Genomic DNA, 72,089 nt, shown 5'->3' with positions numbered 1-72,089 from the left:
GGAAAGCCAGCTGACAGTCTGCTCACTATCCCATGGTCTATTTGCATGCCCAGTCAGGCAAATAATATATTTATACCACTTTGCAATGACTTACCCGTGTTTGGATGAGTCCCTTCATAGGAATGAAAACATAACAGCCAAAATTAGAATGCTTTCAGGACCCTTACAGAACGGAACAGTGTTTTGTGTCCCAGCCCAAGTACTGTGTAAGATCAGACAGACGTGCATCACATTTTACAGAAATATAGATTCTGACCCACCTACTCTTCGAGTAAACCTCTTGAAACTGTTTGGCTGCTGTGCCAAAAGCAGAAGTGTTTGTAGCAGCTGTTGGATTGAACAAGTTGGAGTGTCTGCTGGGGGAAGCATGCAACAGTTAGACAAAAAAATCACAGCAGCTGAGAGAGACAACTACAACAGTCTAAGAGTCCTGGGCTGTATGAAGAGGCAAAAATGTTGGATAGATCACAAAGGACAGATTATGAGACATCAGTGAATAGAAATCTATCCTATTAAAATGAGTAGGACCAATTGCAGAGTAAAGTGCTGTTTAACATGCACCAGCTGCTCCTGCTTCTCTTATCTCTCTGCATGACACATTCTGGGACCGTCGAGTTTCCTCCCAGTCATGTATTCTCATCAATATCTCCATTCTGCTGGACTGCTTTGGGATTTATCTTTTCTTTTCATAACCTTTTCATAACCTCTCCTTTGATTTCTCTGGTTATGTCTTTTGCTGTAGCTTCTTCTTTTCTTCCATTCTTTGTAGGAGTCAACTCTACAGTCATTATTCACCTTATCAGCTACCGAGGGTGATTTAGGGTGTGTAATTAATTTTAAGCAGTAAGCTGGGTCTTAGAAGAAGCCTGAACATATTTATTTTGTAATATGTTTTAATCAATCAGCCACAATTTAGAGGCCTTACATGCAGAAAAATTTATGTGGTAGATACAGCATTAGAAAACCAGATGGTAAAGAAGAAATTGGAAATACAGCAGATGGGCAATGAATGATATGCAAATTAAATAAGGTTTAAAGGATTTTGGGGTCTAACTGTAAATTTTAAAAGGGAAGTACCTATTAAGTTAATTTTATCCTTTTCATACTATATTACCTCATTTTATTTATTTATTTTTATTTCAATTTTTCTCTTTTAAATAAATATTTTTTGGCTTGTAGTTTGGAATATTAAAAAGCTTTTTACTGAAACAGCATCACAAAGTGTACATCTTTTGTTATCATGCAGTTTCATGAAGGTCAGGCTAGAAGTTTTGAATCTTCTGAACAAGGACTTAGTCATGTTCTGTTTAAGTATCAGGTATTACTCCTTTTTGATGTTTATCAATGAATGCAAGGCAATAGAAAAAAAAAGTCCTCCCTTATAAATTTGTTAATGTTAAACATCTGCACCCGTAATTTCTCTAGAGGAAAAAAGTTACTACCAAACTTTTCCCACATAGCTTACATTTACTGTACATTGACTTTTATAAAGCATTATAGCAGATGATAGATTTGTCATGGAGCTTTGTTTACACTACATTTGAAGCCATTCAACTGTAAAATCAGTTTAAGAAGGAGCGAAGTTGATTTCTTTACATGATTTACTTGGATTTTCTTTTTTCTAACAACAAGGTCCATATTGCAACAAATATATTACCTTCTGTTTCTGGGGAGAGAAATGGATTAGCCACCAAATGAAAACAGACAGTTTTGAATTCTTAAAAAAACCCCAAACCCAGAAAACCCTACACCAAAACCCACAAAACCTAACAATAACTCTGTGACTTGAATCAGCAATGCAAGAAATGGAATCCTAGAAAGGGAAATAGATTTTGGAATGCATTTGAAGTAAAACAAAACAAAACATAATAGCAGTAATGAAACAACCCCACGTCTGTGCTCATTTTGAGACTGGCCAAAAGTTGTGGCAAAAAAAATCCTCTCCTAGAACAATGTCTCTATGGCCTGTTTTTAGAAGTGACCAAAAGTTGATGTTTTTAATTTTATTTTTTTTTTAGATTGGTGTACAACAGCAAATGTCAAATATGTCAAGAGCTGATATAAGCATTAGAAAATTTCTTTTCAGGTGGTCTGAATTAACTCACCAAGAGAACTCAAAATCTAAATCAACCTCCAAGCTGTGCCAGCTGTTGTTATATTCACAATTTTTAGCACCTTTCCAAGGCAGAGAGCTGTGTATGCAGATATAGCTGAAGTTGGGAGTTATGGTCCCCTGCAGCAAACAAAATTAGGGGCAAAGCCAAGAGTTCCAGTGATTCTTACAACAGAGGCTTCTAAATTCTTCATGAGCAGCATGTTTTTTGTCACTTGAGCATAACTAGGTCACATAACCACAAAAGTGGCAAGCTTTGAAAAATCTGAATTTCTTCAAAGTATGGTGGGATTAAATCCAAAGCCTTGGATCTGAAAGATGTTCATAAACATGACAACATGATTGTCTGTGAACCTTACAAGAGCAGGAACAGCTAATACTTCATGAGCATCAGCTCTGATGAGTAGCCAGCTTTCATTGGTTTGGATTTTTTAGAAATCTATTCAGTTCAGTGTTTAGAGTGTGGATTAGCTTTATTGCCTTGAAGGATTACAGATTTTCTTTTCCAGATTAGTATAGGCAGCTGGAGTAATTTATTTGAAGCACTGGCAGTTTAATTTTTTAGAAAAAGTTCCCTTTTCTCTAAGAATTCCATAAGAAAAAATTCATAATCTATTTTTTTTAAATTCCAGATCATGAGATCTGCACCTGAAAAGGCAGAGTAAATATTTCTACAAAGTTCAAGTCAGAAATTAGACTACACAGTCATGCAGGAGTAAAACATGGGCTTAAAGGCACATATGTAAGTAGAAAGGTCTTAGTAACATCAAGTTTTCCTATCTGAAAATAGGAATTTTATTATTAGCAGTCTTTCTGGCATCTCTGAAGGTACAGAAAGGCAGGTGGGTAAAAATCAAACTCTAATAAAGCACTCCAGGGTAGACTGAAGTTTGCAATAAGGAAAATAAATCAATAAATCTCTTAAATATTACATGGGTATTATCAAGCTCTAAGGTACATGTCAAGCATTGATATAAATAGCTAAAGTAAAGATGAAAGTGTCTTGCTCCTCTTTATGGCTCTCTCCAGATGTGTGGTGGAGCAGTTCCTCGGAGATGCTGTTCCACTCCTCTCTTTTCCTCCTGGTGGAAACAGGACTGACAAAGCAGGAGGGTCTGCAGCAGCGACAGCCACGGGGTTTTGGTTTTCACAGGTTTCCATCCAGGAGGGAAAAGCAGCTGCAGAACTCCACAAAAAAAGACTTTGGGGTGAGGGTTGTCACTTGCCCTGGCTGGCAGGGCTCTGATATGGGACTTGTGGGATGAAGAATTCATCCCTGAATCTATTCACACTGACTTTTCCCACCTTCATTCACCAAGACGTGTGACATCCTATCCCCTTAAAAACTCATTTCATGATCAAGAGCCTTGGAGTTTCACCTTGCAGAACTGGTCTGGGGGGAATATGAAAAATTGTTACAACAAATTTATGACCATCTTGTATTTTTTTTTCTTTTAATATGGTAAAATTTTACAGAAAATATATCTATACTGGCTTTGTCTTGTCAGAAAGTTCAAATAATGACAGTTGCACATGTGATAGTTTTGGAAATATATTTTTTTTCAAAACCTCTTAATTGTCAATTTGATAATGCTGTTTTAATGTATTATCAAAGTTCAGACTGTTATAATATGTATTATGATATGACACGTCCCACTAATGTTTATATATATCATTTACTAAATTAATATGCAGCTATTGTAAAGTCAGAGTCAAAATGACTGTTTGCAAAATCAGATTGTTTCATTAAAAACATTAAGTACATTAAAATAAAAGGAAATCTTAATATTCTTTATTGTTTTAAGACCAAACCCCTAAGTTTTATGTTTCCAAAATGTCTATCACAGTAAAAGATTTACATAAGTGTAGACTGCTCTATGAGAATCATAACCCAAGGAGACAAAAGAAATAGTTTGTTGGTATGTATTTTTGAATGAAAGGTCCTGACAAGTTCTGGTAGTTAATTTTGAACTATTCCATTATATGTTATACTCTCTGCTTTGACATTCATACCTGAATCCAAGTCTTGAGAAAATACAATTCTTTACAATTTCTAATTAATTTATTAAATTAATTTTAAATTAAATTTTATTAAAACAGAGTTGAGATTTTTCTTTGCATAATGCAAGAATGAATCACAGAACATTTGCCCTAGAATTTAATGTATGTCAAAGTGCACTTTTAAAATTATGTAATTAAATAATGGAATAAAATACTTTTGAAAATTCAAATGTGGTGAAGAGATTCTTCTATCTCTGAAAAATCCTTGCCTCAGGTAGTTGGGGTGAGAGGCTGCCCATATAGGAATTATCACTCTATCCTGTTTTTGTTCTCTAATTAAATAATTTTTGTTGGCCAAATCATCACTGTTAGTCATTTCCAGAGACAGTTTCATAGTCAAAATGGACCTTTAATCTTACCAAATTCAGCCACAGATGTCCTTGCTTGGTAATCCTGCCTAGATATGGAACATGGAAAAGATTCACTTATCACCACATAAGGACCAGATAGTTCAGATTCCCTGGCTATTCTGTTAAAGAAGGTGCATTTCCTTATTTCAGCTATACAGATGCCAAAGGACATTTTCCATTTTCAATTAGCAAATAGCAATTAGGCTGGTTTGTGCTGCTTTTCGTGCCCCAAACTGAAAGTTTGGGGTCCAAGCCTGGCTCATAGTGGAGCCCAGTGTGCTTTAAGAGTGTGTTGTTACAGGCAGACCTAAGACCCTGAAAGACTTTGTAGGATGATGATGACGATGATGATGATGATGATGATGATGATTATGATGTGTTTCTATGTGCTTTCTCATCTTATCCCAACAGTGAATTTGGAATCTGTCTCTTTCAGGCCTGAATATTTTGTCACCGAGTAATAAGTGATTTTTTATAATTCCATCTCAGTCTTTAGACAGGAACAAAAAAATCAAGGCTTTATCAGGCAGGAGGCAATCCCACTGTGGGAGCCTGGAACACAACATTTTGATGATCATTGTCCCTAGGGGAATGAGATTGTGTGGGAAGCCAGATAGTAAGGATTAGCCTTAGGTAGCAAGGACTAGCCTGCTGCTAAACCTGACTAGCTACTTGTTTAGAAGAATAACCTAAAGGAGTGTGATATATATGGTTTACCTTAACTTTAAATAATTTTTAAACTCTAATGGGGTGTATAAGGTGAGCATTTCACATGTAATGAAAGCCCATAGGTACATTTAAAAAGATAATAATAATTTGGAGAACTTCCTAGACGCATTTGTTCTCATTCAGTTGGGGGAGAAAATTACAGGTAGGTTTTAACAATCATTTCTTTTAGGTACACTGCGTACTTTACTCTTGGATTGATGGATCTGTGGTAGATCCTCCCACAATAAATATATATATCTATTGTTCATATGTTGCCATTCATTTACCAATAGATATTTTTTCTGAAACTCATTTATGATTGCTAGAGAATTTTATACATGAGTCATGAAGTTATGATGTGTTAGCCAGTTGGAAATATTTGATTATTTGATAACTTTATCAAATAGCATTAAAATCTGAGAGAACAGAGGCATTAGATAAGGAGAAAAACAGTGATATTTAAGGGGATTTAGGCCATAGGGATGGAATTTGTACAAGAGAGATTTCCCTTGCTGTAGTGATAGATATGGAACAGCCTGTTCTCACACTGCTCAAGACAAATCCTCTGACAGGCAGACCTCGCCTCCTCTCCCTAATCCTGGCTGGCTCAGCAGCTGCTCCACAGCCCTCTGCAGCTCACTAGGGGTGAGCTGTGTCTTGGACATGCTCTTCTCCTCCCATTCTGCATTGTCAAGATCAATAAGAGAAATCAGTAGCCTTCCCAAACCTGCTTAATTTAGAGTCCTGTATTTGAGTGCTACTCTGTGCTGCCTCTCTAGTGTTTTATTTGTAAATGAAGTGGTCAGGGCATCATCTTGACCACATCACTGGGTGTGCTGCTTCCTCCTCTGCTCCAGAGACCTTCCACATTGGAAGGGAATCCTGCTTGTAAGCACCTTGTAAGGCACTGCCTTGTAAGGCACTGGGACACAACCCTAGGGAGAATAAACTTGTGCATGTATCTTTTATACACAGAGGATCACATTTAAGATTGTGTCAGGATCAACCTCATGATTAAGATGGAGTGCATCCTTCTCTTAGGCCATAATGAGCAAAGGCTCACTGGTGAACCTCTGATGCTTGTCAACCACAGCTTTTACTGGCTGCTGTGAAAGCATTTCTCCACAGGTGTGACCAGAGTAGAGGTCTGGAAAGCTCCACCAGGCTGCCTGATCCATGAGTAGAAGTCATCAGCAATTTCTCCAGGTGCCTTTCAGGGCTTTGGAGAACTGTGGCCATCTCTGGGATTTACATTCCCATGTGGCATCCCTGTAAAGAGCTCAGATACCCTACCCTCCCTTTATATCAATCAAACTGCCATGGAAAAGTCATGAGTGGAATAACTGCCTGGCCTGGTATTTGATACTTGGGTGCCTCCAAATACCATTTTCCCCCCATTTTGGCAGATCAGAGATCCTTCTGTGACTGTGTATCAACCATTCTCAATCCTGGGAGGAAAAATCCCCAGAGTGGGATAGCCACAGAGGTGTATCTGAACCTCAGTGTGTTCTTTATGAGGTGAGGGGACAGAGAAGAGATGTCATAATATGATATCTTCATCAGCCCGTGGTGGAGGATGCATCACCAGCGGAAAATAAGGAGATACTGAAGGTTGTGTGAGGCAGATGTTAAGATTGTGAAAGTTTCTCTAACAGGATGGTGTTCTGTAAAAGAAGTGAGCACAGTCTCAGGCAGCATAGTTCTTTTATTCAAAATTCAGTGACTTTTTTATATGTTTTCATCTGAGTAGCTGAGTGTCACTGTGAAAGTTGCACTTGTTCTCTGACCTATGTGGAGGGGATGGCTGGCAGCTTATGTTTTTGCAGTGTTTGTAGATGTTTTTGTCTTTGATGTTCATGAATGTGTTTGGCTGTGATTTATCAGTCTCACTCTGTTCCTGGCCAGAGCTGTGATGCAGATTTCTGTGGTGCAGACCTGTTGTCTGGAGGTGGAGCTGGGTAAGCTGGTGATGGGAGGCTGCCAGGTACAGGAGGAACTCTTGCTCTCTTGTGTCACCTGTGCCCTGCTTGTTTTACCCTGCTCCCTGTCATACCTTGTCTGCCCCCAAACACAATCAGTGCCCCCTGCCCCTTCCCTCCTTGCTCTCTGTCCCCACTCAGATGTAAGGAAGGCTGAGCATTTGCCACAAAATCTTTTTTGTGGTGGTGCCCAAGGTCCTGCTCTGGTGGTGTATGCCAGGCTGCTCCAGACCTCTGGCTGGCAGCTGTCAATAATGATCTTATCTTCAGGGACTTCTGAGGTTTGACTTGATGTGGCTGGCAACGTGTTTTCACAAGATTTGCTTCAAACACCAGCCCAGGAGCAAACTCTCATGCATGAGAGTGTCAGAGAAGTGGGACCAAAGACTAAAATGAGACATTAGCCAAATTGACAGCATAGACGTGGCTATAATTTAGAGAATTTTGAAACCAATATTTTGTATCTTCTGTGAAAGGCACTTGTTGTAATCTTGTGCCTTCTCACACAGTGCATTTCGCATAACAATAATAGAGATAATTATGGTAATTACAATAAAAATTAATAATACTTGCCCTTTTTTCAGTAGATTTTAAAGTGCTTTTCAACACTGACTAATTAAGCCTAACAATATCTTGTGAGGTGGGTAGCAGGTGTTTGCTCATCTCTCTGGATCCTGTCACCCACCACAGTAGTACAGCTGCTTCTACTCAAGTCTCATTGACTTCTAAATTATCATCATGGTTTTCAGCAGATAATTTTCCCACATCCTCTCCACAGTGTGTCGAGGAGTGGAAGCCCTTTCTTATGTGACTCTTGTTTTGAGAACACTGGAAATATGCACGGAGAGAGGACTTATGGCTCTATTCAGTGTAGTAGGAATGGGAGGCCGTGCTGCCCTGTGAACTCAGGCATGCTTGACCTGTGAAAAGGTGGAGAGTATCTTGGAAGGGAAGTATGAAAATCCTCTAGATTATGCAAGAAAATAACTTCAGATCACTCATCTAGGTAATGTTTAGTCATAAAGTTCCATAAATATCCAGACATGCCAGTTAGGGAGAAAAAAACTAATTCAGGTTCTGATGATGCTTGTTTCATAAACAGGGAAAAAAAACCCATAAGGAATTGTAACAAAAAGGTTTATAAGATTTTTTTTAATCTCTTACCTCCTTTTCACCTACTCCCTTAAACATATACCCACATGGTGCCTTTATTGTATTTTTAGATGTCACTGAGAGATTATTCATGCTGAGGCAAACTAAACTGAGATATGACCTGTTCCTCCTAATAATCATGGACTAATCTGGACTCTTTGCAGCAACATAGAGAGCTTTGAGAAGGATATGAAATGACAGATGCTTGATTAAATTTTTAAAGGGTAAAGTGGAGGATGTAGGGTAAATTTTCTGAACAGCATACAGAAGACAACACAATTCCTGTTATTAGTTTACAAGAAATGTGGGTGTTAAGTAATAACCGGATTCCTACACAGATGTTTCTAATATAACTGCTGCACAAATTCACACCCATGCATTCCATGAGCTCAGACACAGGAAACTGGAATGGGTCTTTCAGTTCTTACATATTATCAAAATTATTATTCTTAATTTTCTCAAGTAGGGTAACAGGATTTTTAAGAGTAGATTTTTCTGGAATCATTGATTCTAACTCTGGTCCTCAGGAAATTAATGATGACACATAATCCACTTTGAACTTTGGGTATGGACACCATATCAGCCCCATATTATGCCACATCCAGCAAATATCTTTGACCATGAGGACACTTGTGCACCTATCAAGTCAGAAAGCACCAAAATCAGATAGTCTGTAGAAGAATGCAGCCCTGAACAGGGGAATTAGAACATGTACATCAAATTTCTTCTGAATGGAGTCTTTATACAAGAGACTTTTTTTTCCTCAGTAGAACTGAAGGTCTTAGGAAGAGCAAAGCCCAAATCCTCCCATGAGGCCAATCAAAAGAACAAAGGTGCTACTAAAAATCCTGAATCATTTTGAATCACTTCTTGTGGAGATTAGAGAAGACCAGACCTGACATCTAAAATGGAGAAGAAGTATTGTATGATAACTAGGATAAAGTTGTAAGGGAATATCAATTAATTAAGAAGTGAAAAACAAGTGTCTCTAGCTAATATTAACAAAATTGTATGGATTAGGGATTAATAAATGCAATGTAGATGAACTCTAGACTTTTATATAACTTTTTAAAAAACCCTTATAAGTTGTATATTTTTCCAAAAAACTCAGAAAAAGCTGAGAGTCCCAATGAATCTAATCTTGATAAATACTGAAGAATACAGTTTTCAAGTATTTTTATTGGATTGTAAACACATAATAAATGATTTAGCCTACCTAAAACATATTATTCAGTTCAACATAAAAAAACCCTTTGAACAGACATAATTCTAAAATTGTGCATCTTGTTGCTCTATCAACTGTACTGTTAAAGTGCAGTGCCTAATAGAATAACATAGTAGAGTTGAAATTCAGCCTGTTTTAGTAATCATTTAATATTTATTGGAAAAAAAAGTGACAGGTGTTTATTCTGCTGATTGCAGAATAAAGCACTGGTTCTACATTTACATAACTGTAGTAATTGTGTGCATTACTTTATAAAATTTCCACAACAAATGGGTTCTGAAAACCAACTCCTTTCTTTCAGTGTCACCCTGGTGTGGGGTATCCTAAATGTCTGCTCCCAGGAACTGTGAGCACAGAGAAGTAGAATTTTTTATTTGAAAATCAAAATAATAAGAAAAGTTGCAACTTATACCCTGGGAATCAAGGCAGTGTCTTAATTTAGTTAATTAATTAACCTTGTTGAAATTCATTTTGATTTTGGGCAGAAGAGCCAGACTAATAGAGAAGGGTTACAATAATACATTTTGCTAGTCCTTTAAGAGTTCAACGTGAACTCTAGCTATATAATTCAACTAAAAAAAATCCTACTTATACACATTCAAATAAATTATTTAGTAGCATAGGACCTTTCTGATAGCATCAATAAAAATGTCTAATTTGATATTCTTTACTTTTTAAGTGTTCTTCACCTTTAAGATGATGTTTTCAGAGCACTGGGAGGCTTCTTTCCAGACAAACTGTATTTTTGACTTAATATGACATGTCTAAGATTTCTTCCTTGTAGATAATACCCTTCCCTGCAAAATAAATGGCCTGAGCACTGACACATGAAAACATTCCCAACTGGAGCTACTCTTAAAACATTTGCTTAATGTTCTGCATAGGAGTGGATTCAAGCATGGGCTTATGAGCTTTCAGAATCCAGGCTTGGTACCTGGCCCAGTACCCGAGAGAATAAAACTCCACGTGTCATTAACCTTCCCATCCTGCTCCCATAAAAAATCTCCCATCATCTAGCTGATCAATTTAAATTGTGGTGACTGGCAGAAGATACAGGGTTAGAAATGATGCCAACAGCAAGTTTAATGATGGAAACTCCATGTAAATCATGTGTGGTTTTAGCAGAATTGTGATCCGTGCTGTCAGAGGAGATTGTAGCAATCATGATTTTAAAAGGGGACAGAAATATTATTTTTTAGTTAGTTGTTATATCCCTTTTATTAATAGAAGCAATAGTTGAAATCTCTTATTCTTTAAAAAGTGTTAGAATGCAGAATGAGAAATATTGATTTAGAAGGTGGCAATTTTAACAACATCAGTTATTTTGGCCTGTGAGAAGTATATAGTCTGCCTGAAACAGCTACATAGAGCTGGATTAGACCAGTCTGAGCAAGCTGCTATAAAATATGATTTCAGATATCATAGAGAGCTAGGGAGATAGTAGTTCTAGAGTTTTAATATCTTCTATCTGCAATAGTTTATCCAAATCAAATGAAGATATATTTAAACTGGAAATGTGATTCAGCAGTTGCACTTACTGTATCTTATTGTATCCTTTATAGGGAAAGTAGCTAGCCAAAGAAATAATTTTAATAATATTAATTAACCAGACAACTCTTCTTTCTTAGTGCCAATGAAAATATTCCCTCATATTCTCCAGCATTCTTCGGTCATTTTATTTTTTTCTGTTTTGAACTCATTAAAGATGAGGGATGTACAGATTTTTTAGGTTATTAGTTTGACTGCAGGATAAAACCATCTGTTTTCATGTAATTAACACAATATTAGGTTCAACAATTTGTGCACAGCAAACCCAGGTTTTATAGGACTTCTTAACTTGATTGGAAGTCATCACAACAGGGAAAATCCATAATATAGCAGAGCAGATTGTTCTGATGAATAACTGTTTCAACATCAGTCACATGTGCCTAACCCTAATATATCCACAGCTTCTCAGCATGACTCTTTGCTGGAGTAAAAAGTTCATGGTTATGCATAATTTTCCCTCAATAAATATTTATGACCAATCCCAAGTCTTTCAAAGTTGTCATCACTGTTTTATTTCACAAAAAGTATAAAGCTTTGTAGTATATTCAAGACATTTTTTTCACCAGTCATTTGTGTGACACACACTCCATATTTTAAATGTCCATTTTAAAATCTAGGAGGATGCAGCTGGCTGTAATCTTGGATTGTCACCTTCACCACCACTATTAATGAAGATAAAATTGCTGGATTAAGTCTAGTTACCATTCAAGTGTTTACATTTACAGTATTAGATTATAATTCTTGCCAACAATTTTTTGCTTGTATTTTTTAAGTTTTAAATTTGTGTTGAACTAGTTATCCCCTTTTAAATTTAACCCATATTCAAAATACTTAATTTGAAGAATATAGCTTCCCAAATTGTAAGTAGGCTGCATTTCTTTCATGTATTAAAATTAATACACTTTCTTGACTAGGTTCACCATACAGACTAATTCACAGTCCAAAATAAGTGCTGTCAGGTACAATATATCTGCCATAAAATATTATAGTCCATGAGACTTGAGAAATGTATAATGTTCTTTCACACATATCTCATATGGATGTTCCAGAAAATCATTTCTCCTAACAGTTATTATGAAAAGATAACTGAGGATTAGCTCCATCTCTTTTCCCATACTTTTTTGGAGTTTAGTTTTGTTTTCAGATGTGTCTGTGTCTTTAGACAACGCTACAATAGTAGAAATGCATTTTACATTTCAGGGGTTGTACGAAGATTAGGTTTAATTCCTGCTGCTCTTTCCATTTACTGTGTGTAATGAACTTCCATGCAATTACATGTGGGAAAAGCTATGGTACTACATCCAAGAAGAATCAGGGCATCTGGTCTGGAATCAGCCACAGATGGGTATGTATGAACCTTGAGTGTGTTTTGTGCAGTGCTGGAGAAGAGTCGCATCCAGGCTTGTATTTCAGCCTTGTTGTGACAGATAACAGCTCCGCTACCAGAGAGGCAAATCTCTTCTGAGAAACATCCTTCATGCTACATGGAATGTGAAAATCAACAAACTTCCCATCAGTGTTTGACAATATACTGAAAATAACACTGTGTTGCTTGGGGAGTTTCTGAAAACAAGGGCTAAATGTGTCCTGGGAGCGAATTTTGTTGCATGCTACAACTCTGCCTTGGAGATCTAAATGTCTGCATGGAATTGGTGGCTGTGGCTGTGCACAGGGGAGCATCACAGCAGAGCAGCTTCTCTCCTGTGAAGTGGTGGCAGAGGAGGGCTGTTACAGAATCTCCTAGCTCTTTTCTCACAGAGCAAAGTTCTCTCATAGCTCAAACTCTGTGCTATCATGAAGCTGTTTCCTCTCATTCCTTATGTTCAATTTGTGTGTATAATTCCTGGAATTTCCACGCTTTCTGTTTTTAAGTCCACAGGTCCCCATTCTATCCATCTTCTTTATGATGGTAACTACATCCTATTGCCCAGAATATTTGTATGGACCTGACAAAAAAGATTTACATTGCAGAAGAACAGGCTCTGAAGTGAACACAGCACAGAATTATCACTTTTTATTATAGACCAATCCAGTTTTAATCTATTCTGGATGCAAAATTACAATCAGAGCTGGGATAATAATCTATAAAAATTTGTATTTCAAAACCTCCACATCATATTTAATTTTCAAATTACAGATAATCAAAATTGTGTTTCACTTTTTCAAATATATTTGCTAATCACAGTGCTGCACTGAATAATGTCTGTAGGGTCTTGTTTCTTTTGCTGGGGGTTGTTCTTGTGTTTGGTTTTGTTTGTCTTCTCTTAAAATATTCTTTTTATTTTAGCAGTTTCAGTCAGCCACAGTGCCTGTACAATATTTGTTTGGAATGGAAGATAACACATAAATATAAATATTATGGTATAAATTAGAAAAAGACATTTTTTTATATATATTTCACTATTTCCTTTTCATGTCATATTGCAGGACATTCGTGCTATGTGAGCTTACAAATGTATCTAAATCAAGTAAAGAAAATAAACCAAAGAGGAGCATATCAAAGCACATTCAAAGATATTATTTGGAAAAATGTATTAGAGAGTCATAAGCTCAGAAGTGTGTCCTAACTGAATTCTGGTGTCATCAAAGCAAGAACCTATTCTTCTTTGGCTATAAATGTAGGACTTGCCCACTTACATAAGCTGCAGCAGACAGTTGTCAGCTCAGTGAATGGAGAAAAATTTTTAGAGGAAAATGACCATTTTACCAGAAAATATCAACAGAAAACTTATTTTTTTTTAAGCCTTAACTAGTTTTAACACAAACATTGAGCTATTCTTTTCTAACACTTAATCCTCCAACTCCTTTTTTTTTTTTTTTTGTTTTTTTCCCTTGGCTCACATTTATTTCATTTTTCTGATATGGAATGTCATCCTGTTGAAGGAAATATGAGTCAAAACAACTCTGCAACAAATGTGGTCACAATGCTAATGAAAAAAGTTAGTGCAACAATTTTTAATTTCAGCAAGAATGCAATGTATGTCCCTTTTTCTTCCATGGCAGCAAATCAAAGCAATGGGCATATCCAGAGCAGTGCTTTCAGTCTAAATAATCCTTACATGGTTGTCACCCACAATAATTGTAGCAAGGCAGTACTGAAGCAGTGGTCACTATCAAGAGTCTGATAACAGCAAAAAAAACCCCTGGGCTCCTAAATATGAGTATGTTGCAGTAAATATTTAAAATCTGCTCACACTTCTAAAGGAGAGCTTTATTTTAAAGGAGCTTTTCTCATGAGTGAAAAAAAAATAAAATAAAATTAACTTTGGCACACTTGAAGAGTTTTGTGGTGTTTTGTAAAGATGGGCAGCAGACATGAATGAAGGATACATTCTGTTCACACACACTTAATTTGAATGAATTTCTATCTCCACTTCCTTGCACCCTGTGTAGGTGCTTATTCCATTTCATAGTGAGTGTAAGAGTACAAGTATGATTACATTTGGTAGCACTTAACACCTGTTTTTCATAAAACAAAAGGTTTTCCAGATGGAAGCAATAGGAAATCAATTTGAAAGGCAAAATGATTCATTATTGGAATTAATTTATAGTGCTGTTTGATTTCACCAGCTAAAAAGGTGGCTAACAGCTACTGGAAGAAGGGATTCTGCTCCTCACCCCTGGCCATGCAATTGTGCCCCTCCCACTTCTCTGAGAACACGAGGCTTCAGAGCCTGCTCTCAGGACAGTAAACCAGGAGAAAATATTTTCTATATTTGGTTGTTTTTTGTTGTTTTTGTTTTTCCAAAGTATCTTGCTGTAGATTTTTGGATGACATATATCCTTGCAGTAGCAGCTGTTTGTGAAACTGGAAAGCCAAATGTCCTTGGTCTGGGTCATGAATTATCTTTTTAACTGTGTCCAAGGCAGTAAGGTGTTTTTGGAACAATTAGACCAAACCATGAAAGAAGTCAAAATACTTGCCTTATTTAAACACAAATGGGGACTGTAAAGCTCTTATTCCATACCATGAAAACTCCTGGTTCCCCCAGATTTGTGTATGTTACACATGGCACAAAGCTCACACAGATAAGTCTTGGCTATGCAAGACATGATGTTTAAACCAACTTTTGAAAAAGACTCTTCAATTATTTTTTTTATCAGGATAAAAGACTTCCTTCAGATCTAAAGAAACTTTCTATATAATCAATATTTTTAATTAATTGCCATGCTTGGTGCTTGGGTAACTTCAGGCTATTTAGCCCTAATCAAAGTATAGAATGAATTACTAGAAAAAGGAAAGTTGGTTAAATTTGATCCAGGGCAATTTTATAGGAATGAAGCACTGTGTATAAAAGTGAAGAGGTACCCTCAACATACCACAATATTGTGATTATATCAACAAAAAATTAATTGGTATATTCAAAGGTATTAATTGTAATCCACATGGATGAAAGATTCTGGCAAAATCCTCCACAAAAATCTATCATGGAAACTTAACTTCTTATCCTTCAAAGGCTGTTTTCAATGTTCTGTGTTGTGAATATATCGCTGTGGCATTAATAGGTGAGAAACCGTGTAGGTGTGAAATGGGGCCTGTATTTTGAAAATAAGAGTTAACTGATGTTTAAGAGCAAAGAAACTAAATATGTAAAGCATTGCAAAAATTGGACTAATAATAAAAGTAGATTTTATTTTTGGGGGGGGAGGTTGTATGTGTGGTTTTTTTTGTTTTTAATATGGAACCGTGATGGAAAATCACGCAATATTTAAAATTTGATGTAATTTAATATATTTTACAACATCTATAATATAAGAACTAGAAAATGTGATAAAATTTTAGATAAGTGAAATTAGAAGAAATTTCGTGTACTGTTGGAAGAATCACAAGCATTACTGAAATGTTAACTAAAAATAATTGTCAATTGGATTTTGATACAAGCATGAAAATAACCTACCACAAGAATAATTTCATCTATTAATGCAAGTTTTTGTATTAGAAAAATAGCTTAAGGACACTGAGTGGGAAAAAAAACCAAAACCAGCAAACAGATAAGCAAATTATTTCATTTACTTCAGTAAAAACCTCTCCTTGGTGTATGGTGATGCTATCACATTAAGCAAATATATAAAAACATCAGAATGTTTAAAGAAATAACATGGGGAATAAGTGTTATAATTCTATCATGCAGTCTTGGTGTGTAGACATGATGTTGTGTAGTTTCCATTTTCTATAATTCAAAAATAAAGATGGCTTTGGGATAGATTATTAGAAATCTGGGAACACTTCCTTACAAACAGAGGGTGGAAGATTTCTTCACAGGGATGATTAAGACGAGAAATGGCATAAAAAGCATGAATGACTGCAAAAAAGATGTTTTTTCTCTAGATTGTGTTATCAATTTAACATTTGTTACTTTAAAAGTAAGGCTGGGGGGATTTTTTCCCATTGTTTATATACTGTTTTTCATTGTTATATTTTCTAACAGGTTTTTTTCTCACAAGTATTCCCTAAAGTTGACTTATTGCCCTCCTTACCTTTTTCCAACATAATCTATTTACTGTTGACTTTATTTTTGGGTCTTTACCACAAAACTAATCTGATTTTATTTATTTACCCTAGGTTTTATTTTTAATTTACCTCGTGTATTTACTCTTAGCTATTTTCAGCGCCAATTTTGTTTTGCCTTTGACCTTTCAAATCTTTAAACAGTGCTTTGTGAAAATATTTTGCCATCTCCTGGTTGCTTGCAATTTTTACTTGCTTCTTTTAAATACTTGTCAGTTAGAGCTCTAAAGTGACATAGAATACCTCCTACAAAATTAATAAATTAATTTTAATATTAAAAGAATGAAATACTGTATTGAAAGTTGTTCTAGTTTTCACACATAGTGAATTTCTCATGTTTTTGCTGAGTTACAATGCAGTAGGATAGAATTTTAAAGTATGATCATCACCACTTGTTATCACATATTTTTAAGTTGTCCCACAGTAGCAATAAATAAATAAATGTCTGTGTTCTCTCTTTTGCTTTTTTCCTAAATTCTTAATTCAGGCAAAAATTTCAACATGGAGACAAATTTAAAAATGTGCAAAACATATTCTGTTACTTTTTAAGGACTTGCCCACCACATCACATACATTTTAGTACTAAGGAAACACCTGTAAGGAATATTCTTGATTTGAAAACTTTTTTATTTTAATTTAATTTTAATTTTTTTTCTCCTGCATATGAATGATCCTAGAGAAAAGTTATGAACAATTACATGTGATAAACACAAGCATCAATTAATACCAGGGGATTTAAATTTTGAAGTTAAGTTGTTTTGCATAGGAGATTTTGCATGGAATAAACACTAAATTTAGTGACCTTTGAAAGGCAGGAAATTAAACTTATTTTTCAGTAAATTTGTAGAATTGTTATCAGTAATTTCTGTTATTTTTCTACAGAGTGGCAAGTAAGCATTGAGAATTGGGCTGCACATAGCTGGGGTGGTTTTTTGTTTGGTTGGTTTTTTATTTGGTTGGGTTTGTTGTTTATGTTTTTGTTTGGATTTTTTTGGTGTTTCTTCTGTGGGTTTTGGGGTTTTTTTTGGTAATATATACTTTGAAGTATAATGAGTACAGTCTGACCTCTGTAGAAGTTTAAGATGAAGAAAAGTTGGGTATTGAAACAGATAGGAGAAATATTTTGGATAAGAGCCACAGGAAGAGGGTGACCCAGACCCAGTGCAAATGTCATTTACAAAGTTAATTTTACCATTTTTGGAATCAGCAAACCTTGCTCTTTTACACTAATGAAGGAGCTGAAGACCTTATTCTTTTGAAAAGACCAAGTCCTTGAGCCTTGTTCAGCATTAGCTATACTGGGATGTAATATAATAAGAAAAGGAGAATTCCAACTCTGCACTTTTCTGAGGTATTGAAAGTGAACTTTACTCAGAAATACTAATCCAGTTCACCACCACAACGCCCAATTTGTTGAGAACAAGAGATTTCAGATATTCTCATCAGGAAAATGTTGGAGAAGGTATGGTGAAAAGATTTTGCTACCAAAAAGTAACATCCCTGTGAAAAACTGCCTCCTATAGGGCACCTCCTGTGTGAATTGTGGCAGAATAGCACAGCACAACCCCATTTCTAGGGGTGGACATCTGAAAGCAGAATTTTCTTCTTCAGTTTACAAAGAGCACATTGAACTCTTCCTTGAATGATGCCTAGAGCTGCTCTTTTCCAACATTTATTCTGCCTTCTCCAAGCAATATGGAATTCCCTGAACCTCTTTTAAGGGCTCCTCTTTGAGAACTGAACAAAAGAGTGGTGTATTTATGTTTTGTGCCGCAGCAGGAAAATAATAACATTGAACAAAAAATTGCAAAGAGGCAATGGATACAGCGTCAATTCCATTACAGCCAGGTTTATTTCCAAAGGATTTGATCTGACATTGCTAATATGCATGGTCCAAAAAATCAGGAAATACACAGGGCAAAGCTCAACAATAGTGGCCTTTAGTCACACAGAGGATGGCTGTCAGTATTTTATTCACATTAGATTAATGTGAATTAGATTAGAGAACAATCTAATTGAAGACAAGCAAAATAGCTGTAATGACTCCCAATAAAAGCAGGAAAAATGAGAGCAACAGGGAACACAAGGAATAGATGCTGGTTTCTTCACTTCATGTTTCTTTGTCAACATGGATATGTCATCTTTAGAGTCAAGAATACATTGAGTCAAGTGTCTCCTTTGTAAGTAAAATAAATTTAAAGAAAATTTTTCTCTGAAATCAATGTCTTCCTATGACTCAGACAATTTAGTGCAAGTTCTTCACGGGCTAAAGAGTTTCATTTAATGGTTGGAGAATACTCTTTGATTTATAATGAATAGCCTAGGAAATGTATAGGTGGACTAGTGAGCCATCTTATCAAGTCCATGTAACCAAATAAAGAATTTAGACCAGTTAATTAAAAGAAGTCATTAAAGGTGAATTCTTGCAACAAACAATTATGGAATAGAAAGTAGCCTTGAAATGTAATTAAGTTAAACTGTTTCTCTCTGTTTACCAAAATTAATTAATGCCTCCTTGCCAGCATAACCTAACTTGGAGATTTGTAATTTGACGCTGCTATGTAGGACAAATTATCGTCTTAAATTTCTAATCACAAGAGAATTTAAATTTTATGTTGAATTCATTATATTATAAGAAGAAAAGACATTCTATTTCTTTAGCTATGCTTTAGTAATTTTTGTTTCACTGGTAGGTGCTCTAGTCCAGGTGATTTTGTTACTGGTGAGAAGCGAAATCTGAAACTTATTTCTTCAGAGCTAATGCTGAGCATTAGAGGCATTTTAATTTTGTCAATATTGACCTCATGTGATGCAAGTGGTGCTTTTCTGCAGAATTTTTAATTTGCTGTTATATAATTTTGGTATGATTCTTAATAAAAGTTTGGATCAGATTTGGAGATTATTGCCATTGAGCCCATGAGATTCTCTTATTGTGTACAATGTTAGGGTTATTAGGGGGGAAGAATATTGATTTTTGCATGAAATGGTAGTGCTTTAATCCAGAAAACCAGCAATGCTCTTCTCCCCTCACCAAACTCAACAAAAATGACCACTTTTTACCAACTAACATGAAATAAATAAAACCAGAATCACTTATTTAATGCATACTTGCAAAGGGTCACGAAGAAATTGCTTCAGATTAGGTTTGGAAGGAGAAAGCATTTAAAAAAAAAGCAAATGGAAATGGAAAATGCAATAAAAGGAGAATGTGGTGTATGGTATTGGAAGGATTAGCTCATGAATAGGCAAACCAACAATATTCGTTTTGATTTTGGGGATGGAACTGCAGGAACAGCTCGAATATTTGTTTTATAACATTGATGGGCACGTTTAATAAAGAAACCTGTCAGTATTTTTCAGAACTCAGGGAAATGTTATTACTTTCAAAAGTTTACCTGATCTGAAAACAGAATTTTTGAACTTATTAGTTGTAAACTGCACAGAGTCATTCAGGAAGCCTTTCTTTTCTTTAATAATTTTTTGATCATTGTCTTCTGCTCTTTTTGCTTTTGCACTAAGCTACTTACACATTTCTAAATACCTAATTAACTTCATAATTAAGATAAATGCTTTATACTCAAATGGCTTCTTTAAACTCATAACCAGTTGTAATGCAGCCTCTGTCCTACATATTGGAATATAAAATATTTTATTGTTTGCATGGAACCAATATTAAGATGTTATTACCACTTATCTGAATTTAAATACAAAATGTTTCTAAGTGTACCACTTGAGAGGTTTATGTTTTGAATATTTAAGTATTTGTGGTTTTTTTCACCATTAAGAACACGTGTTTGCAATAACCTAAATATCTTCCAAAGACAAAATAGTCATTTAATGTTAAGTAGATGCTTTACAAAGCCTTTGTATAAGACATCCTCTGAAATAAAATTATTCATACAATTGTTTTAAATTTTTTTTTTAGTTGAAATATTGGGTGAAAACATCCTGTTTTGCAGTAATTTTTATAGCTTTTGTTAGCATATTCCCTGAATTTTATATTCTTCTGGATTATCCATACTCAGATCTGCTTGAATTTGAACAACTACTTTTACTTGAAACAGAATTAATGAATAAATAAACATAATAAGAAAAAATATTTTTTATTAGCTTTGCAAAATACAATCTAAGTGGTGCATCTTTCTCTTTTCATAAAAGGCTTTTAGGATTGCATTCTATTATTTATACCATTTACCATTTTAATTTAAAGATTCCATGTAAAATATTCATAAAAATTAATGTGATCTTTACTTTTACTTTTTTTTTTTTCAAAACACAGCACACAAAATATTGTTATAGCACCATGCACTCCAGATAATGTCTTTTATTTCCTTTGCAAACACATCTACATCAAAGCAAATACAGTTTAATGCCCAAAGGGAGTTTATTTCTCTTCAAAATAAGGAAATCATCCAGGACAAAAGAAAGAATTCCCCCAAAATTACTGTAATTAGCTCAATGACTCCAGTTAATCAAATAGCTCCTTCAAAAGATAAGACTATTTTATACTGAGTAGCCATCTCAGATAGAAAACTGACTGCAAACACCTGGCAAAATCATAAACAAATTGGTAATAACTTTATGTTACATTTATATTAGGGTTCTTCATGTTCAAGTAATTAGTGGTAATCTTTGGAGGGTACATGTACTAAAAAATAATATTTAGGTAATTTTAATTAATATATTGATCATAAGTTTAAGGATATTAAGATTAAAATTAATTTAAAATCTTTTACCTGCTTGGTCATGTGTATAAGTTTTTCCTTATTGGTAAGGTCTGTTTGTTGAGCATACAGACAAAACTTAAGTCATAAATAGAATAATTTCTTAGATCTTAAAAATATGAAAAAATATTTTCTGTTTTTATATCTACTTATATAATTTCTAATTCATGTGTAATATATCATATATGGTATGTAATTAATCTATAATATATGCCTGTAATTGTTATGTGTAATAGTAATACACTTAAATTATGTTTGGATATTTTAGCAAAATTCCTCAACTCAGGATCTAGGCAGCAAAGCTACTATAAAAATTGTTTAGAACACAGGTGGTGATGCATTATTTTATTGTTGCATTTATTGATTTTATTGTGTCTCAGTACAAATCTGACAGCAATAAAATAGAATATGATGCTGCCAAAATGTGTGGAGAGACATTTCACTTCATGCACAGTGAAGAAAGTTGTGGAACTGATATGTTAGCAATGGAAGACATACAAAAAAAAAAAAGAATGAATTGTTATTTCATACTTGGCCTGTGTGGCTTCAGCTTAATAAAAACCCCAAGTATTTTAAGCACCACCATTGAGGCCAGCCTTAGCAGTAGGCAATCCTGCTATAGCAAGCATTCCTGTGTGAAATGATTTTTTGTGGTTAGTGCATAGAGAGCTTCAGGGTCTTATTTTCCTACTCAAATGTTAAACCAAAAATGTACAGTCACCAAAACACCTCAGACTGTGGTTACACTGCATGTTTCTAATGCCAGCTCCTCAGAAAACTCATCCAGCCAGTACAAAACATGGCAGAGGTTCCTGCTGTGGGAGCTGCTGAACCACCACCCTGCCTCTCCAGCTGGACAAGGGAGTTGGAGATGTAGCAGGTGGGGAATGGTTTCCATTTCTCATTTCAAATGAGAGAAACAGTGTGTGGATGTCTGTGACAACGACCAATGCAGGAGAAATATTACCACTAAGAAAACTCTGATGAGTTGGCTGCTATCAAAAGGATAGATTATTTTTTTATTATTATTTTTTAGTACTTGACCACTGAATAATATTTCTGAAGTATGTCCTAATATAAATTCACGATATAACTAGCCCTCAAGATAAACACAAAATTCTGCCTGTGAAATTTTCTGTCTTCCAGTCACACAGATTTTTAGTCTGACAGTTCAATCTCAGTTTCTGACTTTCCATGTGCATTGTTAAATTCTGACAAATGGCTGAATATCTGATATAAAAGTCAATTTTGGCTGGAAGATTTATATCTTAAAAAAAAAAGTTGAAAGAAAAGTAATGAGTCCATTGGAAGAACTCAGCCTTTTGTTCCAAATTCATGAAATCCACAAGTAGTCTGTGGTTCCTGTTTGCAGGACAGGTATATGTTGGGTGAAGAGACAGAAAATAATTTGCTATGTGTTTTATCATTGAAACACAGACTACTGAAATCCCTGAAATTTTAAAAAGGACATTTCCTCTTTAGCAAATATTATTGCATGATGACAGCCATGATACAAAGGTGGCACTGAATAGCTCCACTTCCAGGAAACAAAAGAGGAAAAATGGAAACAAGAAAAATATAAGCTTCCTTTATACCCTTCCCCATTGCTCCTTCTCCCAGAGGGTGTAATCCTGGAGAATGTAATCCCCTGACTTGCTTTATGCTATCCTCAACCTCTTCCATATTGCCCTGAAGGAATCAGCACAGTGCAGTTTCTTCAAACAAACATTCCCTACACAGTGGCTTGTCTGTTTTTGCCTTCCAAGCAAGCTGTCATTTACCCTCTGTGACACAGGAATTACCTGCATTAAATGCATGTTCTTGGTGGCTGCATTCGACTTATCCAAGCCCCCATTTGGTTTGATGCACTCCAAAGTGGAAGTTAAGTGTTTTGGGCTTTAATCTGCATGGCAGCACGAGCTCATACTCTTTTCTCTCTGCATGATGTAAAGATAGCATCTCAGAAATATCTGAGCCTGGGGAATCAAATGCCCAGCTGAGACAGACTGCTGTCTCACACTCAAACATCATGAGACTCTACAATATTGCATTTCTTGCATGAGCTTCCCCTGAGGGATAGAATCCTGGAGGTGCAGTCAGAGCATGTAGAACATGCCACGACAAGGGCACAGTTCTCACAAAACAGCATGGCAGCTGTCATGTTTGCTGCAAAACATGGCCAGAACAGTATGTGATACTTGTTTCCAGCCCTTTCCCTTCATCCTTAATACCAGTGGGATCTCTGGATGTTTTTCCACTCTTTTCCTGAATGTTTGTTCACTTAAATCTCTTATCATAGCCTGTGTTAATGGCTAGGTTATGACAAGTCTTGCAGGCGGGAAAACACTTTCAGAGCATTTCCTTGAAATGTCTTAATTTCCAAAAAATGATATAAAGATTCAGAAATAAAATGGCAAGGGAGAAGAGAGAAAGACAAGGTAAGGAGCACTGGGGTGGGGGTTTTGAGATCAGGTGTTGTTCTTGGAGCAGGGACTGATTTTTGGGGCTTGCTCTGAGAACAACTGCTGGCTTATCCATTGTGGGCGAGGACAGCAGGAAAGAACATCCTCCTGGAGCTCTGCTCTGTGCTCCAGAGCACAACAGAGCCAAAAGAACCTTTTTTATTAATTTGTGTTTTTTTTTGGTTTTATTTGTTTTTTTATTTTGGTTTGTTTTTTTGTTTTGGTGTTTTTTGGTTTTTGGGGTTTTTTTTAGTTCTTGGGCAAATATAAAATTGAACCCATAAGGATCATTGGACATGATGTCCCTTCATGGCAGGAGTTTAGGTCTTGGTGACAGAGACAGAAGATGTAAATTAGCTGCTTCTTACAGCTCTAGAAGTTCCCCTGGCATATGAAACACATAATTTGGTATTATGCATCAAAAGTATTGTGGATTTTATGCAAGGCAAATAGGACAAAAATAACCCTTGTTCCAAAAGTTAGATCTGCTTTACAACCACACTTCATATATTTTCAGCCCTTTTATAAGTGTTCTACATAAAGAAGAGATGATTTTTTTCCCTTCACAATGGTCTTTTTTTCTTTTTATGGGAAATGTTATTTAGTGAGTGCAAAGCTGCTTTTGTGGAAAAATATTGGTTCAGATGAAATGGGAATAGTGGTGGTTTCTCACACTCAAGATGGAATTTCTGCTCATAGTGGTACAGAAGCAGAGACAGAGGTATTGCAGAACTGAGCAAGTTTGAGATAATGTCTTAGTCCTTGAAAGTTCAAGTGGACATTACATTACCCAGGCTAAGAGGTTTCTAGAGCAGAGCTACCTGAATTCTTTTTCTGTGGCTTGTATATCTTAGTAGGTAATGAACTTAGTAGGTAGTGAACTTATTAGTTCACTGATCTGAACTAATTCCAAAGAGTAATTAGTATGTGCTGTTACAAGATTTGGCAAAAAAGAGACAATTCCTTCATTCTAATTCAAAACTGGAACTGAACCTCAACTGCATACACATCAGGTGGTTTTCATGAGTTGTGTAACGTGGTTGTGAAAACTTTCCTCTCTCCTAATTTACCATTTTGGGTTGGTATTCTTAAGGCAATACTTTTTTATTTTTGGTAAATTTAGTGCTACCATTTTTATGAAGATTAAGCATTGGTTTTGCTTCCAGGGAGTCAGGAAATGGACTGAAGAAAGATATACCACCTGGCCAATAAATATTTAATAGTTCTTGGTTGTTTTAGAATAGGAAATACGCCTCTCCATCACTTCAAGATTTAAGAAAAAGTGTTAGAAGTCTTCAACATGTATGTCACAGAAAAAAAATATAAAAATGAGGAAGTTAATGGAACAGCAGAGCAATTTCCCTCCTGCATCTGTTTATTGTCCTTTTTTATACAAGAATATTTATTTCAGCTGTATTCTGTTTTCAGACATTCCAATTCTAGCAATACTTGCTTAGCTTCAATTAGGGAGTGACAAGCATGGAGTTAACTTTTTTAGCTCAGCATACGTGGCTATGTACAAACTCATGCATAAACATAAACCAGAATACCCAGTGGGGAAAAAAAAGGCTAATACCTTTTTTAGAGCAGAAGTAAAAAATAGCAGCAAATGAAAACCGACGCCTGCACGATCCTAATTGCCGAGAGAACGACGCGTTTGTCCATGCCACCCAAGAAAGCAAGAAGCTGAGGAGTGGGAAGAGATCTGAGCAACAAAAGAACTTTGCAGTGCATCAGCTCTGAGAGCTGGATGCGCTGGAATGAAAGCACGAGCGTGTGGAGGCGTGTGCAGTGACAGGCACGAGCTGTGTCTGCTCTGAGAGAGGAGCAGAGCCAAGCACAGAAAATCTGGATTATTTCTCTTTCTGCCATTGGCTTCAAACCTGCGCTCACAGAAGTGAATTTTCTATGCATCTAACAACAGCTGTTTACACAGTAATAGAGGCATCCACTCAAGCAGTATAAATGACCTTAGCAATTTTATTCTTTTTGACCTTGTAAAAGGCGCTTTTGCCTCACTCGCATTCATCCCGACTTCCACAGCCGGGATCTCTTTCCTACTTTGTCATTTTGATTGGATTAGTTGTGAGAACTTTTACATCTCTTCCACTACATCTCCCTTTTTAACATTTCAGATACTGTGCCTTGATTCTAATTTCAAGACTCTTCTTTCTGCTCTTCCTATAAATTTGTTTTCCAGTTCTGAGAAATCACTTTTGGTCCCCATCTGGTAAGTAATGCCATTAGCCACTGCTTCCCTGCTAAACCTCTGGACAGACACTGTCCTAGCATTTCTCATGTGCCCCACAGCCATGGAAGACTATCCTATAAACTCCCCAGTGGTCTCCTTTGCCTTGCTAGCTGTGAAAAGCTCTTTATGTGTTTGCTACGACCACTGTGAGCACCATTTAAATGTGTGCTTCACTCAGATTCATTTTACTGATGAGAGGGATCGGTAGAGACCTGTGTTGTGGTTGGATTTGGCTTTAATTAGATGTCACCTACCTTCTTAATTCTTTTCCACTCTAGCTTTGACATATTGTTGCTTTTTGACTCTTCAGGCTGAGTGAAAAGACTGTCTTGCACTTTTTGTTGCTTATTAGAAAAATAGGATTAAATCAAACAACAAAACATTTTGTTATATTGCTATTGTTATACCAATCTCTGCAACATGCAAAAGTCTGTTTTTGTCAGAAGAGATGAAAAGTATTCACTACTTCAGGGTCAAATGTTGCAAAAGAAATGTCAAAGTCTTTTGAAAAGATTTGAAAGAGCTGCAATTCATTATGTTTCTCAAAGAAAAGATTACAGAGGAGAGAATAAGCCTGCCTGACTCCTAAATGTAAATAGAATTAGGCCAACTGGAACTCGGTGCAACAGGAACATAGTAAAAATGACAGTGACTAATATCTTAGACAATACTTCATTGTTAAATAGGTCAAAACCCAGGGTGAAAACAGCTGTTCTGAGAATGATGTTTTAGGATATAAACTGCAAATGAAGTGTTGAGGAGCAATTAGTCATGCTGTAAGGCCTACAGGAGCAGCTATTTCTCATTTCCTTTCTCCTGTACCCCAATAGTGTCAGCAGCAGGAATAACACCTTCAGGAACTTAACATCTCCCAGTGAAGACATTATTTTGCTTATGCCTTTTGTGTTTGGGATTTAATTGGTGTCATTGATCAAAGAATTAATAATATTGATATTTTCTTCAGAGGTGATTTAAAACAGGCATTTTAGCTTATTATAGAAATCTTTCAATCATAAGACAAGGTGAGGTTATAGCACTATTTCTACAAGTACAGTACAAGCAACCCAAGAAATCAAAGGTAAAAAGAGAATCAACATCTTTATTAGGAGCATTCTTAAATGTGGAAAATAGAGGCAGAAAAAAGGAGGGAGTAACTTTCTACATGAACTTTCTTTTTTCAATTTTCTTGCAGTGTGAGTAACTAGAGATCTTTTTCAGGTCTGAAAAAACACCACTCCAAACAGAGTAACCAAACCAATTACATATTTTACAATTCCAGCTCTGAATAACTGTTTAGGGACCCCAAGGTTGATAATCTTCCATCTGATTTTCCCAATGTGATAAAAATCTTGTTTGAGTAACATAACTAAGGTAAATTTATAATAACAAAAAGAGCTACAAGAAATCTATTGTGAAAAAACTCTTGAATGTGTTAAGATGTCACAAAGGCCTATGTGTCTGTTTTTTTTCACAAACTAGCAAGCATTTTTTTATTATATACTTGGTGTATTTGTGCATAATATACATATTTTGTATTATAAATTCATATAAAATGAATATAAAATGTATAAGTGTATATAAAGGTGTGTTTAATGTCATATAAAAAAAAACTTTAGTCTCTGATGTATCAAGAATTAAAAACAGGTCCTGGACAGTCTTTGGTAACAAGGGGAATAAAAAAAGCAGTGGGATAGGAAGGAAGCTGACATGTGGCATTTTTTATCTTTGGAAAAAAATACCTTTTACCTTTGTCCTGACATTAATTTTACATACCTGTGTGTGATTGATTCAGTGCATGAAATGCTGCAATTTAGGAGAAGCTCTGAGATGACAACTTGGAGCTGTTCTTTTGGATAGGCAGTGACATAAAAAGTAGAGGCCTTGGATATGTGAAGAACTTGAATGCTTCTTGATTTTAAACTGGTTAGTGTTCAGAACTGTTCTAATTGATTTGGATGTTAATGCCTTAGAACATGATAAAATAGAAGATGATCTTTCCTTCCAAGCAAAGGTAGATTTATTTTTGTCTGTAGTACTTCAATAGGTTTGTTTCGATGATTATTTCTGTAATTGTTTGTGGAAATGAATACAAATTATGTTCTGCTTCTCTATTTAACTTTCCATTTTAAGTAATAATTTTCACTTGTTCACTTTTTTCTATATTTCAAGTTTTAGCTGAAATTTTCTCACACTGATATGTTTATTTTTATTGCTAAATACTTTTCTCACTTCTTAAGTTTTTAATCTCTTCATAGTTCTCAAAGCCTGTCAGAAAACAGCTTATATGGGGGCTTTCCCTCTTTTTTTTTTTTTTTTTTTTTTTTGAGTGATAAAACTGTTTTTTCTATTCATAATGCACAAATATGTTACAAGTCCTGTCAGCTTTTCTGACAGATGTGAAAATGTGAATGATTCCTGGCATGGATATATTTTACGCTGCTGAAGGGTTTTAATTTACTAATTTAGTCTCCCTTCCTCAGGAGCAATGAGAGAGACAGGAGGAGTAAAAAACCTACCACAAATTAAGAAATGTGTAAATGTGCACTTTCACTCAAATGTTAAAAGGAAAAAAAAAATGAAGAAGAAAAATGTACTTGCTGACATTGCAAATCTAAGCTGAGCATTTATAGAAATCATTGATTTTTAGTGTGATGCAAAACTAGTGAAAAAGACTTTAGTAAAGTAACAAGTTCAGCTGGCCTAAATAGAAGCTCTGTACTGAGAAATGTTGAACATTATGAAGATCTGTACCAGAGCAGGTTAAAAAGCATTATTACAAAATATATGGCAATATTTTAATACACACTTTAAAAGAAGGTGTAACAGAGGTGTAATGAAATCTCAATCTGAGAAATTCTTTTTCTTTATCAGTTTCATCAAGTAAAGAAAAGCAATCATGCAGAGTGAAGTGATCAAGGGGTCTTCCATGGTCAGGACAGATCTATTAAATAAAGTGTCTATTTAAAATCCTTATGAAATATTGTAAGCCAAAACTTAGATTGCCTACATAATTCAAATTTGCTTTTCTGGTTCATACAAATTTTGGATACAGCTTTTCAGTGGTAATCTTCTTTCAGGATCCCCTTCCCTCTGCAAAATCCTCAGCTCACTTATGGATCTGACTGGACAATCTTGAAAAAAATTTCGTATTTTGTTTATTCTGTGTTTTACTCCATGGTGCCTGTGCAGTCATCAATATGTATATAGGATTTTGGTTAAAATAGTCTGTTCAAATCAAAACAAAGCAAAGCAAACAAAGCTTTACAATTTGGACAATAGTAACTGTTTCCTTGCCTCATGACTGGTTGCATTCTGCCACTTTCAGAGATGAGTAGCTTTTCGGAGAGACAGCAAAGTTCCTGCAAGATACAAAGAATGGTTTCTCCTTTTTTTTTTTTTTTTTCCTGCTGTGGTGGGCCTGACTAAAGTTAGAATGTTTCTTTCTTACCTTTTGAGCATCACTGTCACATCATGGGGAACAGGAGAAGGGTACCTCCCTCCTTTCCTTGGGAAGTTATGTATTTTAGCTTGCTGAAGCTGTAAGGGCAACAAGACCCATTATGATATTTCTTTTCTTCTCTGCAAGTCTCTTACTAGCTCCAGTTTCCTTCAGATTGTGTTCCTAGCCAGCTCATGTTGAAACCTTAGAAAAAAGTCTATGAATGCTAAAAACAAACTATTCCAAGTGGCACAGGGCAGGATAGCAGATTTGCTGCAGGGGAGTTGCACTTAATGACAATTCCAGGCACATTTCAAGGGCTGAACCTCAAACCAGGATTGTAGATCATCAGTTATCATTTGGAGCATATATAGGATGTATTCCTGGAACACACCTTCGAATTTATTTTGGTCTGAAAGGAATCCAGTTTGTTTACTCCTAGGCCTCTCCACAGAGTAACACAAGGCACACACAGTTTGTGTGTGATAGGGAGGGATGCTTCAGAAACTCTCTCGTCTTCTGGTAAAATATTTAAGTGGATGGATGAAGTGCAAACCACAGTCTTCTGTTCTAGTGCTTTAAACTGTTGAGTCTATTTCTCCAGCATGGAAACACTTCCCACTGAATTTATGGGGAAAATGAGCAGACAGTGAATTATTTAACACATGCAGAAGGACTTGGTTTCTTCTTTTGGGGAACTGCTGAACTGGATTTAAATATGTTTCGTAAAAATCCACAGTCTGGAGCTGTCACTGGCATAATCAGTTTCAGTCCACAGAGCTGAGTTTGGTAAAAATAATGGCAGATGGACTGGTAAAATACAGGAATGCCAAGTGTCTTACACTTTTCTGTTTATCTGCTGGCCAAAATTCCATGGAAAGGTTGTTTTTTGGAGCTGTGTGGTCTTTAACTGGCAAGCATATGTAGAGCCTGTAAAATGTGGTCAGTCCTGCATTTGCTTCAGGTATGATTGACTACAAAATAGTAAGTAATAACTATTAGAAATAAAAAGTTTATTCAAATGACACAATCATTAAAGTTGGAAAAGACGCCTCAGATCTTCCAGTCCAACCCATATATCCAAGTGCCATGTTCAGATATTTTTTGAACATTTGTTGTTCATTCTTGAAAATAAAGTAGGTTTAGTTCTAGGCAATGGCAGTGCATCAATTTTTCAAAAGCACAAGGGGCACTGTACAGGACCAGAGGTGGTAACATCAGGCAAAACAACTGAAGAGATTTTGGAGATAAAACTGATTCCACAGGCCACCTGGATTGATGTATAATGACAGGTTAAAGCAGACAGTACTGCCACAATTGAAACTTTGTTTCCATAAATAAAATGGATCTCATCCAGCAAACCAACACCATTCACAAATACTACATGCATAAAACATTTAGGAAAAAAGGTTCTAAAAAGGGAAAAATGTAGTGACTCTACAGTGATCTGCCTCCCAGCAGTGTGACTTTATTTATACTTCAGTACTATAGAAAGGGACTGGCTGGCTATCAAGCATATGAAGTGCTTATCACTTCCCCTGGAATACCCAGAGGTTACATCTGTGTGGGAACAAGAACTTAAAAGTAAAGATATTTGTTAGTTTAGCCTATGCTGGTTTTGTAACATTGATTAGTACAATTAATCTGTCTTTGTGTTTGGAAACTATGGGGAATTGTTTTGATCACCAAAGGACCAACAATAACCACCAAAAAAATGGCACCAAAAGCCTTGTAGAACATGTATTTGTAGGAAGTGAAAATGTTTTGATTAACAGTGAAATGTACTGCCTTTGAAATATATCCATCTATTCATTCTTTATATAAATATATAAATGCAGATACTCTTTTGCATTTTTGGTGTATCTTCTCTTTGTTTCACAATTTCTGCATTTCAGTTCTTCACTAAAATTTAGCAGTAAATAACACTCATGTGAGTACCAGCATATTTTTAATGTGTTTATTTTAGCAAAGCCTAAGAGAGATCTAGATATCTCCAGATATCTTTCTATTGATTGAGACACACCCTCGTTCCTTCAAAGGAGGCAAATCAGTTCAGCTCTTTGTCACCCATAACACCATTTGCTTATGTCAAATGACTGATTTAACTCAGCACATGTGTAAGAGCACTTGAGGTGCTTCCCAAAAAACCTTTTGTAGAGAAATCAGGATCACTTGCATCAGAAAAATAATGTTTTCTTCATCCTCCCCTTCTAAAACTCAGATGTTCACAAACTATTTCTTCCAATAAATCTGTTCCTACCTACAGTGTTTAATATTTTTCAAAAGGGAATTATTTCTCCTCATGGGTATTATGGCACCATTTTCTTTTCAAGGTATTTTCCAGTAACCCTGCCATAAGTGCTCTAGAAAGCCTAAAGTTAGGCCAGTTTAAAAATGCAAAGACAGAACTCTCCCTAAGCAAAGTCTCTAACGTCTTCAGCTTGACTTCTTTCAGCAGTGTTTTCAATGGATTTTTTCTGCATTTAATTTTTGCCTGAGTGTACATTTACTCTTCAGAAGCATGGCAAGACAAAGAAATGCAAATGCATTATGTTTTTATTTGTAATGTCAGGAAAGGATAACAGACACATGAAGGCCATCTCTGATACTCGTGTTTTGTGTTCAAGGTTATTGTTTCTTTAGTGCAACTCTGAAACAAAGCAGGGGAACAGACTGTGCATTTTGAGAAAAAATTAATTTACATTTAAATGCTCCATTAATCAAAATATTTTTGCTTGTAAAAATTCACATTTTGTACCAAGTGTTGTAAATCTAGTTAACTGTAGATCTCAGGCAATATATGATTATTATAGAAGATACTTGTCTACAGTTTGACTTTTGAACATCTATTGCAGTTACTCTTGCAAAAGCAAGAAAAAAAAATCCTTCTGTGTTAATGTTACTGCACATCCTGCACCTGTCCACAACATTAACAGAAAAGTGGCTTTGTCTACAAATAAACACTTTGCCATTTCTCATAGTTGTATATGTTGGTCATGTACAATGTTATCAAATCAATACCATGTGTCTGTAGGCCTTTACTGAAAGTCTGGCTGTCCTGCTTAATGTATTTCAGCAAAATATTGATTTCTAATTTGCAGACTTTATTTTTCATTCATAACTCTGTAAAGAACTTGAAAAAATGTCAGTTTTGAAATGGTGGGGCTTGGCACAGACTCCTCATGATATTTTGTTGGCGTTTAATGAAACTCCTTCTGAGAGAGATATAATAATATAAAATAAAATAAAAAACATTTTATTGTTTGCATAGAACCAATATTAAGATGTCTTACCTGAGGTGCAGCAGTGTTGGTCTCTAATCACTCACATGCACCTGGGGCTCACAGTAAGCCAGTGGCTTGGAATTTTGAGTGATTTCTGGAATCAGATCTTTAACAAACACTTAAAAATAAACAAGTCTGCATACTGCAAGACTTGCAACTCATCAGACTTTGCTTATTTCCTCTTATCTCCACTGGCTTTGGCTTGAGACAAACTGAGCAGGTACCAATGCTTGAAGTAGAAAGGTGGCCTATGCTCACATAATTTAAAAGTTTTCTTTGTTTAATTAGGACAAGTTTGTTCTAGATATTAATACTGCGGACAAACTCAAAGGAATTAGTGACCTAAAGCCCATTTCCCCTTAGAACTGGTGTTGGACCTTCTCTGTGTTCTGTTACAGCTGTTACATGGAAGAAAAGTAGATGGGTTGGCAGTAGGGTTTAAATATAACAAAACTAATAACTTCAAGGAAAGTGAGAATTTTTACAGCTTAAGACTCTGCACTGGTGGGGTGAAACATTGAGCTGTTACCTAACTCTTAAATCAGTCCAGTGGATGTGGAGGGGCACATGATGGGCTCTGAACAGAACTAGTGGATCTCTGATTTATGGTTTTTAAACACTAAAGCTTCTTTAGAATTTACTCTGCTTCTTCCTTTTCTCTCTCTTTTCTTCTCCCTTTCTTTTATTTTGTCAACTATATAACGTATCAGTATCATTCATAGTATGAAGAATGAAGGTGAATTCCCTCCCTACCTCCTTGAATTTTTTTCTTTTCTGTGAATGTCATGGTTTAATTTTCTATTTTATCATCTAAGTTTATCTACAAAAGTGTTCAGAAATGGGTGAACTTCTGTAAATATCTGGAGAAATTTCACTTTAAATTATAACACATTCAATTTAGAAGAGCCTATATTGGCAAAAACTGCCTGATGCTATTTATCCTTACCTGCCATTTTTAATTTTTAAATACATCTGAAATTCGGTGTGAAATGACTGGATTCCAGAAAGTGAAACAATGTGAAGGCTTATTTTCCAATATTTTTCCTTAAACTGCATATCTCCCTTGCCCCCATCCTTTTGGGGTACTCTGTCCCCCTCTCCCCACCCAAACTATGTTCTGTTGGCTTACAGAGACAAAAGAAATTCAGAAATGTCATTTTTTTAACGAAGGTTATAGCAATAGTTTCAAGACTTATTCTGGTGGTAATATCAAATTAATTTATAAATGTGGTAATTTTTGTTTCGCCATTCTTGTATTTATTGAAATGCTGGAATACATATAACAGATATGTGATAAGTTGCAAACATGATTTCTTTTCTTTGTTAAGGGAAAGTTTTAGACTTCTTTGCATTAAAAATCTGTTTATAATAATATACATTATTTCTCTTTTACCTCTTCAGTGAGGAGTAGAATCTGAAATGTATGGAATTTGAGAGAAGTGAACAAATGCAAATAAACAGGGATTTAACACACCAAAATTATGTCCTTTATCTTAGCACATGTGATGGATTTATCCCACCTTTTTTGAATCCATAAAAAATCCCCTGACTACAAATATCCCAGAATAGCTGATTAATAGTAAATTTAAATGAATCATATCTGGACAAGGAACTCCTAGCTCTAAATATTATCCCAAAGCAATAAGGAAAGCTTTATCCAAGTGTGTGTCAAACACATTCAAGGTTGTCTTGGACTGATAACTTGTTAAATAATATTAATTTGGGTTTATTTAGGAGTTCATGACTTAGTAGAGCATTTTAGCTATGGTTTGTCCTGTAGACATCTCCTTAATAATTTTTGTTTCTGTTTGTCTACCTAATACTTACTATTCAGTTTCTTTGGAGGCAGAAGTGCTTATACATTTATAAATGGGAAGAAAAAAAAAAATTCCATTATTTATGCATGGTACTCATGCCCCCAGTGTCCAGTTTTGGAGATGAAATACAATGGTAAGACTATGATGTGCACATGAAATTCAATCTGTCTGTCATGTCCCAATCCTAATTTTCATAAACTTTCAAGTGTTACTGGGCTCTGCAAGTCCTTCACTTATTGAAAACCACGTTAATAGTGAATGCCCTTTTTTCTGATCAGAACTCTTTTACTAGGTCTAAACTTTGACCTGGCATGTTTAATAGAGCCTGGCTGAGGGTTGGTGGTTTCCTGAGAGGAGCTTATGCTTGTTCTCCTGATTACTCCTTTTTGACATGCATTTGAGTATCCAGCCCCCCTTGCTGATGGGCTTTATCAGTTTATAGGCTCTCCCTGCTCCCCCTGGATAATGAAAACCCCATTGTCACCAGCTCAGCCTCTGTGGCAAGTACATTTTGCTATTGCTGATCAGATTTCTTCAAAGGGAAACAAAATAGTCAGAATCAATATTATTAAAAAGTGATCAAGTTGTTATAGCCTAACAGTTATCAGACAGCTTGTGCAAGGCAGCATATCCTACACATTATTTAAAGTAGGGAGTCTATTGGCAATTTTGGCATGTCATCAGTCTCCTGTGCCATTTGTTGGATTTTATTGTCATTTTTAAGAGCATTTGTTATATAATATTCTAGGCCTGGTTACAGACACAGATTTTTGGAATCCAGTGTGTAGGTGTGGATTTTCTTCTAAAGTATAATATTCCAAATACTTAATGTGTCCATTTTTTCAAATGGCTTAACTTGCAGTTTCCTTTTTTTTTTTTTTCTTCCTTTAGTGATCCTGAAAGAAATATTTTATTTTTTTCCAGCTATCAGATAAAGGTTAAATTTTGTAACAATGCTCTAGCAGATGTTGAAGGTTCTAAAGGTTCAAGTAAAGTCTTGGTATGGAGATGATATTATAATTATTTAAATACTGCTTAGTTGTATGCTATAAAAAGGAACAAAGTTGGAACTTCTGTCCATGTGACACAGGTCAAGTGTAGCTCCCTTCATTTCCTCATATCTATGCTTCTAAGATTTTTCTCATTTCTGTAAATTTTGTAGACATCCTTATAAATCTAGAAGTGTCAAACCCATCAGAGGATTGTTTAAGTGTCTACATCATTTAAGAATTCAAGCTTCATTTTGAACTTCCTGAAGTATGTACAAGCATACACGAATTATGCAGCAATTATAAATAAATATGGAAGAGTTTTCTTGGATTCTGAAAGAATTTAATAAATATGTGCCTACCAGATTTGCTGAATTAGGGCTGTTTGTTCTAAGTTCTTTTTATCATCTCTCAACCAAAATATCACCCACGCCTATTGTACTTATCCTCTCTTCACCTTGATTATGAATAATTTAAGTGTTGAAATATCATTCTTCTTTAATTCAGGGCTTTGTATTTGAAGGAAAAATATGCAGCAGAAGATGTAAACTGATAGTACAAAATGTCCTCAAGAAATGAGAGGAGAAAAGACCATGCTGTTTCTTTCTTTTCACAACTTCCTTTTTTCTTTCTCATCAAGGACTTCCATATCCTCTTTATCACCTCTTCTTGCATGTTGCTTACTTATTGTGAATAAAAGCTCTTCAGCTTGCTTTCAACAAATTATATTCTATTCACTTTTGTCTTTTCTATAACCCAATTCTGTATTATTTCACTTTTTCCTTGCCCATAAATAAATAAACTTCCTTTATTTTTTCCTCCTCTCAGTGTAGCATCTATTGATATATATATATTGATAAAATTCAAAGCTCACTGTCTTCCTTTCCTGTGTTAGTTTAGATTCTGTTCTGTAACCAATGTTTTTATTGACCAGTGGGATACTGCACATTTTTCCAATAGGACTCATCCACTACAAAATTACAGTTGGAGTTTTCAGAAAACACTGAAAAAAATTATCTAGACAGTCCTTTTATTTCATATGAGGAAGTGATAAATACATTCCAGTGCCCCCCTGAACATCTGAACATTGGATTTTTTTTTAAATTTATTTTTTTAAGAGAGTTTGTGAATTAATGGCTTCAGTGATAAACATTTTTGTTTCAGTAAATACTGGATGTGTTGCAGGTAGAGTCTGGAGGTAACAATGAAAGTGATCAGTTTCTTTCAAATCAGTATTCAGCAAACATTTGCTGTCATGCCTTTGTTCCCCACTTTTATTTGCTACCCCCACAAAACCTTTTGTCTCTCATAGCACCAGTCCAGCTGCCAGTTTTTCACGATTACAGAAAGCCCCAGCTCTCAGAAGACAGCGGTTTTGCTTTATTCTCTGTTCATGACTATGACCTTCTCTGAGACTTTTTCATCTATTTCGTGTCCTTACCACAGATATGGATGAAAATCTAGTCTGTTTCTATTAGCAGGATGAATGGAATTGTTCTACAGTTGTACCCAAGCACTTCCATATTAGATCAAATTGCTTCATGGTCAGACAGAATGTCTTTCCATTTTTTTTTCCCCTTCACTAGGGTTGCAGAGAGCTCAGATACTGACAGAAGTTCGACTGAGGCTCTTAATTTTTTCTTAACGTTATTGTTTGTTGATACCTGTTAATGAGCAACACATTAATTTTTTTTAGGTGAAATTAGTGACGTTCCATTTTTAAAATGTCAGCATGGATTAAAATGGGAAGTTAGTATAGGATCTATCCTTCAGCAGCTTGATAGTGGTCTGACTTAAAAACAGGTCTTCATGTATTCTTTTTGTATTCTAGCTTTTCTAGAAAGGGATATTTTTTGAGTGCTCCCTAATGGAACTACAATGCCAATAACAAACCTACATTAAGTATATTATTTCATTAATAAAATTAAGTTTTAAAATTGTTTACAAGAGGTTGAGCATTAATAGGACTGGTAATCTGAAGTCAGGCAACTTTGTCAGCTCAAATATAGCAAGATTACAGTAAAAATGAATGACCCGTGTAGGAAGCTCATTTTTTAATGAGTATTTTATTCATTTAATTTCCAAGGTCAGAGTATGGCTATGATAACAGCTTTTACGAAAGGAAATTTGCTAATTTGGTGTGCATGACAAGAGACAGAAAAGACCTTCAGTACTCTAGCATTTTAAAAAAATTAGTGCAGAGAGCCCAACAAAAAATAATTTATCGCTGCCATTACTGCCTGCCTTTCCACTTGCTGGAAAGAAGAGGGAGAAGAGAAGCATGAAACTCCTTCCAGCTTTAAGGTGTGGAATTAATGAAGGGTTTATGCCTTTAGAGTTTAGTCTCTTTCTGTGCAGTCAGTTTTTTGCAGCAGCTAGAGTACATAAGAACAGGGTAGCAGTTGCTGTGAACTTGCATGGTCCTTGTTGAGACTGAAAGTTCTTATAAGTATGTTTTAAGAGTAGTGCATCCAAACCCAAGACTTTTGCATTCATATTAACTAAAAAGCTCCTACCTGATATTTATTTAAAACAGGTTTTTTTTTTCACTGTGTGTTAAATTATGTTTTTCTGTTTGTTTCTGGTTGTTTGGTTTGGTTTTTTTTTCCTCTGAGGAGATTCCCTCAGGTTTCACTTTGCTAGAACTTATTATAACCCATACAGCCCAGGAGCTCATATAAATTCCAACAGGCTTGTTGTTTCTAAAATATTTGTTCCACTTTCTGCTCCATGGAAAGCATTCAAAAAAGGAAATATTTCCAAGCTTTCTGACATTTAATACTGATAGAAAAATTCTTTCATTAATTTTAATTACCATGAATCTCTTATTTTGGTGAAATTTTTGTGGCAAAAAAAAAAAATTGGGGAAAAAGACTGTGTCTTTTGAGCCCCACTATTGTAATTTTTTGTAATTGTATAATGGAAGTTATACTTTCAGTTGTGGAGAATTCTGAATATACAGGAACTTTTACCCATATTATTTTTACTAGTTGACTAATGCATTCCAGCTTTCTATTTGTTAAAATTCTAATAATTGAACACACCTCCTCTAACCTTAATACAAAGGCTAAAATGAGCCACTGATCATTTGAATCACAATTTACTCCTGGAAAGTTCTCATTGCTTTATACACCTAAGTATCCGAGGCATTTACTCCTTGCTTTAGCTAGGAAGCATCACTCAAGGTGTTCCTCCAGAACTGGCAATAAGTCCCTTACTCATGATGAAACTATAAAAGCATAATGGATTGGATAATGAATGGGAAAGGAGCCTTAGCAAGGTGTGCATCTCTATATCAGATTTTTCAGGGTTGCACAATATGTGATTAGCAATGCCATCAGGCTTTCTTCCCTTTATTTAATGGAATATTAAATGAAAAATAATAATTAAGACTTACTTTCAAGAAGGTGAGCATTCTGAATTCCAGGTGCATCTTTAACATCCAATTCTCCTTCCCTGGAGTAGTGCAAGAGTATTTAAGCACAGACCTCATTGAAAACAGCTTCAGTCATAAAAAATAGATGTGGTCATGTTGGTACAGAGTTTTTGGGCTGAAGTACAATAAAATATTATTTCTATATTTAATTCTCACTCTTGTGTGATCCTGAATTCAGAGAATTAAAGGCTGTTGTCTACACCAACCTTGTCTTCTTTGAAAATGAGCTCAGATCTTCAAGGAGAAATGTTTTGCTTAAAATTAAAAACCAAACCAAAATCCACTTGGAATCAGAATGTATTTTCATGATTTTGACAGTAAAAAGAAGACACCTTTTGAGATTTTCATCGTTTTTTGGACAAACTGGTAGTTGTGGAAGACATTGGTATTGCTCTTTAGTTTTCTCTTAACCATTTCCTTCTTTTTTATCTCAAAACCTTGGAAACAAATTATAAAATCCAGCTGGAGAATGACATGATTATGAATCCTTTCAGAAATAAATAATAACACAGACTCAGATTAGCATGAATAGCTGTTTGTTGGGTGGTTGGGGCTTTTTTACAGTAACTCGGTAGAAGAAATAAATCTTTATCTTTTTAAGCAATAAAAACTGACAAGCAGTGTTACCTATGGGAAATCACATTTGCCTTAGCATGGGATAGTAAAATATGTGTCCATTTATATTTTTTGATGAAAAAATATGCAGGTTTAACATTAGACAGTTTAAGATTTCTGTTGCCCTTTCATTTCTTTTCTATAACTTGTAATTGATTTGGGGATGTAAATGGTATAGCATAGAACTGCATTGCTTTATCATAACATTTTTAGTGGATTTTTCAAATTACTTGTGTGGGGCTTTGCAGAATGGATATGTAACTGGTACTTGGGTAGAAGTAGATTTGTCTTTTAAGATGAAGGCAATGAAATCCTCAAAATTAGCAGTATTTTTGTTACTGTCCTTGTAGGATTTGCCTTTCATAGCATGTGTGAAAACACCCCTTAGGCTAATCACACAGAAGTGCTAAAAAAGCGTACTTGGAATAAAATTATAGCATCATGATTTCTTTCATATGATCCCTTTTGGGGAAGGACAGAAAGGGGAAAATAGAGAAATTGTCCCACAGAGGAAAAAAGATCACTGTTATGAAAAAGGCTGACATGTTCCTTGTTTTTGTTTGCCTTTTTTATTTTAATGTACTACAGGACACTAATGGGGTTATTGAATAATAGCAAGGACATATTATCATCCACCTTCTACTTTTTATTTGACTGAACACATGTTCAAAGGCAAATAATATGTGTTAGCTAAAAGTCTTGCTATCCCTTCACATTTATTCCAAGCTGGAGGATAAATCTGCTTTACAGTTTTGTTAATGGCCAGCTTTTTAAAAACAAATAATAACCTTCCCCCCAAAAAATTGCTACCAACACTCTCTCCCCTTCCCAAACCCTACTGAAATTCAATTGACCATGCAGAGAAAACTTCCAATTTCAGTGATTCCTGATGTGTTCTGTATTAGAAGCTTTAGGGGCTGAGCTTCAAGGTTGCTTTAAGGGAGGCTCAGACTGGAAAAGAGGAAACATTTCTTTAGGGAGAAAGTGGTCAAACACTGGAACCAGGCTCCCAGGAGAGAGAGGGAGGTGGCCAATGCCCCAAACCTGACAGTTTTTGAGGTTATTTTTTTCCTGTTATGACAATTATACCAGTGAATCTGTTAAGCTGAAAAGCTGAATATTTTTAAACAAAACAAAGCTGTGTCTAAAGCTTCTCTTATTCAGTATTTCTTGTATATGAGATATTGTCTGGCCACACTAAAAAGTTGTGTCTCCTGACACAACATGAAGGAATGGTCAACTAAGAACAAATAATAAGCTTTAGTTAAAAGGGTTATAGCTATAATAAAAAACTATAAAGGCTGTGGCAGTTTAGTGCTAATGCTTACTTGGAAAAAAAGTTGTTTATTGATTGGAAATTTGTTGTAGGATTATTATTGTAGCTTCAGTTTTATTGTTGTCTTGAAATGTGGCTTTGCACACCCATGGTCATTTCATCGTCAATTAATTTAGGAAAAAGAAAAATGTTTGAAACAAATCTAAAGAAAAGAATTTCTATAATGGTTCATGCATCCAGAGAATGCTATAAATATGAGATCAGTAATAATATCTGGAAACCAAAACTAAACTGGAATGCAGAGATGGTCTCAGGAAATGGGCAGATTTAATTCTCCAAATCTGTACATAATCTCAGTCTATTATTACACTTTGAAAGATTTGAAAGCAATGCATGAAAAATAACTCAATTTTCTGGCTAACATGACAAGTTTTGGCTCATTAATGGAAACATGGAGAGTGAGAATTGAAGATATATATAAAAATGAGGATCCAGTAGCACAGTCCATACTTAGAGGGAGAATTATTGATTCCTCTGGCTTATCTGAGAGGTCCAGAAACAATTTTTTCAGAGATACTATTTTTAATGACATATGAAGCAAGGTTTACAATAATTAAAATTTGAGAGGTGTCTCTGAAATTCATGATGAGGAAAAATGTAAATAGAGAATCTTAAGAAGCAAAACTTATGTAAGAACTAAAACAGCTTAATTTGACTCTCTTTTTTAATTAGAGGAAAAAGATATTGCTTTAGTTCTGAAGTGTGGGGAGAATTGTGCAAACACAGTCTTTCTGCTGAAAACCTGAATTCTAGTCAAGTAGCTTAAACTGTACATTTTATATTGATTGTTAAAGTTAGGAAAAATGAACACCACTGATTCAGTACCTATCTTTTTGGTGATTTGCTAAATTTGAAGTTAATTTAGGATGGCATTCTCTGCAAATTTTCTTTGTGAAAATGTCTTAACTTTATCCTGGAAAGGAATAAGATTAATTTTTTAAACTGTGAAAATATAGGAATAACAAGTAAAACATTATTAAACCAATTTATAATACATTTGAACATTATAAATTTACACACATTTTGTGTATATAGATAGATCATATGCGATTTACATGGAAAATTATATATATTTTATCAGTCATACTCTTTGTTTTGCAACAGCAGATTGCAAGTCACGTTAATTTTCTGTTTATTCTCTTCATTTACTTTAATTTCATTGTTTCCCACTTAGAATAATTCATTAGACAAATGGTTTTTCAGTCGGAAAGTCAAATGCACTCTCTCTTTGTTCACGGCAGCGTAGCGGGTTGTCCTTCCTGTGAGTGGCCCTTCTGGAAACCGTAGTGCTTGAACAATTGCTGATAGCACTGCAAAAGCACCTCATGGAAAATGAAACTCACTGCCTTCTTGATTTTGCTACAGATGCCACTTATCCACACGAGAGTCAAACTGCACTTTGTTATGATGATGTTCCGCTCGGAGTAATTCATGTGTCGGTACTCCGAGAGTGCAGTTGTGATAGAGTGGTACCTGAGGCCTCACTGCTTCACACCTGGCAGAAAAACTCTGCTGATTCTGTAAATTCTGGCTCCCTGCCTTCCCAGTAGGGTCTGTCTTTGTTTCACTTCAGCATTCAGAAGCTGAATCACAGAATGGTTTGGGTTGGAAGGGATCTGTGGAGATCATCCAAACCAACCCTGCTGCCAAGGCAGGGTCACAAGGCAGGTGACACAGGAATGTGTCCAGGTGGGTTTGAATGTCTCCAGAGAGGGAGACTCCATGACTTCCCTGGGCAACTATTCCAGTGTTCTGCAACTCTCAATATAAAGAGGTTCTTCCTCACACACATACTGAGTTCTGCTTTATGGCTGTTGCCCCCTGTCCTGTTGCTGGGGACCACCGAGAAGTCTGGCACCAACCACTTGGGCCCTGCCTTTGAGATATTTATACACATTGATGAGATCCCCTCTCAGGATTCTCTTCTCCAGACTGAACAGGTCCAGCTCCCACAGCCTCTCCTCATAAGAGAGATGTTCCAGTCCTTTAATCATTTTGTGGCCTTTGCTGGACCCACTCCCGTAGCTCCTTGTCTTTCTTGAACTGTGGAGACCAGAATTGGACACGATATTTGAGGTGTGACCTCACTAGGACTGAGTAGAGGGGGAGAATCTGCTCCCTGAATCTCCCTTCAATAAGCATTTCTTATTCCTTTGTGCATATCATTAATAAATTTAATTGAAAAATAACCCAGCTATTCAAGAATCTAATTATATTATAGTAGATAGTACATAACCTTTATACCATAGAAAAAATAAAATTGTATAGAAGAAGACCCTGTTTGTACAAATATACATACACTTATGCATGAAAGTGCAAATGATTGTGATGTTTTCACCTATTTGCATTTTCTTGTTTGGACTATTGCATAGGTATAAAATAGGTACTGAGATTTTTTTTTTAAAATGCTATTTTTAATGCTATTTAAGGGACTTCACACATACATCTCAATGGAAGGGAAAAAAATGTGACTCAATTTCCTCAGCAGCTGTGAAAATCTTAATAATGACTGATAAATTGTGAAAATTCTAATTCCTGAATCAGCAAGAGCATCTGAGAGGGTAAACTGCAAGGTGTCAATATATTTCAATAGAAGTAAATACTAATCTGTATGAATCTAATTGACTAAATGATTTTTTTTTTATATACTTCTATGAAGTTACATAACACTAGTAGGTTTAACTTGTAAGGGTCAAAGAAAAAAACTTAGTTTGAAACTGCAATCTGTCATTACAGCACTTCTTAGTGTGTCTGACACACTTGAGGGTTCACATTTTCACCACTTATGAACTTCAACAAGACAATTTTTGAAGTGCAACTATAAACTCAAAGAACAGTTTAAGTCTTCAGAGGTGCATCCAGGTTCCCTCTTTGTTAATTTCCTGTTATTGAAAGACTGAAATTCTTTGCAAATAAATTTAAACTTTGCTTTGAAATGAAATATTCCCATTTGTGGCTACTTTAACAGACAATGAATTGTTGCTTAAGTAATTTTAATTTTCTTCCTTTCTTTTTACCTTGGCATTTCATTTCATCTGTCTCATTTCATCTGTCTCCTGCAGTACATTGAACAAGTGAAAATGTTTAACTAGACAGAAAGTAATGGAAGGACTAGCATGTACACCTAAAATTCAAGTCCCAACTATTTCCAAAGCCATAACCAACAAAAGAAATAAAGTTTATATATGCTCTCAATAAAATGCCTCTACAGCATAGATAAAATACAATGTACTGCTAAAATACATTTATATTTTGCAACACAAGATACAGGGAGGAAATGTTGCACTAACAAAACTATATAAAACAAGCTATATTTTTGTGTAGTGATACATAGAAATAATAAATATTAATGTGTTAATGAGGGGCTGTAATGGCTGTTTATTGTGCTTACAGTTATAGGAACAATAAGTCTAGTTGTTTCAAACAATTCCATTTCTACTTTTCACCTTCTCGTTCACAGAAGGAGAACACACCAAACTGCTTTGCAGGTCATTTAGTAAAGACTTTTAAACTCAATTTATTGTGACTGTGATGCCTAAATACAGGGATAGGAACCACATCCATAACTTTTCTCATTAAGTTTTATTTATTACTGGCAGGCTTTCTCCAAGATCTATCCCTTTATTAGCTGCTAGAGATACCATTCACTCACAAGAGATTTGAATGTCATTGGCCACAAACTTCTTCATCATAAGTTCCAGTTTGCAAAGCTTTTCCTTTGCTGTTGCTGAAGGCAGAACTATCTCAGTCCTTAAAGCACGTATTTGTTTCTAATGGATTTCTAGACCTTTAAACACCCAAACAGCAACTGCAAAAATACCCTCAAAACTGAGAGTTGCATTTTTAGCTCCTTTCAGTATAACATGATCTCTTTTGATTGTTTGATTTGAACCAGAGTCCAGTTCAGTAAGAAATGATGCAGATCTCATACTACAAATCTTCCACTGAAAGAGAAATAGTACTCCACTGAAAGAGGCAATGTGCCCAGAAGTACAAAATTCTGAACTTGTACTCATGGTTAGATTTGATTGTTTCTCCTACCAAGTTATGGGAGGTGTTCTGCATATCCTTCCTATGCCATCTCACAATTTTCTGAGTTCTAGAAAGGTAGTTATGTTTTCCTCAGTGTTTTGAACTCCATAAGTGAAACCCAGGGCATGTTAACTAAGTATTTCAGAACAATTTTTTAAAACATCCAAATTTTAAACTGTTTTACAAATTTGAATTCAAGAAATGCACGCATATGCTACTTGATGTTTTCTCAAAATTATTACATTTGATTTAGAATTTGTAATTGGGTCCTTTGCAAGCAATTATTTCACTGTGATAGTCTTGCAAATGTGTGGAAAAGAAGCAAACCACAATATTATCAATATTAATGAAAATTATTAAAATGGTTGTTTATTAATTGGATACTAATCTAACATCAATTAATGATTAATAAAGGAATCATAACTCTAAAATTTATAATTATATAATATATTCTATATTATGATTCTATAATGTTATATGTTATAACATTATATTTTAATTACAATTATTTTTATACAATTATAATTATAATTATAACATTATGTTATAATTATAACATTTAATATTTACACTTCAGAAATACAGGAGCTCTTAATGCCATTGTTGTAGAGATTGAATTTTTCTGAAGTTCTTTTCTGATACTTCATAGATTTGCATAACACTTAAAAAAAAAGAAGCTGTTTGATAATTATACAGCAATATATACAGTTAATATATAATTAACAAATATATTGTTCTGCATCCTGCTTACATAAGCAGTGGTATGAGGTTGTGTCAGGGCAGGTCTAGGTTGGATATTGGGAAAAGGTTCTTCACTCATAGGGTGGTTGGGCACTGAAAAGGCTCCCCAGAGCAGTGGTCCCAGCACCAGTCTGACAGAGCTCAGGAAATGTTTGGAGAACACTCTCAGGCACAGGGTGTGACCCTTAGAGATGTTTCTGTGCAGGGCCAGGAGCTGGACTCAGTGATCCTGATCGGTTCCATCCAGCTCAGGATAATCTATATGTCAAATGTGTTGGTCAGTCAAAGGCTACTGAGAAGGCAGCTTAGATGAACAGGCTGCTAATTGTACTGTTTGGTTCCACTGGCTTAAATACAGGGACTCTCTGTAGAAAATTTGGCTTATGAAAAATTGTTAAGTGCAGTTTGTTGGCTAAATTTTACTTAAAAGAAACAGCTTTCCTGTTTTTTCCTAGACAGCCTTGCATGTGATCTGTTCCTGCTCTCCAGTCTCCTCAAAAGCATCTTATGACAGGTGACTTCTCTTAGCTTTTATTTGCCTAGCCTAAATATTGCTTACAGAAATGGCATAAATTAACGTGTTAGGACCACAAATAACACAGTAGAGAAAGTGTGTTCACTTTCTTGAAGTCAGAATATGTTTGAACCCTTTAATGAGAGTAAGCATTGTTTTGACAATGATTCAGCAAGAATAGTTATAACAAACCTAAGCTACTGAATTTCTTGTAGTTTCAGAAAAGACTCTGTAAGGAGGATTTTGTTACCTTTTGCAATATGATGTGCCTACATATTTTTATTGTGGCATACTGCTTTTAATGAGATCGAATTCTTTAATTTTGTGTCTGTGTCCTCATGAGAAATGAATCTAAGTTTGTGTTTAATATATCTGTCTTACAGGAATGTCTGTCAAGTTGTGATAGACTCCAAGCTAGGTACATACTATTTTTTCCCTCTAGTACTTTAATTTTTTGCTAGTCAAGGTCTGTTGGTATGAAATTTGAGATTTTAAAGCACGATTATATTTTGTAAAATTGTTGCTAAATATAAGCCCTGTGTTGATGATGCAGAAGATAATTAGGATCAAAGGATATTTTTATGGGCAGAAAACTTGGGATACAGTTTTTTCACTGACTTCTTCAGTTTTGTAACCCTGTAGTGACTTTTGTATCATTTTTAACATTTGTGCTGTTTTTCAAGGGGGTCAGAAATGTTTTGTCTTGACAAAATTTATAAATAAAAATTATCAGAGAGTAGTTAGCTGGTGTCTTTGGGATATTCTCACTACAGAAGTGTTAAATAACCTGGATTTCCTCCTCACCCCTGACTATTTGACCTCCCCCACACACCAATATATTTCTTCCTAGGAAAGCCCTTTTTCCTGGAGGTCTGGCACATTACCCTAAAGGGTTGAAGAGCTTTTAGATGTAGAACTCTTTGCCCCCAGTGCTGTGGAACAAGCTGTGCTGCAAGCACACAGCACAAGCTGTACCACTCTGAAATACTACTGTCTGTCTTCTCCCATCTGCTGCTAAAAGCATCATCACTTCCCTTCAGTCAGATTAGAAAGACCTACTGTTTAAAATCCAAAAAGGAACAATGTCCACCAGTGTTCTCATGTCTATAACATCTTCATGTTTTGATAGCTCCTTCCATTCGAAAATTTCAGTGTCACAAACATGAGTTAATTCTGGTATTCTCCTTTATAAGTAATTTTATTTTTTTTTTCCCAACAGGTAAGCAGCACAAAGTGCTGGTCTCTAAAACCTAGACAGCTATCACTGACAAAATGAAGGATTCTTACTCAGAAAATCTTAGTCTGTTGTGAGCACAAGCATCTTTCATTGCCTAATTACAGATTACACATGAATTAACTTTTGGACACTCTTAATGAAAGGAGATGTCTATTTCAATAACAGCCTTCCAGTCAAACCCAAGCTGAAGAAATTAAGTGTCAAAGTTTAACAGATCTTTCTTGGTTTATTAGTTATATTATTGTTTAAAATAGAAAAATAATACCTTTCCAATGCCCAAAGTCCAAAAGTTTTACTGTCATAAGGAAACATAATTTCTTTAGTGTATTAGGTGTACATATAATGCTGGTACTGACAAGAGATAATTCACAGTGGAGATTAAATAAGTAAGAAAATAAATTAATGGTATTGAAAATATCTCACTTTGAGAGTTATAAAATTGAAGAATATTTCTGTTTTTGAATGCTACAAAAGATTCTGAATTAAATATTAATCATTAAGTCTTTTTACACTTTATGCAGATTCTTCAAACTTATTTGAGAGTCAAATAGTAGCAAGCTGAGAGGAAGAGAAAATCTGCAAGGAGAGCTGTGCTCAAAGAGGTTTAACACTTAAAGGAAAAATATATATAACTCAAGTGGAAGTTCACAGGTATATCTGCCTTACTAAAGAGTAATGTAATCAAGTATCTGGGCTAGAATTCTATCAGAAAATAAATCTATTTTCTATGTGATGCTAAGTAGATAATATGAGAAAAAAGTAAGCAAAAAACCCTCATTAAAAAGAAAACAAACAAGAAAGATAAATTGCTAACTGCTATTTTAATTTAAATAACATAACTCTTAGGTCAATGCCATAATATTTCTCATGCACATTAATTTTGTGCTGTGCAAATATGCATTTGAAATCATAACACTTTGGGTGCAGACTTGTATTTTAAAGAAACCCCAAGAAAACAAAGCCCCATAGTCCAATATTGAGTATTACTTTGTCTTATTGTTAGATAGTGCTGTGACTGATGCTATTTATTCCAGACCATGTCTGAAAAGCTAAGTGTTTCCAGAACATAGTTTTGAGAATTATGAAAGATATTCTAGAAGTTTTGTGTCTATATAGTCATCTAAAACAGTCACTGAATACTTGAATAAAAAGTAAAGGATGCAGAGAGCAGTAAAACTGAATGCAAGATCCTCCAACTTAAAGGAATTGTGAGAACAAGCAGGACAAAGAGTGTTTTCAGTTTCCTCCACAGGTATGAAAAGACCCTGTCTTTGTTAAGTACAGTGAGAGCAACATGGAAATATTTTATATAAAATGGGATTATTTTTTCTGACTTGAATAAGAAGGTTGACTTTCTGTGAGATCTGAAGCTCTAGAAGAAAACCTTAAAGAAGGAAACCTCTTCTGCTTTATCTTAGTGTCACCCTTCTCTGACTGTGGTTTGTTTGGCACAGTCACATTCTGGGACAAAACACATCATGGCTGAGCTGCAACCACTCCATCAGTCTTTAATTCCAAACTGTTAAAATCCTCTGCAAGCCTTAGGCAATTTTTAGGAATTAATCCCTTGTCAGCCTCATGGTTTAACAGCTTGGGTTTTTGTAATGATATTCTCTATCCCCATGATTCGTAGTAGGCAGATTGTTTACTAAACAGATTAAAAATCAAGACACAGAAAATTGAGCCAAACCTCTAGTCTTTGTGATTACACATAATTTTCTAAAAAATAGTGCTAAATGTTTTCATGGACTCAAAAAGAACCTGGATAATTCTGGGTGAAAAAGATCAGATGAAGCATGCTAATTACAAAGGGACCACCTTAGCACTGGAAATCCTTTATGGTGTAGGAGGGTGTAAGAGCACCCTGGAAAATTATCACTCTGGTTTTGGCCTTTTATTCTGGAGGAATGCACTGCTGTAGAGAGAAATTTGAGCAGGATGGTCTGTGTTCTTTTATTCCTATAATTTCTCTTATATATGCATGATTCAAAGTAATCTCTCCAATTCCACACCAGCTTCAGGTCTGAAACTTTATGTCAATACATAGATTTTTAGTTGCTTTAATGTTCTGAGAATTTTGAACATTCTGGCTTTCAGTACTAATGGTTTTCTTCAAAGAAAATGACATTAATGCTGAATTGAAAGATCCTGTTCTTTAAATAATCCCAGTGTTTAAACTCCTTAGTAGGGTTAGATTTTCAAACAATTTGAACCACAGTAAAAAAAAAAAAAGTAAAAGAATGGTGCTGTAAGTTGGTGAGAAGGACCTCTCTTGTGTTAATAACATTAAGTGTTTGATTAGTCTGTGTTGATGATACCAGATAATGTTGATGTGAGAAAAACTGAGAATATACTAATTTGTTAAGATATTGTTCTTAGCAAGTTTTAGAAAGAAGATCAGACATAGGGAAAGAGTTATTGCCCATCTAAAAATGAATTCTATTTCATGGCTGAAGACAGAATGGATCATTAAATACACTCACAAAAATCACTGCAATGAACTTTCATATCCAGTGTTGAGTATTTACATTTTTAAAGATAACTTCACAAAAGAGTGTGATACTAGGAATATCTTTGGTAAAGAATAGCTTTAAGATTTGGAAACTCTAAAATTTGTATTAGCCTAAAAGCCACCTGAACAATCTGGAAAACTAATTAAATCTTTAAAAAGATGCTTTGAACACAGTACTGTGCAGGGTGGCATCCATATATTGAGTCAAACAAATAATCTGTTAAGGTTTTTTAACATAATCTGAAGAGAAGACCTGTAAATGACATTATGTCCATTCTAATTTTCCCCTTACATTGAAATTAAGCAGTTTTATGTTACAAAGCATGTTATAAAACTATATCAAAATCAATGATGTGGACAGGTATATCTGGGCACTTTTCTTTAAATGTCTTTGATCTAGAATTCCCATCTGTACTTCACTCCATCCTATGCTCAGCCATTAGATCACCAAACTGCAGATGAGGGGCGTTGAGCATTGGTGAACAGCTGAAAAAAAAATTTGGGTAGCTCAGTGCAAGGTTGCTCAGCACAGGTGTTTGCGTAATTATGATGTATTAGAAAACCTCTTTGTTCAATAGCCTTCAAGCTGCCTAGAGAGTAAATTCCAGAAGTTTTTAGTGGAGATGAATACCTCTGAACAAGGCTGCAGCAATCACCTTTTCGAGGGAATATGGATTTCTTACTTTCACAGGTCAAGGTATCGCTCCCTTGAAAGTGGCTCTTGCATGCCATGTAATAGACACAATGGCTCCTTTCTCCACCTCCTTCATTAGCAGGCAAGTTACAAAAGAACTCACCAGGCAGATATTTGAGCAATTGCTGCAAAAAGAGGCCATGGAAAAATGCTGCAGTTGTTCCAGCAGCAGTGTGTGTCATCAGGATCCACTACCTAGGTGCTAAGGACAGGGGAAACAGGAGTCTGAAAAACTCTTGACTTAAAGTGTTCTGGGAATAACAGAATGCTTGCCATTTTATTTCTAGCAAAATGCAGTTTAATTGTGATTTTATAGATTTCTGCATATGTAGGCAGAGGCTGGCCCAAAGAGAACATTAACAGCCCTCACCTCAATAAACACAAATGATGGAGTGTAGGAAGAGCATGCCAATACAATTTCTACTCCAAGTCATTTCCCCTTAGAAGTCACTATAACTAGATGAAGCTGTCTCCAAGCTATTTAGAAGATGTTTAAAATAGTTTAATCACAAGCAAATGTCAGAGTATTTTTGCAATCAAACAAAACCCACCACTTCTGTACCTTAATGCACCTTTAAGGACATCACAGAAAATCTCAAATCTTAACATGCTTCCAAAGTCAGACTAGCATGTATTTTTAGCCCCATTTCACAGATGAGAAGCAAAAGTGCTGTAACTGGAAAAAAGCCGTCCAAGATAATAAAACCACTTTGACTGAAACTTTCATCTAGCCAACAGTTTTGCTTCTGATGCATGAGAATGGACAGAGTGGGACCTCTCCCACTTCTTTATTATTATAATATTTATATATTATTATTATTTCTTCTGCCTTTCCTCACCCTGCATTTTAACTGGAGGCTGTAATTTAACACTGTAAGAGGAGCCTGTCAGGGCCCTTTTTCCATGATGCAGACTTTAAGCTCATTGCAGATCCAAAGCATTGCAACAAATGGCAAAAACTCCACAATTATCCTGAAAATGTATGTATTTTGTTATTAATGCTTCTGCCAACTAACTTTGGGTTTCTTAATTTTGATGTGCAAAGAACGATTGTTCTTTGTTCATGATTTTAAATATCTAAGAGTTCACTTTGCCAAGCCAATATGTCAGGTTTTGCTTAGCACTGAGAGCATTCCATACTTTTGGGGATTTTTTAACCCTGCCTTTGTGACAGTCCTGGCTTTTAGCTGAGGAGACTGAAATTAATCTGTAATTCAGGATATGACTGTGCCATGACTGTACATGATGCCATAATGATGGTCTCTTTTAGTCTCTGCTCTTTCCCTAAGCTTCTTTTTTCCTTATTCTACTTAGCCTTTGCCTGTCACTGAGTGTCTGGCTATTAATGTTTTCCTAGTGTTATGGGCAATGACAATTAAATATCTCTTCAGAATGATAACAGCTTGGTTAGTGACCATCACTCTATCACTCTATACTCAAAATAAAGAGATTTCCCCCCTCTCATGTATCTATCCCCCTTATCTTACTCTATCCACAGTGATGTTCATTTTCTCCTTGTCCCATAATTGATTGATACCTTGAAATCCACTGCAACTCCTGCCAGTCAGTTTTCATCACAATTATTTTAAAGAATTTTATATCATCAGAACACTTAGTCACCTCATTATTCCCTTCTTTTTCTAGATCATTTATGTTGAGCAGTAGATATCCCAGCAGAGCTCCCTGAGGGACTCTGCTGTTAAACCTCTACTTTTGTTGGAGCTGATCACTTAATCCTACTATTTAAGCTATTTATTAATTCATAGGAAGACCTCCCCTCTCGTCCCATGACAGCTGAATTTCCCATGAGTTGGGATATTATCCTAAGCCATAGTGTTTTTAAATTCTTTACAGAAACTCTAACAAAACAATTTAGTGCTAAATATCAAAATTCTCAGTCTATATATTACAATATTAATGTAAAAATAAAAGGCAACCACCTCCCTCCCCAAAACTCCTGCTAATAACACCAGAAAAAACATCTATAATGTAAACCTCAAAAGATTTAGCATTTTAAATTATGTAGAAAAGGTTCAAAATTGAATTTAAGTTTGTTACCTATATTGTGAGATGTCTCCTTCAATGTATTCCTTGGTTATTTTTGGTTTACCTATGGGATATTTTTCTGTAAATTAAAGATGAATTAAAGTAAAACAGGAAGTTTCCAGGCTGCAATATTAATGATTGGTTCTGTGGAACTGAATTAATTTTGGAAAACACAATTTACAGTTCCTAAAAGCTAGTAATAAGATAATTGATGCAAAGCTGTAATATCATTTGGTCCCACTTGAGAGAGAAAACTTAATATTAAAATAGTTTTGACTGACAACATTGCCATTTATCTTCCTAGCAGGAGTCAAGTGAGAACAATAAAGTGAGAAAAGTTCTCTGTGCTCTGTCCGTATCAGCTGCCATCATGCTTAAAATAAGTGATGCAAACAATCCCAATAAGATTGTGTTTCTCAGATTTTGTGGATTTCAATACCAATTTCAATTTCAATAGTGGAACTTTAATACACTGATAGGAATTGAGAAGTTCTCTGGGTATGACACTTTGTGGACTAGAAAGAAAAAAACCCGAAAGTTTAGACATCCCAGGTGTCATCAATTCAATCACCAAAATTAGATGGCTGTTATGTAAATTATGCAAATATGAGACTCAACCTCGTCTTTCATATTTGAGGAATGAAATATTTAATGATGTTGACATTTTTAATTATCATCAGGCCTCTGAGTTAACTCCTAAGTGAGATCAGTGTTATTACAGGATCTCTGCAGGCTCTGCTGGACATTTCTGCATCACATCAGACTCTATTGAACATGTGTTAGCTGTGTTTGAAAATCTGAAACAATGGACAATAAAGAAAGAAATTTCCAAAGTCATCAAACTGATAAATTAATAGGCCCCTTGAAAACAGGTCTGATCTTTGACAGTGGTCAAAATCTGACCATATGATGATGAGCATTCTTCCAATATCTTTTCCTGCACCCCAACATTACTTTTGCTGTAAGTTTCAAAAAAGTGTCTGCAAAAACTGCACTATTAGGAAGGAAATTTTATGAGAAAATAAATACCATAACTCTGAACTTTTTAATTTAAATTCATTTATCTGTCTCACATCACTAAACTATATAGTTCCTTAGATTTATTTAGCAGGCAGAAAAGAGTCAAAAGATAGGCCATTCCAAAAATTTAATTTCAGCTCTCTCATTGACATGACTCACAGAAGTTTCCTGATAGCTAAACCTCAGCTTTTCCATCAGCAAAAGAGGGATAACAGTGCTTAACTGAATCACAAAGCCAGTGATAGTATTGCTGTTGTTTGTCCTATTTTGTAAGTAGATGTAATCATCTGTGTTACACAGAACTTTCTGAGAGGAATCTACCTATCTAAATAGAGATCTTAAAATCCTGAGGATTAATTAATTTATGTTTGCATAGTTCTTTGAAGCTGTGTAACACTATATAAATGTTAAATATTATCTACTCCTAGCAATTGACTAGGACTTTCGGTAGGCACTGCGTATCTCAGTGCACACAAGCCCTACAGCCCAAGTCCTGTAAAACTCATAAAATTATTAGTTTCCCTGTTAATATTTTTTCTGTTCTCTTCTCTATCCTTCATATTTTTTTTGCCTAGCCTGCTGAAAGAAAAAAATGCCAGGTAACTACTCATAAAACCATTTCAGCCTGCTACTTTTAATTCATAGAATCTCTCCATCTTAGTTCAAAGTTAAAAAAACCTCAAACCAGTGCAGAATGGCCTGCATGCTCACTGGTGGGGAAGGGACACAGAGTGTGGCAGTGAGCTCCTGTAGGGAGAAAATAGGGATTCATATGGGACAATAGTGTGCTCTTGCATATTTTAGGGAGAATCAACAGGGTGACATTGGACTCATGGAAGTGAGAAGGATAATGTGATTTTTATATGTACACTCTGGTTAGCAGCTAACTGTCTGTCCTACAATTCCTCATCAACAAAAAGAAGATATAGCTACCTTTTGATAATATATATATGCAAATATTCAGTTTATCTTATTCAAACTACAGAATTCTGCAGGAAAGTGCCCAGCAAAATAAGACAGTTGAAATCTTTAGCTGCTACTTCATTAATAGCAATGATTGATTTCACAAACTCTCCAATATATTTTTTTAAAAAATAAATTGTAATTTCCAGTTGCACTGAGCATGGAGAATTAACAGAAAATGCATTATGGTCCGTTAATAGAGTAGACAATGAAATCATCATATTTTAATCCTATTTTTAAGGATTAAGTAATTTATAATGCTCAGGTCACTGAGCACTGAAGACTGTGGGACTATATCTTAAATGTCTACCTCTGTGTTTCTGAGTCTTCAAGTCCAACCTCACGCCCTAAATACATCCTGACTCCTTCTTGAAGTGAGATCTGGGAATTCACCAGCCCTTTCCTCTCCTGATCAGCAGCTCCTTTTCTGGAAGGAATTCTGGGCACAGTTGGAACCTGAGGGTACATTTCCAACAGTGCCAGTCTGGCTGATTAGGAGTGAGGGGTTTTCTGTGACACACACCTATCACTGGGTATGGATCTGGCCTTCCATGGTGTTACCTGCTTAAAAACAAGGAGTGAGAATGATTGTCAACTGCATGGCAGTGGCAGAAGCAAAGTTATCACTTAGTGGCCTTGAAACAAGGACTCTCTTGAAAAAGTTCTGTCACACACAGTAATATCAGGCTGGAATTGAAAAAATTGCAAGATTTCCAAGGAAAGTAGAATCAGAGTCCTTTTTATTTCCAGTGGAAAGAGTCTGCACCCAAGTGCAGTTCTCTTTGCTGCAACCTGAACAATTCACAGAAACTCTGCTGCTAATTGTGACATGGGTTTTTGACTCAGGTTTCTTCACAGGGTATGAAATTGTCCTCTGGCACTGTTACCTGCACATATCTAAGAAACTAAGGCAGAGCTCCTTTTTTCTACTAATACTTCTCTCCCTTGGGATCACCTTCTGACACATTGCAGAGACAGATTTCTTGGTTCATCATTTCCTTCCTCTGACAGGAAAAAAAATGTCAGTTTAAAGCTTTACTCTATAAAAGTCTAAAATACCAATGCTTCCTACCCTGGCTGTACAGTGTGCTTCTATCACATCCTTTCAGAAATACACTAAAGTGTGGTTTAATCTCATGGAAACAGGTAATTTGGCCATGGGTGATACAGTGTGAAGGGTATCCTGAAAATTTTGATTGCTCCCCATTTTATTTATCTTGGTGGGGCAGATTAGAGGTTTCACAGATGGCAATCATTCCTCACATTAGCTGTCTAGCAAGGAAGGAATGAAATCTGCTCTATAAACTTGAAGGCCTCCTTATCTGTTGCTGTAACTCAACTTTCTTTTCCCTCTACAAAGTTAAGGGCACCCTAGTGAAATTCCTGAAAGCCAAGTAAAAGAGGAGAAGGACCTTGTGTTCTGCTATAATTCTCAGGGAAATACTCATCACATATCTTATGCATCTCCACTAATATTTGCAGCACTAGGGTCTATTTTAACAACATAAAACTCTTGAATGATGCTGTTTAAGGAACCACTGATAAACACAGACTCAGGCTGAAAAAATGTAACCATTTTCTAAAATATATTGCCCTTATTTAACAGCAAGATTTTTTTTTTTAAATTAGGGTTTGCATTACTTGCTAAATTTAGTATTTTAGTTAATGAATACATAAAGGAATACTAATGAACAATAACTAGGAAAAAAATATTAATGTCTTTTTCTAGTAAACTGGAGGGAGAGTGTGACATATCAGTAAAAGGCAAGTAGATGTCTGTTCCTTCATTGATATTTGTCCTCATGTAGCCAAAATTAGATTAACTATCCCTTAATTTATTTAAATTAATGACAGATTTTGTACAATTGGGATTTTCATCTTGATGGTTTGTGGGTTTTTTTCCCCCTACATATCCTATTAGTACACCTATTTCAAAATAATCTACCCACATTTGCCAAATCTGCTGTCACTCCATACAAATCTAGCTAGTAAAGCCTAGTGGTAATGTCAATAAACAGCAATGTAATAAAAAATGTGGTCCATAGATTTCTTCTCTATTTAAATCATTTTGACACTTAGTTATCTGTTTTTACAAGTGAGCACTTTATCTACCTTTCTTGTTTTCCTAATATCAGTTGTGAAAGTGAACACTTGCAAATTCCATTTTTGAACAGCAACTTTAACATAGTTTTTATCTGTCCTTCTGAAATTTTTCCTTTAATTTCTTTTTGAATCTGTATTGCACTGTTAAAAAATCATCTTTTTCAGAAAGAACAGTACTGAGTTGATATATCTGCCTTCTTATAATACTCCTAGCTTATAAAACACTGGCCTTGTGATTACTAACTCCTTGAATAACCACATTCAAGTCCAAGGCATTGGAAAGAAACATGAATCATATATCTGACTACAGCATCTGAGTGAGTCAGTGAAAGGCTGACTGGTTTATGACCCGAAGCCCATGGATTCAATAGATGTCTTTCATTTAAATGAGTTTTAGGTCAGATCTACTATGGCTGGACAAACACTGAAAAATCAACAGCATTCTTTAACTGGAGTGAGTAGCCTGCTTAAGATGATGAAGTATCATATATTACATAACTAAAGCTGTAAGAAATGCCTGTGTTCTGTTGCCTGTTTAAACAAAATCAAAGGTACCTTGAAAGAACTCAAGTGGACGAAAAGCTGTCTCAAACTGAGTATGTTAACAGGAAAACTGAAAATATCAGTGTTGCTTTTATCACTGAAGCAGAAATTATGGGGTTTGGGAGGAGATTTTTAACACTTTATCTATACCTCAAGAACATGAACTTTATTGAAAGACTTTTCTGCTTGGTCACAGATATTTTTTATGAATGATTCATGTGTATTTTTTTTACTACATTCTATTTTGCAGCATTAAAGAAGAGCGTGGGTGGGAGGTGCAGGGATTAAATCTTTCCAAAAATACCCCTTCTTTTACTTTACCCCCTGCTTTATCTGCAGGCCTTGACTGTTTTGGATATAATTTCTTCCCAGCAATTCCATTCTCCTTGTTCCTTAGCAATGCCTCTGTCCTTGACTGCATTTCTGTCTTGGGATCTGCACTTTTTTATTTTCTGTGGACTAAATGTCTGCTTTGTTCATATTACTTGCTGTTTTAGAATTTTTCTGGGTCAGGAAACCTAGAAGAAATGATAAAACTTTGTCTTTGGGGAAAGCCCTGAATTCTTAGAGCTGACCCTACAATGAGAATATCAAAGTCAGTGACAAACCAAAGGAGTAGAGAAGATATTGTGAAATTGGATAGCTTTGATGGTATAATATAAAAAAGAAAATAGACATTGAACCAAGCACAAAACACTTTCCAAAAACTTAGAAAAATCCAAAACTCTCTGGAACATTACTGAACTCATCCTTCATATTACTTTATAGTTTTGTAAAACTATAATTCTATTTTTGCTGCAAATTTTTAAGAATGAGGGGGTCTGGATTACTCCTCTGTGCTACCTAACATTGCCCCATGGGAAATCAGTTGAATTTTACCACTGCTGGTGTTATTTTTTACACTAAAAGTGTATGAACCACACTGAACAAAATCTGGAGATAAAAGGCTGTAAAATCTTTTGAGTGTTCTAGAAAGAAATGTCAGAGACATTTTGGAGACATGTCTAGAAAACAATGTCAGAGACAGCAGCATAGCCCGAAGAGCAAGGCCTCACAATTCTTTGCATAAACTCCCATGAAGAGCCCCTCTCTGCAAGGTGAGAAAGATGGGATAAATGCACCCAGGATTAAAGGGAGGACTAAAGAATAATCTGTCAGGAAGAGAAACCTGTTTTCCTAACAGTGTCTGTCCTTACCCAGTTCCTCTCAGAAGCAGCAGGGCCCTGTCTCCCTCAGGCAGCAGCAGTGAGGCTCCAAGTCGGCCTGCAGAGGCTGGAGAACAACAATGGTCAGATCATTAAAGAAATGAACTTGGCAGCGTGATGGAAGGGAGACAATGGGGCTGTTCTGCAGGAGTGGATTCCAGCTCACCAAGACTGAATAACAACCTCAGATCCCAACATGACCCGTGGAAACCACAGCTGGAACGAGCTCACTGGAAAAGCAAAGTGCTTGCCAGCAAAAGGGAAGGATCAAGAGGAAAGATGTTCAGATCAAATGCACACTTTTGCTGGAGCAAAGGCAACCAGGACTGACACGATTTCCCCATCAGTGATGCTTGACTGGCTGGGAAAAGAAGCAGCTCCAAGTCTTGCTGTGAGAGAAAAAGAACTCGTAAAGTCCTGCAGCCAGAACGACTGCCAGCCAGATCAGGTGTACTGCTCATGAATTGTGGAGTTGTATTGTTGAGGGAATTGCTGAGGGAATAACAGGTTGAGGAGTTGTATAAACACTGTAATTGCTAATGGGAAAACAGCTCAGCACAGCTCAGTATCCATTCAACCCATGGTGTGAGAAGGGGTAAAACTACTCCAGGTTGACTCCAGCCTCTTCCACACATTTCTCATATGCCCTGTTTTAATTCTCCTTGCTATCTAGGAAATGGGGACCGGTAATAACTTGCCACAGGTGAGGAAAAAAGTCCTTTAGGTATGATAAACTCTTCAGAAAATAGGACATTGATAAAAGTAATGAACTGCATTTCATGAGATTTTTTTTTTAATACGGCATAAGAAATATTCATATCCAAATTCTAAAGAGTGAACATCATGGGGTTTTTTGAAAAAAAAAAAGAGTTTTTTCTTGACCTCAGAATTTTAAATTTTCCCTCTAGTATATCTGGGATCATGCACAGAAACCTTTAGGGAATGAACATCCAATAATGGGTAAAAAAACACCCCAAAAACATTTTCCTGAGTCATCTGTCTATTTTTTTCTTCTCTTAAAGCTGTGAAAGGGAGATATACTTAGGACTGTGTGCCTTTTACATCCAAATTTTTCCAATTACAGGAAAGCAAATCTGCTTTTAAGCTATCACAGGGAAAATAATTTCCCTCCACAAGATGGCTCCCACAGTGAGAAACTCTAGGCTCTGAAGATTTCTTTTTTTAATTCTTCAAAAACTAATCCCAAATCATATGGTTTAATCTGTCTACTTTTAGCTCCTGAGGATTAATGTTTATAAAAAAAAAAAAAAATTGTTTTCTTTTATGCTGCAATTATTCTCTGGTGCAGGATAGATAACTTTGTTATTGTGATTGCTCACAATATGGGACAAATTTCTCAATGCCTGTTTTGATTATTTTTGCCAACAGTGTATTTTTTTTCTAAAAAATCTAATACAAGTGGTCATTTCATGCCAGGGATGCCTAATAAGAGCTCCCCTCTGAAATCAATGAGGAACTATGACTAAAAATCAATGGTTACATATGATCCAAGTTGTTTTATTCTAGAATATTCTATGACAGTCTTTGGGGATACAATAACAAAAAACAATTCTGGGTATTATCATCACAGACACACCATTTTTATGATTTTTCAGTGACAGAGTTTCATGGAGCTTAACAGATTAAAGGGAAAAGAAAAAACAAGGAAAATATATAAAAACGAATCTGTAGAATTAAAGAATTTTATGACTGTAAGAGTGTTTACAAGCACCCTACCTGGGAAGTTAATACCCCTTGCTCCTGATGCTCCAAAATAGTGATGTGCATACTCACATTAAAACATTCTCTACAAGCTTGAAACCGAGAGAAGATTGAGCCATGTGGTTTTGTCTTGTTTTGCTGTTGGTTAAGAGCACACACAAATGAAACAGAAATGAACCTTGGTATAAGTGAGCCCTAACATTCTGGTTTTGAGCCTTGAGCAGCACAAACAGATAGGACCAAGTTTTGTGTAATTGTGGCTAATTGCATTTTTTGCATACCAGCAGTACCTGGGGCTTTCTGTCGCTGATAGATCTGCACACAGAAACTGCACTTGCAATTGTGTCAACATCTGTCTCAAAAGGAGCTGAGAGGCTGAGGATGAAATGCTTGTGTTGTTTATCTGCATCTCACTTAGGCTGAAAGTATATTGAAGTGCCCAGTGCTGGTGAATTTGCACATCAACCAGTGAAATCCATGGTAAGCAGTTACTTTGTTTTTAATCTCAAGAGAATGTTTTATTTTTTCTTCTAATTCTTCGTGAATGGTAACTGTGCAAAATAATTTCTTCCTTTGAGCTTATTGACAGTCACAACACAGCATTCTGGAAAAGATAGTTCCACATAAAAAAAAAATATATATATTTCTTTTTTTGCATTGGTTTAAACAAAAAAAAAAAAAGTTGCAGGTATTTGTACCTTTCAAGAGGCAGATATTGAAAGTGGTGGAAGGTCATTTATAAGTTCAGAAGGATTTATGGTAAAATGAGTGCGGATGTTTCCTCTGACTCAAGTTACCTTCTATTTAACTGACATATAAATGAGCTTTAATTAACCTGTTTGAAAATGATAGAGAAATAGAGAAAGACCCAGTGCCAATTTAATAACTAATGTCCCTGTTATGCATGCCTGCTGGAAAGCCTGTGGGAGAAAGAAAAAATCACTGGGCATTTTGTAATGTTCACCTTGCAAAGCTTTGTTTCCCCAAGCCTTATGTATTCAAAAATTTGTCATGCAAAAATGATGCAAATCTGTAGTTTACATAGGATGTATAACCATGGTGTTTGGTAGAGCTTGGGGAACTTCCAGCAAAACACAGTTTAATTGGAAAATGCCATTTCATTGAACCTACAATCTTTTGCTCCAGATTTCTACAGCTGAGCAAATATCCAATGCTCTTAACAATGAATCTGACAAGGACATCAGTTTTACTGAAAACTGGAGGGCTTGGGAAGGTTTGTAAAAATCATCAAGTTTTTATGTTATTTTGTTTTGCATTTTTATTTTTCAGTGAGTAGAAAATGTGCATTTTCTCAGTCTGGATATTGGCAGAGGGATCATCTATCACCTGCCTTTCCTGGCTAGCATGGGCCCGCATTTGTAAGTGCTGTGCTCCCCACACAGTAGGGGAAAGTCAAAAAAACCCAAATAACTGGAGAGATACATAATTAATGGGGGGCTGGATGGAGTGGAGGAAAAGACATATTCTGTTCTTTCACTTTGTATGTGTCAGAGATCAGCTCTTTTAGTATCCCAAAATCTGAGGATGTAAAGGGCAGCAAAGAAATGGGCTGCATCAGACTGATTATCAGAAATATTGATTATATGGAGCAGCTAAAGAAATGAACTTTTATTTTTGATTTTGTTCAAGGAGTGTCATTGAAGAAATCCTTACATAAAGTTTGTTCCCTGATATCTAATGATGCTGTCAATAAGAAGCCTTTACAAAGCTTAATCTGAAAGGCGTGCAAATTTGCCTTCTGTACTAATACATCTGTCCAGACATTGGATTCAAATCTAGAGGGAAATTATATGAAGGTTATGTTCTGAGCTGAAAGTGCTATGTGGGAATGAGAGGAAAAAGCTAAGGCAAGATAAAACAATAAATAAATATAAGGCAGTTGAAAGAGTTAAAGTATTTATTACCTATTATGTCATAAGGCACTGTCTTATGTTAAGCACTTTTAGAGTGCAAATATATTTCTCCTGAATCTGTGATACTATTTAAAACTATAAAAAGACTCAGAAAATGAATTCCTGTAAAAAACCTACTTTTTTAGCAAGAAAACAATTTAATTTAAAAAAAAAAACCCAACAAAAAACTCATGGAAATTGTAGTTTATTCATAAATAAAGAAAGCAGAACATTATAGTTGAGAAAGCTACACCTGAAAAATTAATTGTAGTTTATATGGTTTTTACCGACACCTCCTTGGACACCTCAGGCTTCATTACACTAAGACTCCAGGGAAAAGAAGTTCCTGGGTACACTAAGACTCCAGGGAAAAGAAGTTCCTGGGTATTCTAGAAAGCACTTAATGAAAAAATAGAGGTCTGTTCCAAGTGTAAAGTGATTTTTTTAAAAAAAATCCATTTCTTAGTGATCTGTACATTTTGCCAAGGAATATGTATCTGAGGTCTTCTGGCTCCTTTTGGATCACTGTCATCTCAGATTCCTAAAGGAAATCTACTTATATGTAGGAAGAGTATACTGAACTGTAGTTTCATGTATTTCTAAATGAAACAGTAGATCTCCTTAAGCCATTCAGGCAGCTCCATCCTTGTGCATGTTAATGACAGTTTTGTTCACTCGGTATTATAGTCCTTCTAAAAACTTACATGAGACATGGTGCTGGTTTTGGGTGGGGTAGAGCTAATTTTCTTCCCAGTAGCTGATAACTGGCTGTATTTTGGGTTTGTGCTGGAAACAGTGTTGGTAATTCAGGGATGTTTTCATTACTGCTGAGCAGCAATTGCACATTGCCAAGGCCTTTTCTGCTCCTACCTCATCAGCAAGTGGGCTCAGAGAGGGGCACAAGGAGATGGGAGAGAGCAGAGCCAGGACAGGGGACATCAAGGGATATCTCAAACCATGTAGCAACATGCTCAGCATATGAGGCTGGGGGAAGAGGAAGAAGCAGGGTGACCTTCAGAGTGATTTGTGATTCTAAGTCTCCAGCAGATACGAAGGGAATGCTGCTCTCCTGGGGATGGCTGAACACCTGCCTGCCCATGGGAAGTGGGGAGTGAATTCCTTGCTTTGCTTTGCTTGTGTGCAGAGCTTTTGCTTTCCCTATCAAACTGTCTTTATCCCAACCCATGGGTTTTCCAGCTCTTACCCTTCTGATTCTCTCCTCCACCCTGCTTGTGAGGGGGTGAGCAAGAGGCTGGGTGAGGCTGACTGGGGTTAAACCACGAGAGCCCTTTTGGGCACCCAGTGTGGGACAATGGGTTCAAGGCAATGACAGACCCGACTGGGAGGTGCTGGATAGAATCCATAGCTATTTTTGCTGTTCAGCTATTAATGGGCAGCTCCTGTGCTTGCCATGGGGCTCCTTTGCCTGACTGTGAGAGTCTGGTGCTTGTTAGGGGCTGATTTTTGCTTTCACTGCTTGCTGCTGTGTTGTGCTGCTGATCACCCTACTCTGCTGTACTGGGAATGTTTTGCAGTGGCGGCACGTGGCCAGTCCTGCTGTACTGGGCAGGCAGGAACTCCAGTGTGAGCTCCAAAAGTGTGTCCTTTAATAAGAATTTTATGGAGTTATGCTGAATTAGTGAGCTCCACAGAGTACAGAAGATGGCAGGAGTATCTGCTGCAGATCGAGGTCATCAATTAATTGGGACATGTCTGTGTCTGTGCAAACAGGTTCTGATGATGCCCTGAGAAGAGTGAGCTGTTGGGGAGATTCAAAAGTCCTTTATCTGTGGTGATGGCCCTCTGAGACAAATAGCAGAATGTGAGAGAGGAAAAGTGTTTTCTCTCAATTTATGCTCAATTAGAATAAGTTGAAATATATGGGAAGTATAAAACAATTTACTCTGTATTCTCCAGAGATCAATTAACTAGAAATATTGAGAACTTTTATTAAAAAGAGGCATAGCAAAGATATCCTATCTCACTACTCTTTCCTTTTCTTTTGAATCCTCTGCACCAAAGATTTAACATGTCCATAATTCCTTCATGAACTTAATGATCTTTTCCCTCATACAGAATGTCACCACATCATACTTTGTTGTTATTGGCCCACTGTGTGCAGATACATTTATATATCTATACACATATATGCATGTCTGTTCACATTTATATATATATATATATATATATTCACACACAAATGACTCCTCAGAATACCTCCCATAGTGCATTTTTTATAGCTGGATTTATGTGGAGGGAAAAAGAATCACCACTGATTTAAAATACCTTTATCTTGACCTGTAAGTCTCAGCTAGATCTACAGAAAGAGTCCTATTTACCTGAAAATATTCTGCTTACCATGCATTTAACCTTGTCAATGTTCTTGTGGAATGCATTAAAGGATTTGAGAGATATTAAGGTTAAAATTTTGTGAAAATCTTGTAATAGTCGCTTGTTTTCATTTTGAGAAAAAATATTCAAAATACATCAAGCTTTGCAGACAAATAATTCAACACCCAAAAGTTAGAAAATAAGTTAGGAGATTCATCAATGGACGTGTACAAAAATATTCCATTATTTTGCTATTTGTTGTAAGCTAGCACCTTTTGAGTACAATGTAATAAACATTCATAGTTAACAGCTGACTAAGATAATACTAACAATATACTATATAAATTCTAATTTATCAATTTTTCTATCTCTTTATCTTTTATTCCATTTATTTTTCTTAGGAATAAGGTTTCAAAAATGGAAAATATTTTGAAAATAGTTTCAGAAAAAACAGCAATTTCCACTTATCCAACTTCTTTATTTCCAATTTTGATGTACAGCAGAGAAAATAATAGAAGCCAATCGCTGACAAAGCAAAGTCTAGGTAAATAGAGTTCAGAGCTATAATAATTTGTCAAAGCCACCCCCTGTTTTATTCTCAACAAAGAAAAAGGATTGTATCTGAAGATAACTGGGGAAAAAAATTCAAAAACTTCTGAAATTACTTTTGCTCTATTTATTTATTTATTTACATATTAATTTACAGCAACCTAAGACATACAGAGATGCTTTCACAGAATAAAGGGACCTCAGGAAGTCTCTTGTGCAATCTTGTGCTTATGCCCAAGCAGCTTTGTGGTCAGTTTATGCTGCTCAGGGTTTAATTCAGGTGGAAAACCTCCAGATAAGCTGCCTGCAGCGTCTCAGGGCAGTTGCTCCAATGTTTTATTGTCCTTAGAGGGACGAAAAAAAAATTCTCCTTATATCTGTTTGGAAAAAAATCATCTAAAATTTTATATCTTTCGGTAGATATTGCTATTTTTCACTGATTGATCACAAAAGCAATGAGCATGCAAGCTGACTCTGTTGAAGAACACTTTTTAATTGATTGGTTGTGATTGTACCTGTGTATCCAGAATTCTATGCTTCATGTGCTAATTTTTGAGAGAGCACATCTAGAAATGGCCATGAAAATGTATTTTTGTTACTCCACAGAAAAGAAAACTGAAGTACAGAAGGAAGTAGACAACTTCTGGAGACACCTTTTCTTGGAGGACAGCTTAAGACCATACAGTATCAGGAGTATAAAGATATTATTATTTATTTATCCTAAGAAATGGATTGCAGCAATTAAAATCTCCTCCAGTGTTGGAACTCCTAATTAAGAACAGCAACCTGGGCAAGTTCAGGCAGTTTTTCTCTCAAAGAATTTGGTGTTAATAGGAAGGAAAGCATTCAGAAGGCTGTTATTTTTGACATAGTCTGTTTTTGAAGAATTTGAATTTTTAATGAATTTGAAGAATTTTTCAGGGGAGCCAGGCTGAGGTGATTACTGATAAAATAGTTGCAAAGGAACACTGAGAATGCTGAGCTGTGCTAGATTCCATAAGGAATACATAAGGATGGAACATATGAGAAATTTGTCATTAATTGCAAATGTTACATGTGGAAACTGAAAGACTTTCAATCCATCTCAAGAGGCAAAGCCAGGATTTAATATTTGCTGTGGGGAGGGTGACATTAGCAGCACCTCTCTCGGGTATTGCAGACAAAGAGTTCATATAACTTTGTCCAAAACTGAATGGCAAGATAAGTCTGTAAGAACAAGACACCCCTATTGTGCATTATTTTATAGCATTAAACCTAAGAACTTTTTCTCAGCCTGCAAAAATTTTTTACTCTGGGACTTTCTCAGCCAGTACCTTCATTGGATTTTTCTTCTTTTTCTTCTTTTCACTCAACACCCTATGTTGAGTCCTCAGCATTCGAAACACCAAATGCCAAGGGACATTTCTTCATGTATCACGTGAAAACCTGACTTCTAGTTTGACTTTTAGTGGTCCATGCAAGGATCAGAGGGTTTACATACTGTGGTTTTCTGAAGGCAACCTTTAGAATTGGGCCCAAGATCTAAGAAAATCTTCCAAAAGCCAAATGTGATTGCTGTGCTTGAAGCAAACAACACTGTTTTGTTTTTGTGGTTTTTTTTGTTGTTGTTTTGTTACATTTTAGTGATGCTTTTTTAGCTTGGGATGCAGAATATATATTTATCTTGCTCAAAAGTGCCATGTAGCTGATTACTATGCTGTCATGTATTTGACTTTAAAGATCAATTTGCTCTACCATCATCTTAGAAATTGGCCAAAAGACTTTCAATAGGATTTGTATGTGACTTATTTCTATCTGTATCTGATCTTAACAAATTACAAATAAATCCTTTACTTAGAATATATTGTTGTAAAGAGGAGCTGAGATTACCCTGACGTGTTTTCTGTTCAGAAGTGTAAATCAAATCAGCTACTCAGCACTAGGAATTTCAGAAATTGACACACTGTCATCTCCAGGGAAATACATTTTATGGCAGGTTCTCTGACACATGTAAACATTTTGGCTTTATGCCATCATATAAATAAAGGCATCTTCTGCTGTATTAGATCCCCTACGATATCTAAGAAACCCACAAGAGGCTGGCAAATATCCACATTGGAGCTGTGGAGAATCTTCAGGAGAGTAAAATCTTGAGTCCAGAGACCACACCAAAGGGCATCCCAAAGATGCTAAGTCCTTATGCTTATGCAAGTAAGGATATTCAGTATGAGATCACAATAAACCACATTTTTGAGTACCTGTCCTTTAAGCGATGACATTTGGACCTCCTGCCCTAGGAGGCTGTGCAGGCAGACAGCATCAAGTCCAAAAATGAATAAAAATTTGAAGGATTACATTCAAGATTATTTTATCTCTAGAAACTTTGATTCACACATTATTTAAGAGCCAGATTTCCCCTTCTGTTTTTTTTGGGGTTTTTTTCCCATGCCACAACTTTTTGTCTGTAGGCTCTAGGGACTATTCCATACAATCCTTCATTTTAAAACAGATTACCTGCAGTCTTAGAGCAAAAAATAATATTCTCCTGTTACTAAAGCTCCTTCCTGTTCAGTTAGTTCACATAGGATGTGGACAAATTATTGACATTTAAGTGAAAAATCTATTTAATAAAAGTATATTAATTCAGTGATGCTCAGTGGTTAAGTTAGCCAAATGATTCCAATTAATTTGCCCCTTAATTTGCAATGAAGTTGCAAATAAAGAGCTATGCACATAGACAGAAGAAATATTTCCCACTTTCATTCAATATGAAGAAGAAAACTATTAAAAATATATGACCAAATTGATGTTAACTTTAGCATGGTTAAGCAATTTGTGCTGGCCAAACCACAGCTTTAAAAGAAAGGAATTGCTGAGAATCACTAGTCAGTGACATAATTGACTTTTGGTGGCTTCAAAAGACTGTAAACACCTCTAATAGTTTTTGGCAGTTCCAAGGGCATTAATCATGATCAATGTGCAATATTAAATAAGTCTCCTTCAAAATGAATATAAATTCAAACTGTAATTCCATCTCAGCCTTCTGGTGACATGAGGAAACCACTTGAGTTTCACTCTCATGGTTTATGACGTCCCTGGAAGGCTTTGATGGAATTATAGCCTTATTAAGTACAGTTGGGGTACATTATTCCTTAAATTATTGCAACTACAAGTCATTATTCCCCCTAGAAATTAGAACTCGCTGTACTTTCATCAAGCATGTAATCTTGAAGTAAGTTGGGGGGAATTTCAACGTGGGAGGACATCTGCTTTTTAATTTCTGTCACTACTATACATTCACAGCTTGGAAGAGTTGTTAACATCTAATATTAACAGCTCTCAAACTTCTTTGTTTTGCTTTAAGAAACACTATTCACAACAATTTATTTGAGTCACCACTGATGTTTATATCGATTTTACTGGAGATTGCAAATAGATTTTTTAACTTTTTTTTTAATATTTATATCTATTTCAGGACTAGCCTGTGTAGTGCAAGGTGAATATTACTGAGCAAGTCTAACTAGGAGGAAGATGAGTGCAAGTTATGTGCTATTTTCTAGTTAAAAGGAATTAAACCATCTGGAAAAATGTGCATGGTGTTTATACAGAATGCTACTATGATAGGACTTTTTCCTCTTATTGATAGTTTCAGTCATCTCTGCCTTATCAGCTTAGTTAGCTTGGTGTATCTTCTTCTTTCAACAGTTTTCACACTGCTTAGGCAATAAATAGTGGAAAGTATTATTCAGTGCTGCCTATTGAAAAGAAAATATGTTAAAGTCTTTAGTGTAGCACATATATCATTAATCCTGAAGGAGTTAGGGCTTTTATTCTCTTTCTCTTTTTTTTTCTTTTATTTTTTTTTTTTTCCTTCTTACTTAATATACAACTTTGAGGATTATGTCAGGTTGGAATATTTCTGCACTCTGTTCTCCCATAACTTTTCATACTGTAAAAAATATCCAGTTGTAAAAAAGAAAAGATAAAGTTTATCATTACATTGAATAATTAATATAAAATTTTGTGGGATTATGGAAATATGGAGTCCCCCTTTTAAGTGAGTCTTAGAGAAAGAAGAATCCTGGGTTGCTCAGAGAAGTTAAAAAACATTTATTTGCATCTTCAACAGTGGGTTAGAGAGCTAAAGAAACACTTTGAAGGATATATTTAAATTCTAAGATGTTATAAGTATTTTGGGAGACATTATATTTTTGTAAGTATTGCAGTCTTGTTACATCCATGTAAATACTTCTGCCTTAAAAGCATATTTGCTATCTTTTATTAATCAATGTTACTATTTCCAATGAGTTTGGTAATACATTTTACATTTAAAATGTTAAGAGATAGGCACAAATCTCAGAAGGATTACAGCAAAAATGATAATATTTATCAAAGATGAGATCTGAAAAATGTAGCATATTGGTTTAGCTAGGCTAGGTTAAATATTATTTAAAATTCAAGTACTTACAAATAATGCAAACAGTTTTAGTTGGGGGGTGGAGTTTGAGTTTGAATTATTTTTTAAATGAAATAATATTTTAATTCACCTTGAGGGCTTGCTCTTAAATAAATGGTGGTATAAAATGTTATGAAGCAATACACACAAATGGGCTGCTGTTTAAAATCCATGAATGATTTGCAGATGTTTCCATACTGGAAATAGAATATATTCAATAGAGATGATGTGTTGTGCCTGATATTAGAATCATATTAAAAGACAGATAAGTACAGCACAGAAATTAATGCATTGCTATGGTGATGTAAAACTTTGTCTTCTTCTATTAAGGTAAGACAAATGTGATGAAAAGAATTTTTCTAATATGTACAACTCAAAAATATTTTACATCAAGAAGTACTGGGGTAATGCTATAACCATAGCTAATGTGTAAAATCCTGAGAAAGTAATGATCCATATTAAATTCCATGTGCCAGCTATAAATATCAGCAACAACACAGAAAGTAGATGTGTTTTATCAGTTACATTCTTTAAATCTAATTATGCACTGCTTAGTATTATGAATGCACATAAATTTGCCTTTCAAGACTTACACGTTTTAGATCTAAAGCCCACTACAAAAGCATGCTGAGAGTCATGGGGAAAGATGAGAGATAACAGGAAGTATTTAAAAGGAACTTTTCTAGTTATGGTAGTCTTTTTATTTTTAAATGCAATTAATAAGTTAGAAAAATTAGACATATAAATACCACCAGATGCTCATAATATATCTTCAATAAAAACACACAAATGAATTCTGTTTGGCCAGGCAGAAAACATCCTGAAGGCAATACTCACAGGACTGTCATGGTGAGAGCTGTAATGGTTAACATTTGTGAGATAAATTACTATGATTTTGTGTTTTCCACAGCTCTATTTGTCAGTTTAAGTTTAGCCTCTCTGAAATTCCACTGAACTAACTGATAAGGTTGGGCGACATATATTTGTATCTTTAAAAAAAATAAATAAACAAAACCTAATTGAGATTTAACTTTTTGAAGCTAATTGTGGCAAGTCAGCAGCAAAAGGGGGAGACTAAGGTCACCATGACACAAATATTACCAGAGGTGTCAAGGACCCAAGTCAAAGACCTTTGTACAGTGACTCAACACAAGAAATGAAACTTGGTTTTCTGGTCTTAAATACGTAACAAAGCTATAATGGTACTTGCTTTTCACACTCTTTCTCTTACTTCCCCATGGTACTTTGGGAACATTTAATTAAAATAATCTTCATTAATTCATTAAGTTTTCTGTGCATGTCAGACTTTAAACGTGGAATTTTTTTTAGGATATGGTCTCAGAGAAGCATTTCCTTTGCTTGTTGGGAAGCTGTAGTAGGACACCAATTTACTTTTACTGTAGTATGGCAGAATTTATGAGATTATTGATAAGGAACTTGCTTAGGGAGGGGATTTAAATGATGGATGGATGGATGGATGGGTGGATGGATGGATGGATGGATGGATGGATGGATGGGTGGATAGATAGATGGATGGATGGACGGATATGTTCAAGTAGCAGCAATCCCCCAGGGCTGCCTTGCCAACTTTCCCCATTATCTAAATGTTCAGCTTTCACTGAAACCTATCTCGGTGACTCTGAAAGACAGGTAACTTCTATCATTGGCAATCTCCTTCTGCCAGGCACCAATGTGAAAGCTCTTACAGGCTTTTTAGCTCCTTTTGTGCCATTAACAATGTTAACAATGTTGTGCCAACAACAGGTTTGCTGGTTTTTAATTACCTAGAATTGCATATTTTGGTAATGCAGAGGAAGAGGCCCCTTGGTTTTATGTTCCTGGAGTCTTGTAGGGCTCCTGAAGAGCTGCAGCTTTCCAGGAGTATTTGTAGTAAGATTCATACATTTACAGGAAGAAATTACAGCTTTTCAATTTCCAAGTGTCCCTTTCATCATTAAAGTTTCATCACAGCCCCATATTTGCCAACTGAACTCATTTTGCAAAGTAAACACAGGAAAAAAAAACCCACCTTTGATTCCATGCTGTGGTTTGTTTGCATATGTAGGTAATGCATTGCAAAATTTCCCCTATTGCTTTGTGCTAAGGTATAAATATGAAAATAATGTATTTAAACATTTCAGTACTGATGTACAGGGTATGAGTTTAACATTAAAAAAAGTGAATTTGAAACGTTTGGTGAATCTCAGACATAGTGATGCAATTATACATATTATTACTTTTTTAGTGTATGGTCCCATTATGAACACTATTAGGAGTTTTCAGCTTTCTATACTAAACTACAATAAAATACCCTACCCTAGAAACTGTATGCAGAGTTGAAATTGCCTCTTGATCAAGGAAAAAACCTATATTTTACAATAGTAAGGCTTTAAAAGCTTCTCTGATGGTCTCCTGTTCCTACTCTTGTGTGAGGGGCCCTCGGCAGAGAAGCTGAACACAAACCCAGCTCTTGTCCACTGTGACCAGGAAAGTGCTCAGCCAGACATGAGTTGTCTTATTTGAAGCAGGTA

At 35.5% G+C, this 72,089-nt stretch overlaps 2 long non-coding RNA genes across 3 annotated transcripts; one reads left to right on the top strand and one right to left on the bottom strand.

The window, feature by feature from the left end:
* Window positions 1-39,569: 39,569 nt before the first annotated feature.
* On the bottom strand, window positions 39,570-59,063 carry LOC147654427 (uncharacterized). Its single transcript, XR_015285211.1, has 3 exons — window positions 58,775-59,063; window positions 58,600-58,675; window positions 39,570-43,041 (listed from the first exon to the last, which is right to left on the bottom strand). It is a non-coding gene; the product is annotated as an uncharacterized LOC147654427 (long non-coding RNA).
* On the top strand, window positions 58,974-64,065 carry LOC111944076 (uncharacterized). Of its 2 annotated transcripts, XR_002871158.2 has the most exons (4): window positions 58,974-59,056; window positions 60,618-60,810; window positions 61,621-61,709; window positions 63,975-64,065. It is a non-coding gene; the product is annotated as an uncharacterized LOC111944076 (long non-coding RNA). The 2 variants fall into 2 exon arrangements; XR_015285212.1 differs by lacking the exon at window positions 63,975-64,065 and having other exon boundaries at window positions 58,976-59,056; window positions 60,615-60,810.
* Window positions 64,066-72,089: the final 8,024 nt, after the last annotated feature.

Source organism: Cyanistes caeruleus, chromosome 3 (assembly GCF_971803275.1).
Source record: "Cyanistes caeruleus chromosome 3, bCyaCae1.hap1.1, whole genome shotgun sequence".
Classification (NCBI taxonomy): Eukaryota; Metazoa; Chordata; class Aves; order Passeriformes; family Paridae; genus Cyanistes; species Cyanistes caeruleus.
Note: the sequence above shows the minus strand (reverse complement) of the source record. Positions and strands in the feature narration are given on the sequence as shown.